Source organism: Lactuca saligna, chromosome 1 (genome assembly GCF_052625555.1).
Source record: "Lactuca saligna cultivar CGN05327 chromosome 1, ASM5262555v1, whole genome shotgun sequence".
Taxonomy (NCBI): domain Eukaryota; kingdom Viridiplantae; phylum Streptophyta; class Magnoliopsida; order Asterales; family Asteraceae; genus Lactuca; species Lactuca saligna.
This window is the reverse complement of record NC_136417.1, coordinates 14,662,658-14,734,746: the sequence shown is the minus strand read 5'-3', so window position 1 is coordinate 14,734,746 and position 72,089 is coordinate 14,662,658. Positions and strand designations below refer to the sequence as shown.

Genomic DNA, 72,089 nt, shown 5'->3' with positions numbered 1-72,089 from the left:
ACCAAAATCAATTTTTTAATCGCTAAATACTTTATGATTGCTCAAATAAATTAAATATAATTCATTTGTGATCAATACTTTATAATCGTTCAGTAACTTGAATATAAGTCCTAACACCTTTAAGTAAAACAACCATCATGTTGCCATTACGATTAAGAAAAATAAACTCAATTGCAGCATCATCTTTTATAAAAATATTTTCTTGGGGCATTTTGATATTTATAATGGTAGGAGTGGAGGAATTACAACCAACACAGAAGAAACGAAGAAATGGTGGTGATGGCGTGGAGATAGAACACTAGAGAACAATGGAGAAAACAAAATTAAGTGGGAAAAGGGGTACGGAGAGTGATAGAAGTGGGTTTCATTACTGATTTGTGGGGATACTATGACCAATTTACCATGGAGGGAGATAGAAGCTGGTAGGGTTAAAGTGGTAGTGATCATGTTCATCATGAGGACGAAGTAAAAAGCCATGAGGAAGATGGCCACAAGGAAAATATATTGCTTAATAACCCTTCCATTTACAATTTAGAAGGTAAGGTACTCTCTATTAAGTATTTTCTTTTAATTTTAATGATTTAAAATTATAAAAAGGAATTATAAATTAATAAAAATCATTTAAAAAACTGATTTGGGTAAATATGATATTTTATAATATTGAGAAGGATAAATTTGATATTTAAATTTTAGGTTAGACAAATATGATATTTTAACGTTTAATAAGGGTATAAATGAAATCTCCCCCCCCCCCCCCCCCCCCCCCCCCCCCCAAAAAAAAAAAAAAAAAAAAAAAAAAAAAAAACTTTTTAAATAACTATAAAAGCAACACAAAACATCTTATACATTTTAAAATTTTTTCAAATAGAACATAACACTATGTATTTCATCAACAAAACCAAAACATCATAAAAAAACACAAAATAAATTTATCAATATAAAATATAACTAAAACGGCATAAAAACACAAAAAGCCCTAACTTATAAAATTCATCACGTAACATCTCTGAGATCAAATGGAATCCCTGGCATTTAGCATTCATCAAATAAACATCAAAATAAAATTCATCACAACAATTCATATCCGACGTTCCTTATACATGTCTCACAACTTTGCAGCAAAGCAAATGAGTCGTCTTGTATCTTGAATCAAATATTTCCGACTTTGTTTTCTTCAATTTTTCCATACATGCATCCATATTGTCAACTTGAGTATGTTTCTCTACGAAAATACTTCAATTGTTTTTTTGGAAAAAAAAAATCATTTAAGAACATCATAAAATAACACACTTTTCATGCTTCAGGAATATCAACAAATAACATTAGATTTCATTCTTCAAATAAACATCATGTTTCATCAAAAACGACATCAGCTTCAATTTCAACAATTATCTTCCAAATTTAACGTCAGTTTCAATACAAACATAAAAAGTTCATGTTTTAGCAAAAAAAACAATCACTCAAAGCAAATTAGATTTCAAGTTCAGCAAGCATTTTTCAATGTGTTACTGGTTTCATCGAGAACATTAAAAATAACATCATATTTCAAAGCTTGTTCCATGTAAAAATCGTTTTGGAGCAACTACTTTTAAACGTCTTACTAAGTCAGCAAGATTGACGAGACTAGCTAGCAAGGGAAAAGTAGCAAGTGGTGGTGTTGTATGTATGACTTTTCTAGGTTACAAAATAAAATAATCAAACATGATTTCCACAACGGAATTTCACATAAACAATTTAAGGGAACATACAACCTATAAAATCTATGGTTTTTCTCATAATAGTAACATACTATGAAATACCTAAACTAATTTATGTAAATCGAAAATCGCATGGAAAGAAACACATAGTGTAACACCCGCATATTCGGACTAGTAAATTAAGATATAATATGAGTTAAAAATGACTTTTTAATAGAAGATTATTTAGGACAAATAATCTTAACAAAATTTATGCTATGTGTGACAAGGATTCTGTACATATAAAGAACCTAAAATCCGACTTCGTATGAAGAAGTCATGCATCTTTGAAGTTTCAAGATTAAACCGGTATTACTCTGCGTATCGTAAAAAGTAAAATTTTGATAAAATCCTTTTTAGCGTTATTGATCTAAATGAAAGTTGTAGTAGTTGCTATACCAAGAGTGTGCATATAGAGAACGTCTAAATCTGACTTCATTAATAGAAGTTATGATTTTTCTAAGATTCAGCGTAGCAGTATACATCTCAGAAATCGAATTTTAGATCGCTAATTTTTTAGCCGAAACAATCTAACCAAGAGTCGAAGATCTCGTTAATAGGATGTCAAAGATATAAAGACATTCGAAAACAAAGTACATGTGTAGAAGTTATGAATTTAACACGGTCATTAACAATATAATCTTCTCAGACTGTTAAATTTAAGATCGGTCAAGAATTACCAACTGGGTCAAAATAAAAGTTGTAGATGTCGTCGATAGGTATGTGTGGATATAAAAAAGCCAAAAATGGAGCTCTTATGCCAAAGTTATGAATTTTTGAAGATCTGCAGTTTTACCCGCGTCCGGTGCCACGTGTCAGCACCAGAGGCGAAGCCTTGGTGCCAACGCAAGGTCATGACTTGAGACACATGGCTCACGATGTGAGAAGCCCTATATCAACCTATAAATAGCATTTGAAGCTCATTTGATTTCCACACCAATCCAATTCACTTCCCTCGAGTTTCTCTCAATCTTGAGACCATTTTTCCTTAGTTTTGGAGTATCTTAGCAAGGCTCTGAGGTATCAGAGTTCCCACCAAATAGAAGCTCTCAAGTTGAGATTTTGCCAGCATAATTATTGACTTTTTGCTAGAAATTCCTGTAATTTAAGTTGCACTTACTACGCGTTAAGTGTAACCTATGCATAAATTCACTATCGTTATTATGAACCTATAAACAAGATTTATCAATGATTCTAAGTCGTTATATTGATTGATGTACTTATGGAGATGATAACAAGGCTAGATTTCCCGAGGTCTTTAAATTGGGCTTTCCAAACAGTATACTCTGATATACCAACCGAACCCTACCTACGATATGATCTTACTTGGTTGTCCTTTATTAGTTATAGATCAGTAGACTTTGAATTAATGATGAATAAAGACTAATAATTAGTCGTAAGAAATATATTAGACTAAGACTTAGCGATAATGATATTAGGTTACGTCAAAGGAAAATATAGTTTCTAGAAGCGAAGCGCTCTCCGAATTTTGAGTCATCACTTTAACAAGTGAGTGCATAGTTACTTTCAGCTTACACATAGATATGAAGTATTTATGATAATTACATGCTTTATATGCCTATTATATGTGTTCCTGATATCTATGCTAGATGAGCGATTTATGCATTTTTACTTGATTTAAACTGCATATGTATTTTTATACCTATAAATATATTAGGTAAACATGGGTAGATGAAATATGATATAGATGATGAGAGATGAAAGATGAAATAGATGATGAGAGGCTTTGACTTTAAAGATGATGTCGTCTAGTAGAGTATAGATGACAAGCACAGACTATTCTAAACAGTCCAGTGGAACACTAGCAGGCTCGCAACCTATTGGTGTTTGTGAACCATGTGTTCATCAGATATACTCTAAAAACCCATTGACATGTATTTGTTAGATTAGGTGTCTAAGCCCATAACTATTTTTGGTATGTATTTGATTTGATTATGAGCATGGTCCTTTTGGGTTGCCTTCGCTCATGCAACTTGATAGGATGACAAGTGGAGAGAGAGTACGATTTATCATATGAATAATAAATTGGTACTAAAACTTGTTTCATTAATATATTATAAGATTAATATATTATTTGGAAATCATATTATTTAATTAGTATTAATCAGAAATTAATCAGAAATTAATTTGGTGATAAAAAAGACTGATTAAATGAATAGGGAATGATATTGCAAATCACTAATAGTCGCAATTGGGCTGATGGATCACCTTGGAACAAGGTTGGCTGAATTATATGGGAAGCCCATAACGAATTAGTCCAAGGAGTATTCTAGAAGGTGTCCATGGAATACTTAAGGCTTAAGCAATCATATAACGGTTTCCACCTAAAACCTAACAGCCACAAGTATAAATTGACCCCAATACTAAGGATTTTCGACCCTATGCTTTATGAAACCCTAAGTTAGCCAATTTCTAGCATCTCTCCTCCCATCCTTTGCATTGAGTGTTTGTGAGTCCATTAGAGGTGCAACACTTGAAGCACTAAGCTTTCAAGGGTCAAGGATTGAACTTGTTATTGCTACATTACAAGCAATGTAATTTCATAACCCTAATTTCATTGTGAATTTGATTATTGTATGTTGTATCTAAGGTTATTGCTTTGGTGTTCTTATTTGCATGTTCAATAGAGAAAAACTTCGATCCAAAGCAATTAAGGTTGCATGTACACCATAGGAATGTTGTAGTGCTCAAAACCTATCAGTGGTATCAGAGACTGATTGTTTTTCTATTGAATTGGTGCAAGAGTGGACTGCCAAAAGAACAAGAAATCGAAAATTTGTGCTCTTTGACTACTGAACTTTGACGAGTCGATGTATGGACTCGACGAATTGGGTGCACTCGACAAGTCCAACATTGGAAGTCGACGAGTTGACTCGTCTGTCATCTAAAATTTTGATTTTTAGATCCGATTTTGACTAGGATAATTAACAAAATTCATTTTTACTGCCTAAATTTGGATTTCTTGAATGGTAATATGATATCCTTATCAAAATAATAGATTTTGTTAAATGTAGATAATGATGTGATTATTTTGATTTTATATTTAACCCAGATTTTGAAAAGTTTCAAATTGCATCCTTATGGTTTGTAGTTTAAATTTGGAACTAAAATTTTTAATTTGTGGTAATATAAAACTCTAATGTTTTAAATAGTTTAAAAATACACCCTCATGGTTTTGTAATTTAAAATTTGATTAAATAGTTTTAATTTTAAAATCTTAAATTTAGAACCTTGATATTTTGAATGGTTTAATTTACCCCTTTATGGATTTTATTAAATTAATTAGGTATTTAATTAAAAGTGAGAATTAATAAATCCATAATAATATGGTTTAGATTTAATTAAATTAAAAGTCTAATTTATTAATAGATTAAACTACCTAGTATTTTAAAAGGTTTAAAATACACCATTATATTATATAAAAATTAAAAGTCTAATATATATTATATATGTATAAGTAAAACTTCATTCCAAGAGCAAATATAGAAGGTTGAAGATGAACTCATATTAAAATTTTATATATTTTGTGTGTGGTTGTCCAATTTAAACTAAATCCCTATTAATTAATCCGCATAACTATTAGGGAATTCGCAGAACTGTTTTTTGCAGATCAGTGTACACCTCTGCGGATCAATTATAAAATTGTTTTCTGCAGAACTATTTTATGCGGATTAGTGTACACCTCTGCTGATCAGTTATAGAACTGTTTCTTACGAATCAATGTACACCTCTGCATAACTGTTAAGGAATACGCAAATTATTTTTTGCAGACCAGTGTACACCTCTGTGAATCAGTACACACCTCTACGGATCTGTGTACACCTATGCAGATCAGTGTACACCTCTGCAAATCATTTATAGAAGTTATAGATGTATTTAAGTGTTTTTTTGTGAGTTTGTGAGTTTCAATTACCAATAGAAGTTGTTTTTTCATTGTGTTTGTGGTGAGTGATTTGTAAAATGAGTTTTATTATTTTGTGTACGGGAGGGTCGTGGAAGTTAGTTAATGGAGATGAGGTTTATGTTAGAAATAATGTGAAAAACTATGGTTTAAATCTTCCTCCTAACATTGACCATGAAATGTTATTAAAAATGGTTAGAAGTAAGGTAGGTGTGTTAAATAGTCATATTTGTTTTGTCTTTTAAACACCCGGAGTTAGGGTATGTCATGGAGCTTGGAGATGAAACTGGTGTATTTCAATTGAGACATGTAATGTCTTAATCAAAGAAGACGGTGCATTTGTATTTAACGGTGGTAGGTGAAGAAGCTGAAGAACAAGAAATGGTTAACAACCAATTTAATCCAGCAAAAACTAATAGAGGTCGTAGAGAAAGCAAATGTGATAGAAACGGTTCAAAGGGAAGAGGAATTGATGTGCCAGTGGGTTATGAAAAAAAATTGGTTACTGATAAATTTGTATCTAATAATGATACTTTTGTATCAGATAATGATAAAGAAGCAAAAGTGGACATGACTGAATTACAACGTTAAAATTTGTTCGAGTTTGGAGAAGTTCCTGAAATTGATGATCGAAGATGTGAGGAAAAATCAAATGAAGGGTGGTCAGATGATGAGTACACACAACGAAAAAGTGCTTTTAATCCATGGTATTGTATTCCTTCTATTCCTGATTGTCTAGAACCTATTCATGAACCTGGATCATTTCACAGTTTAGGTCCGAATGATAAATTAATTGTCAATCAAACCTATAACACCAAAAAAAGACCTAGCATTTGCTATTAAATTCAAATCCGTTAGAGAAAAGTTTCAGATAAATGTTGAAAAATCTTCAAAATCTCGGTACCATGTTGTTTGTGTGCAAGAAAACCATCATTGGCGTTTATACGCATCTCTCATTAAAGGAACAAAAATATTTGAAATTAAGATGTTTAATGACGAGCATACATGTTCTTCATTACTTATACACCCAAATCATAGGCAAGAAAATAACAAAGTTGTAGGAACTATAATAGATGACATTATGGGTCAAGGAAATTTGAGAGTTTGGAAGCCTAATGATATAATTAGAGATATGAATGCTTTGCTACAAATAAATATGACTTATTCACAAGCGTGTCATGCTAGATAATTTGCTTTCGGATGGGGAACCCTGAAGAAAGTTTCTCCAAACTTCCAGTTTATTTTCACAATCTGAAGAAACATAATCCTGGTACTGTGGCGTACATAAAAACTGATTCGGATGATTGTTTTGAGTATTTCTTTTTCGCTATTGGATGTCGGTAATATATTTTTAAATATATTTGTTATTTTCTTAAATGTTTATAAACAAATTATATTGTTGAAGATCAAATGAAGCAGAAGTACCCTCACCTATTCTCACATCCTCAAATCTAGCTTTCAAAAGAATTTCGGGACGATATTCCCTCTATCGGGGGGATGATGTCACAACTAGAAATTTTGATGCTTTGTAACCACAACAATTATATCAATTGTGAACCAACAATGTGAAAGCATGTATGATGCTTATTCAATAACAACAAAACTTCATCAAACACTTCATTCAAGCACTACAAATAGTTAATAAAGAATTGGAGACCCTTGAAATCCCCGTTTAAGTCCATTTTGGACTAGGATTCCCTTATTGGGCCTAATGGACCCATAAGCTTCCAATTTGACTATTTTGGGCTTAGAACTCTTAAATGGGCCCAAATTGGACCCATATACATGAAACTTAATGTTTTGGGCCTTATTGGGTCACAACCAATTTAAATTAGTCCTAATGGGTCATAAAAATCATGCTTTAATTTAGTTGGGCCAAAAATCATCTAAGTAAAGCACAAGATGGGCCTAAGGGCAAAAAGACCAATTTTCTTCCTTTTCCCCTCTCCTTTCTCTGCCCAACAACCCAAGAGAGAAAGGGTTGACTTTAGCATTGCCACCTCACATTTTCCCCTTGGATCCCCATGCATTCATCTCATATCTCCATGCAAACATCCCATCAAGATCTCTCTCTCTTCCTCTCTCGGCCGAAACAACACAAACACACACACATATTTCACTCAAACTCTCTCAAAGAAACTCCCTCATCCTTCATCAAATTCTCAAAATTTAGGAGGCTTTTTAAGGAAATCAAACCACAAAACTCGTCATCTAAGGTAATTTGATGTTTAATCCATGATCTAGCTACTTCATTTCATCAAAAATATCTTCTAAATCTAATCAAACTCATGATCTTGCAACTTAGAACACATTTAAGTCAAAATCATTCAAGAAAGACTTGCTAGGATCGAATCTTCTTGATTTCTCTCTTCAAAAACCGAACCCACAACTCAAGGTGAGTTTCATACCCCTCTATTTTCGGTTTTCATATGTTTTATGGGGGAGAATACAAGAAAATGTGTAGATCTATGTGTATGTGTATGCTATGTGTGATTTTATGCATGTATGTATGATTTTATATGTTTTTGTGATGAACATGTAACTAAAAAGGGGTGTTAGCTCAAGATCTATGACATGAGAAAGTAAACAAACATGATCTAAGTTATATTACACCAAACAAGTCAAGAATAATAACTTACAAGATTGTGTTAAACATACTTCAACATAAAACCCATTTTTAGGCTTAAATTGTCAAATATACAAAATTTGGGTTAAAAGTTGCCAAATCACGGTTTCTTAAGGTTTAAAGAGTCAAAACAGTTAAAATAATTGCTTTTATGAACATTAAAATTTTCAAAGGACTTTAAATGTAAATTTTTAGCTTAATGGGCTAATTTTGGGCTTTTTGGGCTAATTTTGGGCTTTTGGCCCAATAAGCCCAAAATTGCAAAAAAGACAATTATAGGGGATGAAATGAAACATTCTTCAAAACAGGGGATAAAAAGTGTAACAAAACTATTTCAGGGGTCAAAAATGCTTTTCATTTCCAAAAAGGATCGAAAATATAAAGTTTTTGGATTTTGGGCTAAAACTGTAAAAATTACGAAAAGTTGGGTTTTGCCTCGAAAAATACTATTCTGAAAGGGGTGAAACTGTTAACAAAATAAGTTTTTAGTTAAAACTATCATTTCAATAAGTCTATGATGACAAAATTTCAAGAAAATATTTTAAGGGCTAAACATGTCTTTTCTTTTATATAAAAAGGACTAAAACTGTTATTTTTATAAAAAAGAAGGTGTTGAAAAGGTCAACCACTGTTTTAAGCAAATTATTTCATTAAGTCAAATACAAAACCACGAATTACGAAAAATCGAAAGACGAATACACGTTTAACTCCAAATATCGTTATAAACGATTCGATTGGTCTCGAATCGATACAAAAACAACAACCGTTAAATCGAACCCTCCAATAAATATACGATACCAAAGATGAGTAATTATTCAAACTTTAGGCTTAAAAGTTTCAAATCATGCTTGTTGGACCTTGTAAGTCCATTAACATGATCTTTGGGCCCAAAGGGTTAACGCTTATGTGTTATTGGGCCTCCTATGACCCAATTCCATAAAAAGGACTTTCAATGGCTTTTATGTGCTATTGGGCCCTAGTGGTCCGTTAGTAATGCTAGTAAGGTCAAAGTAATCAAATACGAGTTGGGTCATCGTGTCTTTCGCATCCCCGACAGCCTAAGGTACTTGCGATAGTAGCAGGACTTCGTACTCATCTTCTCTTCGTTTGCTAAGGCTTCTGAGTAATCAAAGTAGACAGAATTAGGACGTTGTTCAGCAGTAATCAAGGTGGTTTGGATTAAGTGAGTAACAACGGATGATGCCTCTATGGGACGTTCGTAGTTGGCTGTTATAACTTGTCTTCACCGGACATCGTTACAATGATTCACTAGGTTTATCCAACACCATCCAAGTATTCAAGGATGAGTAATCAAAAGCCATTCGGTGGGGCGGGTTAACAATTAGTAATCATGTATACCTTTCGACATCGGAAAACATCGCGTTTTCCAGGGAAATCAATACTACTCGCTCGGAAATTATATAACTATGATACAAAAACACTTTTTTTTGTTTTTTGAAATCATTCATGCATCAACTTATGGATCTTCACACTTTGATAAACTATTGACTTTTCGGAAAATATCATATTTCCTGGGTTTTACAAACTATACAAATCATTTTATTCACAACCTTGCTTATGAACTCACCAACATTTCATATGTTGACGTTTTTCCAAAATAACTTGTATTCTCAGGTAACAGATAAGCGGAAGGGTAATACCAAGTATGTTACGGTGTTTTGCTTATGATATCTATCAAACAATTTATGTATGGATATGTAATGTTAAAACAATGTACTTGATGTGAACAATTCCAGTTGTAATATATTGATGCATGGTGATGTTTATGTTATGATTCATGTATATTCATTGTGATGATATTCAATTTAAGTCACACGAGCCCTCGGACGTTTCCGCCGTCTGGTTCGAGGGTGTGACATAAACTGAAAACTAGAAATGCTTAGAAAAGCAAAGGATAAACCATATTTTTGACCCAACAAGGGAGATTCTCCTAAAGAAATCCTTCGAGGCAGCATTCACGCAAAGGTGACTGGAATGCGGAAAAGGCCAAGAATCAAATTCCCAAGGACAAGAAATGAATGTCGAAAAAGAAGCCAAATTCAAGAGTTGGTTCCATTATATCAAGATCAGTTAGTTCAAAAACATATCGGTGATCGATTTCAAGTTTTAAAGCAAGTGCTGAGGCATGCAACCGATCAAACAAGAAATGGGTCAAACCCGACTACAGATGGGTACAAAAGGTTCACACTCCCAAATCATCTAATGATTCTAATTCTTCTTCTTCTTTTGTGTGTGACAAACAGGATATGTCATGGGAGAAAGTACCTTGTGTAGATGATATAGGTCAATCCAACTTTAAAATGGACTGGGTTTCAAAGACCAACTAATCTCGCACTCTGTCATAGAGATAGTCATGGAGGAATATCATCAGACTTTGGTTTGTTGATAGTAGCTATTCCAAACACATGATAGGAGACATCTCTCAACTGTACAACATTCAGAACTTTTATTGTGATTATGTATCATTTGCGGGAAAGGAAGAAGGAAGAGATCATAAATGGGGATTATACTTAACGGTGTAAAGAACTTTTGAGTTTACTTACTTTGTTCCAAAATTGAAACACAACTAAGGATGAATAAGTTGATGCATTTGCTTGTTGTTATCAAGTCATCTAAATGTGCCTTCAATTGTTAACTTACGATTTGAATTCTTTCGATACTCCTGAGTTTTTATTCACATGATTTATTTCAAAGACAAAATCTTTTTTGTTTATATTTGCACATTTAGTTTCTTTGTTCCCATGCACGATTTAAGGGGGAGAAATCATAATAAAAAATAAAAAAAAAATTTATAAAATCAAAAATTCAAAAAGATGTTTTCTTTTGTAAGCACTTTAGTGATATGAGATTTAGTGATAAATGGCAAGTTAAATTTCCTGAAAACTTTGATTCCAAAAGTTTCTGTTTTGTACATTTTGTATTTTATTTCTAGTTTTTCTGTTAAATTAGTTCATATTTTCTTATATGCATAAATTTAGCAGGGAGAATTTGTAACATCCCGATTCCAGGTATGAATTTAATTAAAGAATAATTGGTCTTATGTCCTACTCGGAGAGTTGGTTGCCCTACTCGCCGAGTAGAAGTGGGAATGGAACGCGTGTTTAGTGACCTACTAGACGAGTCCACCAAGGGACTCGGCGAGTAGGAGCTGGCAGATGAAACCCTAAATTCTCGGGGTTTTACACCCTATTTAAAGGATCATTGGCCTCCACCAGCCTCCCCTTACTGCTTCTTGTCCCTCTCAAACCCTAAAACGTGTGTGTGTGTGTGTGTTCTTTGGTATGTCCAAGCTTGGAGGAGTAACCTTGGAAGGAAGCACTTGAAGAAGAAAGGAAAAGCAAGGCCAGGAACTAGTGGGAAGCTAAGGGATTGCATCAGACATCACTCTCTGGAAGGTATTAGGCTGTTCCTTAAGCTCTTTTCACTTTGAACCTCCCTTGGATAGGTGTTATGAAGGGCTCTCCATGTTTAAGCTAAGATCTGAAGTTGTAACTTCAGATATGGACTTTCCTTGACCTCTAGGTCCATAAAGTTCCCAGATTGTACAAGGATGAAACTCTACCAAGGTGTAAAACTCCATTAAAGAGGTTAGATTGATCATTTCGTACCTTTAGAGCTTTGCATGTACGTAAAGATTGCAACTTTATGTGATAAACATGCCTTAGGAGCTTGGATCTGTAATCTGGGGCCTTGCCATGGCTTAAAAAGCATCTGCATGGATTAAGAACTGCATGGACTCGGCAAGTTGAATGAGGGACTCGGCGAGTCCGTTGAAGATGGCCATGAACTCGGCGAGTTGGATGAACAACTCGGCGAGTTCGTTGAAGATTGCCTTGAACTCGGCGAGTTGGCTAAGGCTTCTTCCAAATCTTGGCCGCATATGAACTCGACGAGTTAAAAGGGGACCTCGACGAGCAAATCAAGGATTTCACGACTTCTCGAATTCAGGAAGAACTCGGCGAGTCGGTGACCTGCACTCGGCGAGTCGAGTCAACATAGACTGTTGACTCTGACTGTGGACTTTGACTTGGACCAAGGGTTGACCAATTGAATTCTGTGGGTTTCTGGGATTGGGAGATTTATGAAAAAGGTTGTGTGGTACTTTTAGGTGGTGGAGTTTGTGTTGGACCCGGGAGTTGAGCTTTCTTATTTCCGACGACAGTTGCGAGGTGAGTTATCCTCACTATACTAAGGTGTCTAAGGCACCAAGGCCGGCCCATTGGATATGATATCCTAGTAGTTGTATTATGTTGATTCGGAGTTAGTTATGCATGCTAGTTTGATACGCTTGAGGGTAGCACTGTAGGACTACCTGTGATACTGATTGATTTCCTGTATGTGCATTATCTGTTACATGTGATATGTTATGTGTGATGGGTTGAGGTTGTACTGCTCCGTGCGGTAGCCAACAAACCCTAGAGTATTCCAGATATGATCTGAGGGCCCAGTAGGCATTCCAGACTCATACTGAGGACTTGGGGGCATTCCAGATACGAGTTGTGGTCCCGGTAGGCATTTCAGACTCGTACTGAGGGTTCGGTGGCAATCCAGATGTGAGCTGAGGGACCGGTAGGCATTCCAAACTCACACTGTGGGCCCAGGGGTATCCAAGTCTGTAAAGCTGTGGACCCGTTATGTGTTGTTCTGCTCAGTTTGTTATGATATGTTAAGGTGTGACAGGGTTGTGTGGACTGTATGTGTATCGGTATTTTGGGGGTAACTCACTAAGCTCTCGGGCTTACAGTTTCAGTTTATTGTTTCAGGTACCTCAGGGGATCGCGACAAGGTGAAGGCATGATCGTACAACTCCTCCTATTGTGTTATGTTTCTGGGAAAACTCTGATATAAATGTATTTTGAAAACAAAGTTGTAATGTTTTGATGAATTCGACGTGTTTTGAAAGTTTAAATTTAGCTTAAATTTTTGAGTGTTACAAGTTGGTATCAGAGACTTCGTTTGAGTGAATTGGAGGAACATTCGTGTGAATCAAGTCTCAAATCGAGGAAAGATTTTCAAAATGGTTTTAAATGGTTTTCAAAATAAGTAAAGGAGGATGCAGGGTGTACGATCAACTGGAGCCAGTAAGTAGACCCCAAAATACCATACATTATTTGATATCGTGATATGTTAGAACAGCATGCTAGTACTAGGCTAAGGATCTTCTGGAATTGCATGATAGAATTGACTGATTATATGATACCTGATAGCCTAGGGATTCCTTATGTGAGATTGACATCATTACTGTAGTTGTCTAATGTATGCATCACAGTTGTACCTAATTAAGATCTTATAGCCTGAGAATGTTTGATTTGGCCTTAGGTTCTGTTCTTGTTTGATTGGGAGCTTGGGGTAGGATTGGATATTCGAAAGTCTATAGGGTCCAGCGTTATGTATGGCTAGCATACATTAGTGCTGCAGGGTTGGTGGAAGTTTCATGGATAGGAGGGATTGAGTGAGACCGGGAGGTCAGTTATGAGATATTTAGCATTCCTCTAGGAGTGAGGGTTGAGCGCTCGCCTTGTTGTGCATATTGTTAGGGTGTTGTGGGGATACTTGGGACGAATATGGGTAGGTGTGGAAGGTAGTAGGGGCCCATGCTACTGAAAGCACAGAACCTATACGCGTGCCAAGTAAGCCGCAATCCCTAGGGTTAGTAAGGAGTTGGCTCTCAAAGATTTATATGAATTATCTAATATCTGGTGATATGTTTCAGAATGGTGATGACGAGACGCTTCGTGGCTGGATCCGGTTCGGGATCAGGATCAGGGGATGGAGGTCAGGAGGGGCCGACAGCACCTGAGCCAATGGTGGAGATGGGTACACAGGAGTTGGATGTCAGGATTCGGGAAATCTTGCATGATGCGGTCGTTGTTGCATTCCGGGCTCAGTTACCGGAGATGTTTGGATCGATCAAGACCGCCATGGTGGAGTATTTTGATGAGCGCTATGCAGCCCTTGCAGAGACAGCCACCGCAACAGCTGCATCAGCGACGGGGGGAGGAGTTGGTAGAGGTTTTCAGTACAGGGACTTCAGTAACACGAAGCCCCCTACTTTTGATGGGACGTAGGATCCCATTAAGGCTATTAGGTGGATTTCAGATGTGGAGGGGTGTTTCTTCACCTGCTCGTGTCCTGCTGACCAGAAGGTCAGGTGTGTTCTGAACCTGCTTAGGTCGGGGGCCAAGGACTGGTGGAGACTTGCAACTGGGTCATACTCTGATGATCAGAGAGCTGTTGTTACTTGGGAGCAGTTCAGGGATATGTTCCGTGCCCGTTACATTACACGGGTTGAACGGGAGCAGTTCAGGGATATATATATATATATATATATATATATATATATATATATATATATATATATATATATATATATATATATATGTGTGTGTGTGTGTGATTTTGATTCTAGAAAAAGCGTCATGTTTGACAAGTCAATCAAAAACAAGCAGGCTGTCTTGGAGTTCTTAAAAATAAGAGGCACATGTTTTTTTGTTTCATAATTAAAGGATATTATTGTAGGAGATCTCGACAAATATTTCCATTAGCATATCATAATGTTAGAATTTATTTGGCGGTTAAATAACAATTAAATAAATGATCTTATACTTAATACATGAATCCTTGCAAGATATGATACTTAATCTATATGTTCTTCCTATCCTTCCCATCTTTTTCAAACATCAAGAAGTATTATTACTGCAACAACGGGCTACTAGGGAAGAAGGTTAAAAAAAAATACAAAACAAATCCGATTCCACCTATTTTCCATATGTTCTACCTATCTTTTATTAAATGCAACAAATCAAATTCCAGCATTGCATGAGTTCCATTAGTTCCCATCTTTTTTTTTAATGCCGATCCAAAAGATATTACTGATGATACTTCCTTGAAAATGATCACTCACTCATGCTTTGAACAATTTTTTATGACTTTAATCAACGAATAATTACTTATTGTTTCATATTACGTAAAGTCTGAGTTTATTTCATTTAGATTTTTCCCTCAGGTAATACTATAACCTAGCTCTTGAACTTGGTTGGATAAGGTTATTTACAATCTTATCTGTGGTAAGTAGGGAATTATTCATACTTATTTTATTTTTATTAAAAAATATTTTAAACATCTTATGAATAATGAAAAGTTTTCATTATAATCTGAGATGAGACAGTGTAAAAGGATGTAAAAATGAGACCGACCACGTGCTTCAATCTTCTGGGAACTTCAATTTTTATAGATATCTCAAATCAAGTACACGAGATTCAAAAGAAATTATTGTTAATATTGAATTTCAGGTATTGATATTTTAATAATGAATGGAAACATTTTTATAAGATAAATTATTGGAGTTTGAGTAGGGATGCAGTGCCAATTTTATCTATAAATAGGATGGCAAATCCAGTATTCCTCTTCACAGCTGAAAGTTAATCTGATCCAAAGATATAATGGCAGCAACTCTGAAGGCAAACAACACTTACATTTTCCCTGATGACATAAGTAGCAGCGACTTCAAATCAGATTTCGTTTGGGGTTCCGCCACTTCTGCTTATCAGGTATATCCTCACATCATATATATTGCTCTATAAAAATAATACGTTGTTTAGACTTTTATATATAAATCACGAGTACTCATGTAATTCTATTCTATATAATTAATTCGTGGTTTACTTATGGCAATGTGAAATTATAATCTAACATTAACTTGTTTTCACATCTTAATAGATCGAAGGCGCTGCATTTGAAGGTGGTAGACAACCAAGCATCTGGGATGCTTTCTGCCTCAAAAATCCTGGTTTGTTTTTTTATTTTTTTCAATATATATGAAGAGACCATGTTTTCTGTATGCACAGGAGCTTTCAATAAAAGTGATGAAAAATTGTTTTACATTATATTGCAGGTGCCATCGACAATGGTGACAATGGAAACAAGGCTATTAATGCTTATTACAAAACCAAGGTCTTCATCCTCATTAATTATCACCTTATAATTAGTGATGCTACTCTAAAATCGAATTAATTACGCCATCAATCTAAACATATTTTCTTATAATTATACTTGGTTCATGATCGATCGATCGTACGTACACAGGAAGATGTGCAAATGATGAAGAAAATGGGTCTAAAAGCCTACCGATTCTCAATTTCATGGAGTAGAATATTGCCAGGTACATGAATCACGAGAACGTGAAGAAAAACAAATTACATTCATTTTTTTTTTTTTTTTAAAATATCTGTACTTAATTAATTTGTTGGTGTTGCATGCACTCTTAATTAGGTGGAAAAGCTAGCATGGGCATCAACCAGGAAGGTGTTGACTACTACAATTACCTAATCAATGAGCTGATAGCGAATGGAATTACACCATATGCCACTCTCTTTCATTGGGACCTTCCCAATGCCCTGGAGGAAGACTACATGGGATTTTTATCAGAACTAGTTGTGTAAGTGGTAGTATAAAATTAGAGATCAATCAATATTAATGTGTGTACCTCGATCAAATTAAGTAATAAATTCAGATAGATAGATAGATACTGTAGATTGACTAGCTTAATTGTTGTGTATATCAGACTTGATTTTGTGGATTATGCGGAGTTTTGCTTCTGGGAATTTGGTGATCGGGTGAAGCATTGGATCACATTGAACGAACCGTATACCTTTGCTGCGATGGGTTATGCTTACGGGACAATGGCACCTGGGCGAGGAGGAGGAGGAGATACCGAAACTCAGCAAGCCATACTCGCATCTGGAAATAACCTTGGAATTCGTAATCGTGCAAGAGCTTTCAACAATAAAGAGGCTGGGAATCCTGCCACTGAGCCCTATACTGTAGCACACAACTTACTCCTTTGTCACGCTAATACTGTCAGACTATACAGAGACCGATTCAAGGTACGTAACTAGCTGCGTAATTAATCAGCGGCATGCCTCCCAATGATACAAGAACTAACATTATTATGTGTATTGATCGACCGGTTTAATAATTAATTAACTAAGTGTGGGGACTTGATCAACCTTGCAGGAAAGCCAAGGGGGTGTGATCGGAATTACCTTAAACACACAGTTTTACGAGCCACTTGATCCAACCAGTCAGGATGACAAGGATGCAGCCAACAGAGGCATAGACTTTATTTTCGGATGGTGAGTCTATCTATATATATATGAACTTCATGAGAATCTGTCATGTGTACGTATATATATTAATCGATCAAATTTTTTGCAGGTTCATGAACCCAATATTTAATGGCAAGTACCCCCAAAGTATGATAGATAATGTTACAAATGGCCGTTTGCCTGAATTCACAGATAAGCAAGTCGAGTTATTGACTGGATCTTTCGATTTTCTTGGGTTGAACTACTATACTGCTCAATACGCCACCACTGCAGCACCAACTGATGTCGTCTCCTACTTGACAGATAGCAAGGTCCATCAGCAGCCAGGTATATAAATATATATGCTTAATTAAGTGATTGGATATAGATATACATCTTGATATATATGCTTTGTCTATTTTTCAGATGATCTTAACGGGGTACCTATCGGACCACAGGTATACTTCCTTTCGATATTAGATTCGGTGTTTTTAATTTGTTTCATAATTTAAGTTACTTGACCGATGTGTGTACGTAGGGAGGTGTTTATTGGTTTTATTCGTATCCACTTGGCTTATACAAATCGCTTATGCAAATCAAATCTGAGTATGGAGATCCAACGATATATATAACTGAGAATGGTAATCAATTTAGATTTTCTTTTCACCTGCATGCTTATACATATAATTGCCAGTTTATTTCATCACAAATTATTGAAAACATTATTACGAGGACTATTTCTGTAGGCTGGCCTGATGCAAATGATAACGATCTCAAACTTGAAGAAGCTCGTGTTGATGAGAAACGTGTTAATTATTACAATTCACATCTTCAAAGCCTCAGAGATGCAATTAGGTAAAGTTATATTATATACCACATGTATACTCAATTATGTATTATGCGTCAATCGTCATTGTGTTGCATGATCCTAACTCCCTGAACTTCACCTCCATTCTGTAGAGATGGCAGTAAAGTTATGGGGTACTTCGCTTGGTCATTGATGGATAATTTTGAGTGGGCCTCAGGATATTCGATTCGTTTTGGTCTGTTTTATATAGATTACGCTCATGGGAAATACACCAGGTACCCAAAGACGTCTGCAATATGGTTCATGAGATTTCTTAATGCCAAGAAACCAATTGTAACCAACAAAGCTACATGAAGGTGATCCAAAGAATTGCTTGAAGTTGAAACCAAAGGACTGAGTCAGCAATGAGAAGGAAATGTAAGAATGTTATGTTGTTTTCTTTTATAATAAGAAGTACTCTTGTACTAAGTCATGTTGTTTTCTTTTACAATAACAAGTAGTCTTATACTAAATAAGGCTATGGGATTGGAAACGTCTATTTTTCCGCTTTATTTTAGTAGGATATATGAATGTTATTTGCTACCATAACAATGTTATTTTACTATGTTGTGAACGTTCACATCATAATCGGTATATAAGTGTGTATGTAGGCATTGTATTTTGAAAATTGCCGTGGGCCTCGAATTAAGACAACTTAAGCATCGACATAGCTCTATAAATCATATCGGTCCGTCCAAATAAAGTAATTCAACTATATCAATTTTAGACATAGGCCTCGTTGATAGTTGCTGACTGAGAAAGTATTAACTTAGAAAGATCTGTGTGAATAAGAAATTCTGATTGGGTAATAAATCATGTTGTTTGATTGGAAATCTGACTGAATGTGTTGATTGATACAAAATGACCATTTTACCCCCATGCTCTACACATTTCTATGCAATACAACAACAATAACAATAACAATAACAATAACAATAACAATAACAATAACAATAATAATAATAATAATAATAATAATAACAGTAATTACAATAATCTGAAAACGATAACATTGACGCGTCACTCTCAACCTAGAAAAAAGTTACATGATTCTTTATTAACACAGATGTATACTTCATTTAATATTCTTTCTATTTGTTTTACCTTCACATTTTTTGTTATATATCAGAACAACATATGGCACTCGCAAATTAATATTACAGGCAGAATATGATGGTCTAGAGTATTCCACAATCCAAGCAACACGATGGTTTACAAATTGTTAGGGTCAAACCAGTCACAAACTTTAACTGGTTTCCGATGACTATTTTTGAGGCTAGACCAATAAAAGAAACTTTAACTCAAACAAAAGAAGCAAAAATACCACTAAACATAGCCAAAAAGAATTCAGCCCACAAAATTAAACTTGGTATGTTGTCTGCTCTCCTTCCCTTTTTATACACATACCCTTTCCTCTTTGCTTCAATGGGTAAGCTTCATTTATTTTCTGGTGATTTTATTCCCTTACTATCTTCTTAATTTCTATCACGGATATTTCAGTTTAAAAAAAAATCACTTAATGACTTCATATTAAAAAAAAAAATCCAAGAAACCAACACAATGTTTAAATACATATGAAACTAATAACACCATCTGCATTTTTTCTTCTTCTTTACATGATTCTTTATTAAAACCAACCGGTATATACTTCATTTAATATTCAATTTATTTATCTTACTTTCATATTTTTGTTATATATCAAAACAACATATGACACTCTCAAATTAATATTGCATGCATAAAATGATGGTCTAGAGTCTTTCACAATCCAAACAACCCGATGGTTCACAAACAGTTGGGGTCACACCAGTCTCAAACTTGATTCTCCAATGAATATTTTTTGTGGCTAGAATAATAATAATAATAATAATAATAATAATAATAATAATAATAATAATAATAATAAAACTTTAACTCAAACAAAAAGGAGCAAAAATGTCACTAAACAAAGCCAAAAATAATTCAACCCAAAAAATTGTACTTTGTATGTTCTCAACTCTCATTCTCTTTTTATACACTTCTACCCTTCCCTCTTTGCTTCAGTGGGTAAGCTTCATGTATTTTTTAAAGATTTTCTTTATCACTTTGGCCACTACCGCTCCCCTATTACTTTGTTAATTTCTATCACAAATCTTTCAATTTAAAAAAAATCACTTGATGGCTTCATATTCAAAAAGAATCCAAGAAACCAACACTGATGTTTAAATACAGCTGAAACTGATAACACCATCTCTATTTTTCTTCTTCTTCTTTATATGACTCCTTATTAAAAATGGTATATACTTCATTTAATATCCAATCTATTTCTTTTACTTTCACATTTTTGTTATACTTTAGAGTAACATATGACACTTTCAAATTAATATTACAGGCATAAAATGATAGTCTAGAGTCTTTCGTAATCTAACCAACCTGATGGTTCAAAAACTGTTCGGGTCACACCAACCTAACCTTGAACCGTTCTCCAATGACTATGTTTAAGGCTATCCTGATACAAAACTTTTAACTCAAAAAAGGGGCATAAATGTCACTAAACATCGTCAAAAGTAATTCAACCCAAAATTTTGAATTTAGTATGTTCTCTGCTCTCCTTCCCTTTTTATACACCTATACCCTTCTTCCTTTGCTTCAATGGGTAAGCTTCATTTATTTTCTAATGATTTTCTTTATCACTTTGGCCACTATAGCTCCCCCCACTACCTTCTTAATTTCTATCACATATATCTGAGTTTCAAAAAAGAAATCACTAGATGACTTCATATTCAAAAAAGAACATTCCAAAAACCAACATTGATGTTTAAATACAAATGAAACTGATAACACCATCTCCGTTTTATTTTTACCTTCACATTTTTGTTATATATCAAAATAATATATGACACTCTCAAATTAATATTACAAACATAAAATGACGGTCTATAGTCTTTCACAATCCAAGCAACCCAATGGTTCACAAGTTGTTCAGGTCACACCAGTCCTTACCTTGAACCGATCTCCAATGACTATTTTGAGGCTAGACCGATAAAAAAAACTTTTACTCAAACAAAAAGGAGCTAAAATGTCACTAAACATAGCCAAAAATAATTCAGCCCAAAAAAATTAAACTTGGTATGTTCTCTCCTCTCTTTTTGTGACATCTACATTTTTTTGGCTAGAAAAGACCATTTTATTTATGTTTATTTCAAATCAGAGTGATCATTATAACTGCATAATTGGTCGTATAAAAACTATTTCCGAGGAAAATATTTTTCATTAATTATTAAAATTTGGGAAGTTGTAATTGATACAAAACATAATCATAAACATTACTGGCCTTACTGTAACATACTATACTTGATGCGACATCGGCTCCGACCACCTGCTCTAAGAGTGTGCTTCTACGCCAGAAGGAATTTGCGAGGTCACAACAGAAAAGGCCGTTAGAACCTCCCCAAGGACAATGCCCCAGGAGCAGGCTCCGACGATCAAGTTAGATCGGTTGGGAGAGATGAGATGGTTCTCCATAGTTGGAGGGAACCATCTTGGTGTTGGGGGTAGTGTTTGTGTGGCTGACGGTGGAGGGTGGCGAGTTGCTACTATTTTGCATAGCAAGGCTGTTGATGATGTTATGCGGAACATGACTGCTATGTGATAATGATGTCGATAAGGCATCAGGATAAGGTAGCTAAGAAACTTAATCTCACCATTCAATCCATGTAATTGTTATTCGACGCAGTTGTTGTTGTTGTCATGTGCAGATGGAATGTCAGTGATAAACATCTAAATAGTCTGCTTTACATGCATCGATAACCGTCCTGAAAGTATTTTCTGCTTGGGCGATATCTAGATGGATTCCCCCCAATCTGATGTGGGTAGCATAGGTAGCTAGACCAGACTATGATGAATAAGGAAAGGTTGCTACACCAATACACAACGAAGTTTTGGCATGATAAAAAGTAGCAAAACTCTTGTCCGAGATGGGTGTTATCAAACAGATAATTTGTAAGGTTGTTGACCGTAATATAAGTGGCAAGGGTTATAGGTAGGGGTGTGCAGCGAGACTTTTTCCAAGAGCTAGGCAACAAATATGTTGAGGGATATGTGGTGAGGCTATAGGTAGGTGTTGTACAGCAAGACTGTTGCCGAGAGCCAAACAGTAGAGGTGCGAAGGGGTTGTAGGTAGCAGGGTTGCTGTTGTGATTGCGTTTTGTTGGAGAGTACCCTTACTATAGTGAGATGTAATGTGGAAAATGCTTTTTCTATCATCCGAGCATAACAGAACCATGCTGATTGTGGGAGAAGAAACACCAAGAGCGTGGTGTTATGCTTGGTATAAGCTTGTGATGCGCGAATTACAGTGCATGAAAATGCGCAACTTATGTTGCGCGACATAGAATAATAGCTTGGGCTTAGCTGCCAATGATCATGGAGATGTTACGTGGGAGAGCATCCCATGCAGATCGGGCTTAACAGCCAGTGATCGTAGATACATAACGTAGGGGATCATCTGTAACATCCCAAGTCTAGGTAACCTTGTAACCCTTGATCTTTTGAGTACTTGTTCATTTTATCCCTTTACTGAGAAAAGGTGGTGAATGAGTACGCGGGGCATACGCAAGTGTACGCTTAGTGTACTCATGTGTGTACTTTTGATGCAGAAGCCACCCAGTACGATGGGCGTACCATAGTGTACGATGGGCGTACTAGGCCGAGAGTGAAAACCCTAGTTTAGGGTGAGTCCCCTATATAAAGGATATGATGGCCTCATTCTTGGCCACCATTCTCAGAAAGCAAACCCTCTTAAACCCTAACCTTCGTTCATAGAGCTTGTGAGTGCATTTGAGAGCCTTTGATTGATTTTATGTGCTCTTGGAGTGAAGAAGAAGGAGTGAGAGTCCAGGCCCTTGGATCTGAGCATATCTGAGTTGGGAGCTTCATATAGAGGTATAAAGCTTCAAGGTTTCTCACTTTTTGATTTATGCATCATAGTAGAGTAGTGTCATAAAAATCAAGACTTGGACGTTGGAATCAAGCCATGCATGAGATATGAGCATTTTCAGTTAAGAGAGTGAGAGTTTTGTGTGTTTGTGACCTTATCAGCCATGCAAAGGCTTAAAGTCACTGACTTTGTGGAGTAAGAGCTATTAAGGAGTCCAAATCTGTGATATGAGCTAAGGTCTTAACTAATTAAGACCAAATGAGTAGAAAGATTGAAACTGGGGTGTACATTTGGCATAATCCCAATACGCGCAGCGTAGGGGTCGAGCATCCTTGATGCCTACATGACAGTCGAGTACGCCCAGCGTAGAGAGCTGGTACGCGCTGTCGTTAACTTTTAGTGGTTGGTCAATTTGTGGACTATTAAGGCCATAGATGGGTAAAATGGTATTTTACCCTTCTGTAAATTTGTAGAAGGGTTGGTCTAGCTACATTGAGAGCCGTTATTAATTAAGGATAGTTATCATATTGTGATAAGTGGAGGCTAGACCGGTGATTCGAGTTTGAAATTATCTGAGTTCTTACGAGGTGAGTCTTCTCACTATATTTTACCATGAGTGGTATCTATGTGTGACCGGAGGGTCTTTTATGCTTAATTGAGTTATGTGATATTATGAATTTTGTCTGTGTGATATAGATGCTATATTTTGTGTTTACTGAGATCGGACCGGAGGGTTCAATCCGAGTTGTGGGACCGGAGGGTTTCCACTGAGACAGGACCAGAGGGTCCAAACCGAGTTGTGAGACCGGAGGGTCCTCACTTAGACCAATGACCGGAGGGTCCACACCAAGACACATGAGACCGGGGGGTCCATGTCGAGTTATAGTCATGAGAGGCTTATTATTTGTGCATGTGGTATTTTGGGGAACTCACTAAGCTTCGTGCTTATCGTGCTATGTGTTATGTGTTTCAGGTACTTCTCAGGATCGCGGGAAGGCTCTGGCTTGATTGTACACACACCCGCATTGGAGATATGTTTTTGGAGGATCCAGGAATTATGATAAACAATTTTTGAAATAAGTGTTGATTATTTATACTTGAGATTTTTGTGAAAATGTGACATGTGTTTTATTGTGATTGAAAATGAAAATTTTGGTTTGAAAATTTACGGTGTTACAAGTTGGTGTTAAAGCCTTGGTTTGAGGGATCCGGATGCACCTCCAGGTGTGTTTGGACTCAAACTGAGGATTTGAGAAAAAAAATTCAAAAGAGATAATTTTTCTAAAATGAGAAAAGGGTTTAAGAGAAAACAAGTTGAAGCAGTGTGTACAATTAGTCAGAGCCCGAATGATGATTTCCCAAAATACCCTTACTTTTGTGTTATGAGATATTTTATTAGAAATGCATGCTAGAGAGTAGGCTAGGTATTTCATATTCTATGGCTAGAGTTGCCTGATTTGTGATGTCTTAGCCTAGGAGATGCTTTTGATCAGTGTTATCTGTTATTTGTTCTGAGTATGTGTTGAGTTCTGAGTCGAGAGATAATCTAGGTGAGCATATGAGTAGTCTACTGAGAGAGTAGTCTGATACTGTGAGAGTGTTGAGATATTTAAGTGTTACGTCATTGGGGCCTTGTTTTAGTCCTTTTTGTAAATGGTTTGGGCCTGTCCAACTGTAGTTATTATTACGGTTAGAGTATAAATGGTGCATGCGTGCATCTTATTTTAGTAACTGTTTTATCGATCTGTTCTATGTAACCCTAGCATGCCTCTACAGTAGCAATTCTTCATAGAGTTCTTCTGAGGTTGTGCCTTTTAATCATTCGACATCAGTTGATCCAACTCGTGTTCTTGTTTTCATATCGTATTATTGTTGTACTTGTTAGAATCTAATTGATTCAAGAGGATTTTATTCCTACAATTGGTATCAGAGCAGGAGGCTGTGTACTTAATACGCAACTCTTTTGTTTGAATAAATTATTAGGGTTTTCGCAAATATTGGATCTGTTAGAACCGTTACTGATTTATTGACGTAACTCTGTAATCTCGATATTATCCTAATACGTGTTTACAAGTCTGATTCTTGACAGGTATAGAAATCGAGTCAACATGCAACATGACGATTCACACTTCAACTCTATTAACATCAAAAGCAGCATAGGATCCACTACAAGGATTCCAATCTTATTCCCTGTGGAGTATGAATTATGGGCGTCACATTTTGAATATTACATCGTTAGATCTGAGGATAATGGTTACCTGATATGGGAAGCCATTACTCAGGGTCCGTTTGTTCATATAGGAACTCGAAGAACCATAAAAACTCAAAGGGAATACAACCAACCGATCATTGATGTGAAGGATATTCCTCAGGATGAGAAGGACAAACTTATCAGCAATGTCAAAGCAATGAGGGTAATCAGATCCACCCTGCAGTTGGATACGTTTCGCTTAGTAAGTTCATGTACTACGACGAAAAAGATTTGGGATAAGCTAAGAGCTTTACTCTACTGATGTTGATCTCGAGCATGATACTGACACTGTTATGCTTTCAGAGTTTGGGGCATTTAACCAGAAGCCGAAAGAAAGTTTGAGCAAAACGTCCAATCACTACAACCATCTTCTTAGTAAAATGGTGAACCATGGTATCGGGTGCGAACTGATCGAACAAAAGGTTACCTTCATGAACGGACTCAGATCCGAGTGGATGGCTGTCATGTCTACCGTTAAAGCACACAAAGAATTCAAAAGTTATACATTGGCTAAACTCGTTGGAATTTTTAAGTCTCATGAAAGTGTGGTGACAAGAGATGCAAAAGTAGTTTCGGGTATGGGGTCCTTAGCGCTTGTGGCGAAAGGAAAAAATGTTATGGAGGAGCAATCTGAAAAGGAGCTCTCTGATTGTGATCTCTCCAGTGAAGATTATGCTTTGATGATCACAAATCCCAAGCGGTTCGCCAAGAAGAAATTTCCATCTACTAAGAACCAAAACTGGCAGGGAAGTTATAGTGCTGAGAAAGTGAAGGAAGAGAATAAAAGTGCTCCTACGAAGGAAGAAGAGAAGAATGAAAACAATCTTGTAGGCGACTTTGGCTATGACAACAATTATTGTCATGGCAAAAATCATCTAGCAAAGGAGTGCATCCTGAGACGCATGAATGAAAAGAAAGATGGCAAGGATGATGAGACTTACTATATGCGTAAGTTGGAGGAGATTAAGAAGAAGAAGACCATTGACAGTCCTATGAATGCTCTAATTGTGCATGAAAACAAAGCTAATGATGAGTTCGGAGGAGTGGAGATTTGGTCAAGTGACTCAAAGGATGACGAAGTTCGCAAGCCCACACATGGCAGGGCGTTCGTTGTAAAAGAAGAAAGCTCAAAGTTCAATGGTAGATATTTGATGGTGACTAATGGCGTGCCAACTGATGATGGATATGGGAGTGCAAAGGAAAAAGAGGATGACAAGTGTGTTTCTGTGAAACCTGTTAGTGAGCAAATCAATGATTGTGATCAACTTATCAAAAAGGTACACACTATTCTTGAATCTCTTAATGTACCTGTGTCTAACTATGAAATTGAATTAAAAGACCTCAAATTTACCTTTTTCAAGTATAAGTAATAGTCTTAAACAAACTTGTCTGGTGAATGCTAACCTAACTGATCAAATCAGCAGGACGTCATCCAAGAGCGAGGTGCAAAGGATGTGGATTGAGATGATATAGTCTGAGTTGTTTATGTCTAGAGATGAATCAATTTATTTGCAGAGAGATAATTTGAAGTTTTTGAAACAAAGAAACATCTTTTGTTTGATTGCTAAACGTCTTTATACAAATATCACTCAGTTGCATTTAGATTGTGAAATAGGTGAAAATGTTCATAAAATGATCTTGCCTTTCCTTGAACTCAAGGAAGACGAGATTGATTCTGATTATTACAAGTGTGAATCTATCGTCTCTTCGGACGAAACCACCGAAGCTTATAGAATTGGACTGGACAAAATTGCATCTTTTATTAAGTCCGAAGACCATAAGGACATGTTGCGAACCTTGCTTGATGAAAATGACAGGTTGAAAATCAACACCGAAACTATGCAGAACTTTGACTCATTGAGTTCAAAGTTAAATTCAAAAAATAAAATCAATCTTGAAAATACATCTGAATTTGACGAGGACAGTGATATGAGTGAAACATCTGAACCGGTAAAAGTCCTAATTTCTGAAAACTCAGTTGAGTTCACTCGCATTTCTCAAAATAAACCTAAAATTTTGAAATAGCTACTGTTTATCCTAAGGTCCAAACTGTCCCAAATTAAGTCTACAAAGTCAATGGAGTGGACAAAAGTCAAACAGTAGAATTAACCTCGCTCGTAGACGAAGATAACAAAGATGGGTGTGACGACTACTTTTGGTCTGCACTGATTGATAATGCGAATGAAACTAAAGCTCTGTCAGAAAATTCATAAAATCCAAAAATACTTTCTTTTCTATGTTTATCATTTGTTTTTCGAAAAATCAAAATAATCAAAAATATTTTTAATTTGTGTTTAGTTTTATTCATTTTTCTCTTTCTTATAAAATTAAAATACCAAAATATCACGTTGAAAGGACTCATGGGCAATTTCCAATGAAGAAGTTGGGGCAGGTATATCTCTCTTTATCTTTATATTAGCTAAGTGTCCCTAGAAGCATATTGTTGCATGTTGACCGAAGCCTCAAAGACTTCTAGTGAAGCCTTAATGATTCGATATATACAAATCGCTTCTTCCCAATCAGGTTGATAAATCCACTTAAGTCACGAGCTACCTTACTCTTCTCATATTGAGTCAAGAGTTAACTACTTGGTCACTTTCGCATAGCAGAGGTAATTTTGGTTCTTTAACCACCTCATCACTTTTCTCCATCATACTTCACTTCATGAATGTAACCCTTGAGACTCTCAGAATTTACCACTGAGGTTTATGGTTACACAATATCTGCGTTCATGATCTTAGTTTCGTTTCACCACGTGCTGAGTGAAAACCAAAATCCAACACCTACAACGAATTGACGGTGAACAATCAAATGTTCTAATTTTCACCCAAGTATTGACGAAACCACTTTAGTGGGAGGTACCACGAAATCTCTTTTTATTTTTTAGCGATCTTTATGAAATTGTCTAATACCAAGACTTTTCTACCCAAAAAGATCCAGTTTAATTTTGTTTTTGAGATTTCTACACACAACATCAAGTCACTGAAAATGTTCAAACCTACTTGTTTTATAGACCACATCGGTCTCACAAGTACTTCATCCAACGTTCGGTCTTATATCAAGATCAATTGTTCGATTGAAGCGAAAGCCACCCCAATAGCCTTATTCAGAAAAGTTGTCTTTCAATGCTTCTTAATAAGTATTTGATTGTATTTTGGCGGGAATCAACACAGACACTTCTAAGTCTCTCTTGACTTTGAAGGAAAATATTTATGCCCACGATCTACTGCTTCGTGTCTTAATTGACATCACTTATATCCCACAAATAATTTGTTTTATTCCTTTTCATTGGTACACTCTTGCACGAATGTAACGTCCGGGTTTCGGGGCTAAGCATTTTTCGACAATGTAATAGTCCAGGTCAACTATTGTAAATCTTTTTGAAGTAATAAAGATGAAATATTTGAATTCTATGTAAATTATGTGTATTTGTGTGCTTATTACTTAATTATAAATATATAATTAATAAAGAATAAAAATAAGCATCAAAATTAAAGTATGATATAAGTTCGATATCTTTACATAAAGTTGTAGTGGTCGAAACAAGGATTCCGGGGATATAAAGAACGCCGAAATTTGAGTTATAACGAAGAAGTTATGGCTCGTCGAAGTTTTACTGCAAAACCAGCACGGCACCGGGAGACGTAAATAGTGAATTTACGATGGAGGACTTTTTAGCCTTAGTGATCTAAACCAAAGTTTTAGTATATGTTAAACCGAGAACATTCATAAAAAGAACGCCCAAATCTGACTTCGTATGAGGAAGTTATGATTTTTCTAAGATTCGGCTTAACAGTGCACGACCCGAAACTCGAATTTTAGTTCAAACGGTTTTTGGCCTGCGCGACCTAAATGAGAGTTGAAGATCTCATTAATAGGAACTCAAAGGTAAAAATACAAATGAAAACAGAGTCCGTATGTAGAAGTTATGAATTTTACGCGGACATTTAACAGTATAATCTCCTCGTACTTTTAAATTTAAGATCGGTCAAGAATTAGCCTACAGAGTCAAAATGAAACTTATGGATCTTATTTTTACCTACACGTGTATATAATAAACGTCAGAAACGGAGCTCGTATGTGAAAGTTATGGATTTTAGAAGTCGGAAGTGTACTATGCGAAAATAGGTGACGTGGCACAATCTTGGCCATTGCTTTCTCCCCAAGGCTTGCCACCAGATGGTGACATGTGGCACCAAGTTCAGCCACATTTCATCCTATAAATACCACCTCTCTCACCCTCATTTTCTTTACACCTTTCCTAATCTTTCTTCTCTTTACTCTTTCTCTCGCTAGAACCTCTCTCTAGCCCCAAAATCCCCCGAAAAGCCTATGGAACCTCCCTAGCACGAGGTGGAAGCCCCGGAGTGCTCGTCGGCTCCGAGAAGAAGAGCTTTTCAGCTCGGGAACGTTGTTCCAAGCAAATCCTGGTTTTCTATAAAACCCGCTGTAAGTGAGCTACGTCTACGCTATTTTTAATATAACTTTATTTAATTATAGTAACGTTATTAGGAACTTATAATAAATACTTGGGCTATTATTATGGTTTATATAAGTATTTTTTAACGCTTATATGATAATAATAATAGCTAGACTATTACTTAGTCTCGGCGAATAATAGACTAAACTCTAGTGGTAATAATACTAGGTTTCGTCGAAGGAAATTATTTTTAAGAAGCGCAACGTTGTCTGAGTTCGGAATCACCACCTTTTCAAGTGAGTGCATGGCCCCTTTCATCTTGCACATAGATATGAAATATTTTATATAAACCAGGTGCTATGTGTGTATATTATTTTTATACTTGCTATCTATGCTGGATGAACGATTTTATACAAGTTTTATATGATTTATATTGTATATGTATTTTATATCTACAAAAATGTTGGGGTAAAACATGGGTAAATGTAATAGGTGATGTGTGATAAAATGATGAGAGGCCTCGATGTTGTTGTTGTTGATCCAATCATCATCTAGCGGAGTATAGATGATGACCACAGACTCTTCTAGACAGTTTAGTGGAACGCCAGCAGGCTCGCAACCTGTAGGTGTTGTGGATGATGTGTTCACTGGTGTACTCCATCCCCCACATGGTTGCCTTAAGGACATTTATTGTTGAGGAATCCCCTTAGCAGTAGTGTCCATCCCGATGATGATCCTTAGGCTAGGTCCCTTATGATAGGTGTTTAGGGACGTAAAGTGAGGATAATGGAAACGGGTAATCGGGTTATTGTTGATTGATGAATTAATAAAATTATTTATTGTGGGTTGAAAACCCTATGTGCTCACCAGGCTCCCAAGCCTGGCCCACTTAGTTTCATGTATTATAGGTAGTGGCGCTCGAGCATAGATATGATGTTTTGGATGAGGGATTACGGATATAGGCTTGTAGATATGAAATAATGTAGTAAGGCTTATATTGTATTGTTTATGCTTTTGATATGTATCGAACATGACATCCCAAGTCTTTTAATGAAATACATTTCTATGGAAATGCTTTTGATAAATCGTTATCATAAATTGTTTTGGGACAAATTCCGCATCACTTTTATTTAAAATGTTACTTTGATTTTCAAACAAAGCATAAACAAAATCGGTCTTTTCTGGCCTTGAAAATGGGGATGTCACAACGAAGATCTAAATGGTTTTCCACAAGTCTTGATCATGGTACTAGTGGCTATTTCTCATATATACAGTTTCGGTTCATTTGATACATTTGGTTGGAGCAAAGGCAATTTATTGCGTATGAAGCGAAAGGGTGAGTCAACCAAAGGGAATTTGAAATGATTCAAAATTAAAGAGGTTGTGAAAAGATAAGATTCAAATAAAGTCGCGTGAGAAGATCGATCGTCACCTATTGTCATGCCGTCTGAGACGCTTTTTAGGGGTTTACAGTTGTCAAATCACGCCCATTTAGGCGTCATTTCCGAAATTACAGCTACGTTATCATCATTACGTTTCTCTCTCATGGTAATCGTATATAGGGGGTTTCTCATCTCTCTTTTACATCCTTACCACTTACAAAATCCTCTCAAATGATAAACGGCGATTTCTCTCTCTACTGTTCATCTTCTTCACTTCAAGCTTCATCAATGGCAGACTCATCTTCATCTCATGAATACAGTGCACAGTCCTCGCTTCTCACCATAAAGCCAAACCAAAACCTAATAATCGAACTCTCTCCTTTCCAGTATGATTCTTACATGCTTCAAGTGGTGGAATTCCTCAAATATTCACCACTTGTGGTTGCCCTAACCAAGTTGGAATCTATTCCGATGTCACTGCTTTCTCAAGTCTATTCAACGGCGGTATATGATAAAGTGAATGAAAGGATTTTATTCAAGATATTCAATCACAAGACATCGATTTCTAAAGCCAAGTTTTGTTTGTTGTTAAGGTTAATCGTCGACGACTCCATGATCAACCCCGACTCTATCACCACAACTCAACTATTCACTATGTTTTATGATATGGGGTATACTGAAGTTCTTACCACTGTGACGAAATTCAAGAAATCATGCCTTCCTCCACAGTGGAATGGCCTTTTTACTCTCCGCTTCAAGGGTTTATCGGAGAGGGTTGCAGGGTATGACGGGGAAATCAAGGCGTTCATGACTCTTCTTTATGGTATGTACTATGGGGTCAACATGGACTTTAGGTCTATTCTATGGACGCAATTGGTTCAGAGTCTCAACTCAGTTTCTCACTACTCTGAAATCTATTGTGGTAGATTTTGAAGAAGCCCACCAAAGTCTCAAATCTGACAACACAGAGCTTCAATCAGCAATCCATACTCAGCTTGATAAACTCCACGATGATCTTGCTATGGAAAACAAAGTCATGGATGAACTTGCTCACAAAACCAAGAAGGTCAAGACTCAAGCTTTGAAGCTCTCTCTGGCACTCAAAGAAATTGATGATCTCAAGACTGAGCGAGCCATTATAAAAACCAACATTGGTGATGTGCACTCTCTTCTCTCCAATCTCTTAGAAGCTCACAACTCGGTCCTTACTATTACCGTTCGACGACACTTGGCTGAAAAGCTCCGTCCAACTCTTGATATGTTGATCCGTATTGAGGGTGTTCCGGAGTCGATTATCCCTCCGAAACAAGGGAGAGAAGTAAATCAAGGTCAACCATCACAACCACCCAACAAGCAAACAAATTCCAATTCCATCACCATTGTTAGTCACCACTGAACCGAAAGGTAATGAAGCTTCGGGTTCTAGTGTGAAAGACAAAGGCAAGAAGATTATAAGTGATAGTGATAAGGAAGAAACTGAAGAAGATGCTCTGAAATGAAAACAGCATGATCGGGAGATTGACGAAAATCTTCACATTGCGAAAGAGCAAGAAGAGAGGGAAAGAAAACAGAAGGAAGCTCATGACACAATGGAATGTAGAAAAACTCTATTTCCTTTGTGGTCAATGGAGAAATTACTAAAAGAAGCAATTGAGTCCCCCAACACTCATTGGCTTGAACCGGTTATCTCTTTTAATTGTGACAATTCAAGGGGCTCACAGTTTGACATGCCCATTACTAGAAAGGCTTTTGTATTTCATTGCTTCGATCGAATAGCTGTTGTTCCCTCTCTTGGCCCGAAGGTTGATCAAGAACTAACTGATTACTATCTTGCATACTCTCAACCTCAATACTGGACCTGGAGTGCACAGAAGATCACATCGGTTAAGGTATTGAAACTAACTCCGGCAGGAAACTTTATAAACGTAAAGTTCAAGGTGACCCAAGGCTCTGACAGCTCGGTTTATATGATCTCTCTTGCCGATCTACCAAACTTAAACCCACATGATTGGATCCTCTTGAACAACATTCTGCTACTTGATCAACAGTAGTACGAGCCAATCATAGATCACATCAAACGAATGTTGTTGTGTTATATTCATGAGGTTGTCAAGATGGACCAAGAAATCGCCTCTGCCTTAAGGAAGAAGCCCACGATCAAACCTATTGGGAAGGCAAGCGACATCAACAAGATGCGATTAGGTAAGATCGACCCAAAATTCCATACAATCATGTTCACAAGAGTCGAATGCCAAAAATGCTTGTTCGCTCTTAATGACAAACACCTGTTCTCCACCACCTGTCTGGAGCACATTCTAGATATCATTCACAGGTCTGGTCAAAACAGTAAAGCTGATAAGAAAAATTTTACAGATATGCTTCGGTGGTACATTCTCTTTAGACAAACTCTTATCGCCATCATACCAAAGGTATTCAAGACTATGGGAAGTCTACTCTCACTCAACCGAAATGATCTTTCACCTCAATTGATACAAAGGGGGGATTGTTGATTGTAGGAGTTGTGTTATTAGGCTCGTTTGCTAGGTCCATTAATGTCACGGTTTGGGCCTATCCAACCGTGTTTTTGTAATTACGGTTTAGTATATAAGATGAATGCATGCATCGTTGTTACCACGCTTCTTGATTATCTTTTTATTATATTGTAAACCCTAGCAGACCTCGACAGTAGAAGGTCTTCATCGAGCTCTTCTGAGGTGTTGCTATTTTAATCATTCAGCACCTGTTTGATTAATTGTGTGTTCTTACTGTTGCTTACTTTTGATTTCCTTGTCAAGGATCTAAACGATCTCAAAAGTGTTTTTCAACTTAACATGTTGTTAATATAGTTGGTGGCCATGGGCCAGACTGGCGGCGGTATTTGCTGTCAACAATGGCAGTGACGTATTGACATTTGATTTTTAGTAGTAGTGGCGTCGATTTAGATAGTGGAGAGGGGAGCAGATAATGATTTTCAACAGTTATAGGAGATTAGATGGTGGGAGCGATGGTGGAGGTGGATGTTATGAGATGGAAAATATAGTGAGGAGAAAGTGTTGACGACAGCAGTGGCGGTCGAGGAAGGCGGTGATGGAGGTATGAGAGGATGGGGTTGGCGATGGAAGGGGATGCTAGGGTTTCAAAAGGGGTATTGGTAAAAGGTTGTAGATGTTTTTGAAATTGGACGAGATTTGTGGCATCGTTGCATTTGAACTTACATAATAGAATGAAAAAGGAGAATATATTTGTGATGAAAGGTTCATCATCAGCATAGGTTTTTAAAGAGAAAGGGAAGATGGATTCCAGAAAGAGAATGATGTAGAGAAGAAGAAAATGTCGTTGGATTGCAACAATGAATCAACCGCCTCTAAATACGGATAGCAATTCGTGTGATATGCAATTGGAAATCCATGTGATCAAATGTTTATGGACATGTTCGGCAAAAATAGTTGGTAGTGGGTAGCTTGTAGCGGGTAGCTTCTAGCTAGTAGAGTTTTGTTAAACGCTACGTGAAGTAGCGTTTGGATTTGGAGCGTTTTGTTTAAACTAAACGTTAAAAGCTTGTAGTGCCAAACGAGACATTCTGTTCAAAACGAAGCGTTTTGTCAAACACTAGAATCTAGAAGCTCCCAAACGCTTTGCGCGAACACGCCCTATATCTGAGCTCCGTGTTTATATGTCTCCAAAGTAATTTCACATATGCATAAAGTAATGTACATTATGTATCCTGATTTGTACCTCTTAAATTTTGATCTTATATAAAGACTTTTGTGAAGTGAGGTGTTGTAAATTATCCATGTATTATATATATATATATATATATATATATATATATATATATATATATATATATATATATACACACACACACACACTATCCATGTATTATAATATACATACACACACACACACAAAGATGACATAAAATTTGACATTATAGTTTAGACTGGTCTGTAGACCCTTATCTCGATGCACTGCCACTTGCTCTAGTATTGTTCAAGTTCACACGACAATATTTCTTTACATGAACGACTTTATGTGACCTTCCACATACCATTTTTTCGGTTTCTTTTCATAGCAATTGTGATGTCCAAATTTTTGTTTCTTGTTCTTGGTGTTATACTTGTTAGAATTAGTATTTTCTTCCACCATGTGAACACACGCAAATGCACCATCCTTTGGGCTTTGCATTCTCTTATGCACTAATAGACTCTTTTATTGCAAGTGGTTGGCTAATTGAAGTGTTTACATTTCTTTTTTATGTATTAACATGTATTTAAAGTCTTTTCAAAATAAGGGTAATGAATATATCATTAACACTAGAAACCAAGATGGATTATCCATTTTCATGTTGTGTTGGGCAAATTGTTTAGGAAGTTGCACAATTCATTGTACCACTCCATCACTAATCAAGAATCAACCATATTATAGTTCATTAAAATTACATATTAAGATTTTCTTTGTTAAAGCATCTTCCGCCATATATTTTGCTCCAAATTGATCCGACAATTCTTTTGATGATTCCGCTTTCTGGTACACATCGAAAGGACATCAGACTTTTCATTCAAGATGTGTCCCAGACATTGGTAATCGTCACTCTCCTACTTAATACTTTTGTGGATTTATTCCAACTTTCATTATCCATAACTTCTAGAATTTGGGTGCTCAAATCATACACAACTTTTTGTAGTATTCAAAAGAAAATGCATCTTTTTTTGCCACCTAAGAAAATCATTTCCTTTGAATTTATCTAATTTTCCAAATTTATAAATCATCTCTTTAACATATTATTTGTTTGGCATGATCAACAAAAAAGAAAATAGTTTTCAAGATCGTTAGGGTTTAGAACTGTAATGTAAAATTAAAGAAGAAAAATGAGTGAAATGATCGAATGTTTGGTTTAAATATGGGGATATCTTTTTGGACTTTTGTATTTTGCAATTGGCCCACCTGCTTAAAAATAAATACGTTTTGGATATTTTATGACAAAATATAATTCATAATTGTTAAATTTGTCAATATCTCTAAATTATCAAATTTACATAAGGGATCAAGTATATTCCGATGAGAGGCCTTCGAGCCCCTGACAACCTGGCAGTTTTTAGTTAACAAACTTGCTACCTTCGAGGATAATTTCTTGACACCCCTTATTTTCAGTAGATTATAAGTTAAAGTCCTTCATGATAAAAATATGGCAAATATAGTACTTGTTGTTATGATGCTCCACCAAAGTTAGATATGTGCAACCAAGTTCGTTGTAAGTTTATGTTTTATATATTCTTTTATGTTAAAAGATCGAAACCAGATTAGTAAATAGTGTCATAGTTGTTTACAATTTTTAGAAGTTCATAGTATGTTTCTAGGATTTGTGATTGAAAAATACCAATTTGATTAACTGATTTCATAATATATAAAACTCGATTATAAATAAAAATACATGCTAATTTACAAAAAGTCATGTTTGAAGGCATCATAAGACGTCTTAGGATCAATATACACCCAACCGTTTTTGCTACAAAATCAAGATTTTTAAAGAACTTAAATATAAAAAGACAAAAACACCATTTAAGGATAAAAAACGTGTGCATCCCTATTCTCACCTTTGTAAATAAAATCCAAATAAGAAAAAAAGATCACTCTTTCATCCTCATCCTCATAAAGACATAAACCCAAAAGGTAAAATTCAACTTTAAATAACAAAAATAAATAACTATCAGTGTTATATTATATAAAGAATCTACGCACTCATTAAAAATAAAAAGACGAATCTTCATATTGAAAAAAGATTGAAATGTAGCACTTGAAATCTCAAATAACTTTCAATATTGAGTTAGTAGAGAAAAAGTTAATATTTGAATTAGTTTGAAATTTTTATATTTTTTTAATATAAAAACCTCATAAAAAAAATAAAAGAAAGTTTTACATAGATATAACGGATAAACAAACAACAAGCTGGTGTTAATTGTATCTTCATTTTCCTTTTGTTATGATTTTTTTTTCTTTAAAGAAAAATCACAGATATTTTCTTGTCTATATAGATATTATATGAAGTTGAAATTAATTAGATTTATTTATTAGACCATCTTGTCTATATAGATATTAAATGAAGTTGAAATTAATTAGATTTATTTATTAGACCATCTTGTATATTGCAGGTTAACAAGCAACACCACTATATGTGGTCCCGGTTATACTCTTATGACAAAGAAGAGAGAGAATAAAAATGAAAAAAACATAAAAAAACGATTGGTTATCGGCCTACATTGTCATGACCACAATCAACCACATACAACCATCACAATGTACATATGATGGTGTGCATAGGATGGTGTGCATGATTGTAGTGGTCAGTTCTAGTGGCAACAAACTATCTTCATAGTGTCTATATAAAAGATCTTATCAAGCAATTTAAGTTGAACTTTAATATCCATATGAAACATCCTTCGATTTCTATTAAAAAATAATAATAATAATAAAATATTAAAAAAAAAAAGATCTACATATTACCATCTCTTTTCATCACATAAATATTGCTAGTGTAAGTATTTGAAACGTGACTTGGATTAAAAAAAAAAAAAACTGCACAAAGTACATTTAAACGTTTTTGGACTCTTTTGAATTGAAAGTGCTTGATTAAGATAGGTTAACAAATTGATCAAATAACCAGATTTGTTTAGTTTATAAATGTACAATTTTTTTTTTTTTTGCCAAATTCATTTAATGTTTTTTAACACTACAAAGCGACATAATATTACTGCTATAATGATGAGCTAGTACTTATATATAACCACAATTATGTCTACATTTCAACTCTAAGTTTTCAAGTTGTGGACATTTAAAGTCCATCTACATTTGGACAAGCATCAATGGATGCACTTATTTGTGCTTCATTGTCTTGTACCCACTTTTAGTGAGACAAAAATGTACATGCTTTAAAGCGTGGGCCATAAAAGTCAATATGTCAAATCACATGGGACCATACTGAAACACTAGATAACTACAAGGGGTTAATGTTTTATATCATCCAAAAATCCAATTTCCCCCGCCCAGCTTCACTCCTCCTCCGTGAGTTCATCAACAAACTACCACCCGCAAAAAGCATAAAACCACCTCCACCCTCCGCTTACCACCATCATCCGCCACGGCCGCGACTCACTGTGGTAACGTCCTCCGAACAACCGCCCATACACGTGTCCCACCCCGCCATTTTCACACAAACCCTTCTCACATACTATTCCCCTGAAAACGAAGCGTGTTTTCAGGGGAATCCGGTTCCGTCCAGAAATGAACTATCATCAAATTTCAATTACGAATCCTGCTATTACTCGCTAAATTCCAACTGATGTGCGTAAGCGCATTTTGTTGAAGCGGTATCTTGCATCATCATCATTAACAACGCTGCCAGGTTGCAATCGAACGTCAACACGAATTGACACGACGATGCTGCGTGTTCTCATATCGGATTCCACTTGTCACGTTGATCCACCGTCCCAGAATGCCTTTATTAGACAAGTGATAACATGCGTATACCCAAAACCCCCACCTCTTTAATCTGCTTATTTCTTCTCTACCCTTCGCATTCCAGTTTTCCCCAATTTGGTTCTTCCATTGCCGATTTAGGTTTTTCTCCTTCTCAAAACTTCTGCACTGCCAAAAGGTCTCAACGTTTGTTCGAATTATTATTATTATTGATCTACTTCAAATGCTCTGATTTTGTATCTGTTTTGAAGTGTTTTTTTCTAGTAATTTTTGAATTCGCTTCTTTCTGTACGGCTCAGTGTCGAATTTTACTTTGCATGCAAGGTTTTTTGTGTTGATCGGGTGAATAATTCGAGTTTTTGTGCTAGTTCGATAGACATTACTCGAATTCTACTGTTTTGTGCTCCTCTTCTTTGATCTGAAAGGACTTTTTATGATTTCTGAACTGAATGTCTGAAATCTGTTATACTTTACCCGGTTACTGTTGAATTTGCTTTAGGCGCATGTTATCTTTTTGTATTTCGTATTTCTTTAGGTGACGGTATGAAATTTTGGCCTGCTAGTTAATCGATTCCAGGTTTCAGTTCTCCTGTTTTGCAATTTTACTACAATGCTCTCTTTACTTGTTCAAATTTAGGCCTAACGTGTGTCTAATGTTGAAATTTGCTTCAAATGCATGTTGATGTTTCTTCTTTCTTTCTCTTTTGGTTGTATCCAGGTTTGATGAATTTTGTGTCGTTTTTACTTATCCTTACAATTAGTATACTCTTCAGCGAAGTTGCTTTCATCAACCATCAGAAAGATAATAACTATTGTTCTATTAAACAGGATCTGTAACTAGGAGCAAGTTGTGAAATGGATGGCAATAGCGCAGATGGAGTTATGTCAGGGATACAAGGAACTAATGGCTGTGGAGATGCTCAGTTTCCAGGCTTATGGTCATCGCCTGAAGGAAGGCAAAACATTGACATAGGCAAACAGATTTTCTGTAACAGTGCTGTGAATATGAAAAATATAGTTGCTGTTGGCTTTGATATGGACTATACCTTGGCACAGTATAAGGCTGAGACTTTTGAGTCCCTTGCATATGATGGTACAGTTGAAAAGCTAGTAAGCAACTTGGGATACCCTGCAGAGGTTTGTTATCTTCATCCTGCTTTATACAAATATTTTGGTTTTGGTTCTCAAATATGAATCTTTTTTTTTTTTTTTGATGCAGTTACTGAAATGGTCTTTTGATTGGACATACATGGTCAGAGGACTGGTTCTTGATAAAAAGAGAGGAAATATACTGAAGGTTTTATTCCTAATAACATCGATATGAGAATAGAATATTTTGAACTGATTGCCTTGGGATACGTTTGGTTGTAGAAAAGTTTCTAGTTTTTTTCAGAAAAAATTTCCAAGCAAAATGAAAATTTTGAAAACGTATTTGGTTGATTTGGTATTCAAAAAAAAAAATTCATAAGATTTTTTTTTTTTTTTTTTTTTTTCACTTTTCAACTTGTATGTAAATTAGAAAAAGTGGTTTTTATTGTTTTCCAAAGTTTTATGTTTTTAATTTTTTTTCTAAAATGTAATTCCTACACAAACATCAACACTCACATCCATCCAACCCCCACACCCACCCCAACCGCATATCCACCCAACCCCTACCCCCACCTACAAACACCCACCCACACCAATACCCTACTTATACCCCACCCCACTCCACACCCACCTAACCCCAAACCCCCACCCTACCCAATCCCAACCCCAAACCCTCGTCCCCACTTACAAACACACAAACACACCCATCAATCCCCACATCCACCTACCCCACACCCACCTAACTCATCCCCCCGCACATCAACACCCTACCCCACCCCTACACTATCCTAAATCCTCACATCCATCCACCTCCACTTCACACCCCTTATACCCCCATTTTCCCACACCCCTACGCCTTCCCCCACTCCCATCTAAACCCACCCACCCTATCCCAAATACCTACATCCACCCACCCCCACTCCCACCTCATACGGCTATACCTCTATTTGTCCACACCCCTGCCCCTACCTCTACTCCCATCACACCCTACACCCACTTAAACCCACCCACCCTATCCCAAATCCCCACATCCACCTCACACCCCTATACCTCCATTTGTCCACACCCCTACCCCTACCCCCCACTCCCATCCCACCCCACACCCACCTAACCCCAACCCACCCTATCCCAAATCCATACATCCACCTCACACCCTTATACCTCCATTTGTCCACACCCTTTCCCTACCCCCCACTCCCATCCCACCCCACCCCCACACCCACCTAACCCCACCCCACCATATCTCAAATCCCCGTATCCACCTCACACCCACCTAACCCCACCCCACCTTATCCTAAATCCCCACATCCACCTCACACCTAACCCCACCCCACCCTATCCCAAATCCCCACATCCACCTCACACCTATGTACCTCCATTTATCCACACCCCTACCCCTACCCCCCACTCCCATCCAATCCTACACCCACCTAACCCCACCCTATCCTAAATCCCCACCTCCACCTCACACCCCTCTACCTTCATTTGCCCACACCCCTACCCCCACTCCCATCCCACCCCACACCCACCTAACCCCACCCTACCCTATCGCAAATCCCCACATCCACCCACCCCTACCTCACACCCCTATACCTACATTTGCCTACACACCTACCCCTACCCCTACTCTTATCCCACCCCACACCCACCTAACCCCACCATCCTATCCCAAATCCCCACATCCACCCAACCTCACCCCCTTATACCCCCTATTTTCCCACACCCCTACGCCTACCCTTACCGCTACCCTCACACCCACCCAAATCTCCACATCCACCCTACCCACTTCTAAGTGTGTGGGGGGGTGGGTGGGTGTAGGTGGATGGTGTGTATCGGTGCATGGTGTAGGGGTGGGTGGATGTAGGTATGTGGGTGGGTAGGGGTGGTGTAGGTGTAGGTAGGGTGGGGTGGGGGTGAGATGTGTGGGTGTTGGCATGTTGAATTACACATTAAATTTTATGTTGATTGTTATATTAACTTTTTGTTTCATTTTATTTTCAAATATGTTAAATATTGTAATGATTGACGTAACAAAATTTGGAAAATGAATAGTGGTAGAAAATACACAACCAAACGCGTTTGTTAATTTTGTTAAAATAGAAAATGAACACTCCACCACTTTTAAACAAACGCTTTTTTTTTTATTTAATAATTTTCACTGAAAACTGAAAATGAGAACTCGGCTCCATTTGCTGAAAACGTTTTCTAGAAAATTGAAAACATTCCACAACCAAACACGCCCTTAGATTGTTGTTTTTTCCCTATTTCTAATTCTTTTGTTATCCTATCTGTTTCAGATGGACAGGCACAAATATGTGAAAGTAGCCTATCATGGATTTAGGCTGATATCAAAGAATGAAAAGGTTGCTACATATGGGAATAGCTTTGTCCGAGATGCATTTGATGGGCCTGACTATGCACATATTGATACCCTTTTCTCTCTAGCTGAAGCTTATCTATTTGCTCAGCTGGTTGACTTCAAGGATAATAACCCTGGGAAAATACCAGAAGAAAAAGAGTAAGGGGTGCAGATAACTTAAAACTTTTTTATTTTCTTAATTGCAAATCTAACCAACTAAACATATTTCCAGTATCTGCTTGATGCTGTAGTTGTAATTGGCTTAAAAACATTCATTAAATATGTTGTGGGATTCACTTGATTGGTATTAACTTTCTTGTATTAACAATTAACTCTTGCTTTTCAAATTCAAGTATGGTAACTTGTAAGAATAATTTGGTTGTAATTAATATAATTGATAACCACATATAATCTATAAAAGGTGTTACAAAAGAATCTTTTTGGAACAGCATATCTACAAATGTAGATTCAGAATTTAAACAAAAAAAAAAAAACACTAGGCTGATTTTCCAAATTTGAAGTGGACTTCTAATTTTGAGGTTGATTGAAGTTCTCTTCTGTAATGTGATGATTATTTCTACTTAGATGACCTTGATAACAAAATACTCCTTTTAAAAAAGACGCATTTTGTATGTTTGTATTACCATTTCTATATCAGACCGTAAATCTTTTTGACATATGTACGTGCATTTCTATATCGGCTTAATTGCAAAATATAGCAACGTACTTTCATTGGTTTCTATATTATAGCATTCTACTTTCATTTATTGTCATTGCATATTTGTATATTGATAGTTCTACCCAATTATAGCAATATTATGCAAATACTAAGAAATTTTCACTGCCATAATTAGGTATAGTTTTGAAGTATGATGTCCTAATAAGAAAAAAAAATGGAAGTAATAAGAAAAAAAAATTGAAAGTACAATGCTGTAACAGAAAAAAAATGGAAGTAAGATGTTATAATACAAGTAAATGAAAGTACGATGTTTTTTCTTGCATTTATCTCTTTTATTTTCACATGCTATCTTCCTGTGAATGTGTTCTTTCTTTTGGTTTCCGTTCTTCAGTTGCAACTTGTTAATGTTTCTGTTTAATCACATTAAAGGCAAATAATCTTTTCAGTTTTGAGATATCTTATGTTAATAAACAGAAGTCCGAAAGAAAATTTTGAGAAAATAAGAGTTAAAAGTAAAATTCAACAATAAAGTATGTACAAATGACAGTATACAGGTAAGATTCAGTTTTGTCATTTGAAAGCTGAAAATAAGTGTTTAAAGTATATTCTATATGGAATGTATGTGGCTATTCATGGTAATACATCTGAAAATCATTGTTTTTGTGTTGAAAAGGGAACTAAATAAAAGGGTACACTTGTTTTTTATTTGGAATGGTATCTCAATATATGTTAACATTTCAAATAATTTGTTGCAGCTACTCCCGTCTGTATAACGATGTCCGCTCTGCTGTTGATATGTGCCACCGTGATGGAACTTTGAAGACATTGGTTGCAAAAGATATAAAAAAGTATGTGTTTTTCACTTGTCAATTTATGTTTTTTTTTTGTTTTAAAAAAGTAGGTTTTGGCTTATGTTATGTGACTATAACATTGCAAGACTACAGTTTTCTTCTCAGTAGGGGTGGAACTACGAGTCTGTGATGTCCATGGTGTCACGTTGCATGCGAATTTTTCTAATTATCATAATATATAAATATAACATGTTTTGAACTTTTAAGTGTTGAAAATTTTGCTCAGTATTAATCAGAAGTTTAAATCAGTTCATAGTTGTTTTGATTTTCGTTATATGTTTTGTTAAGAATTTTATAAAATGGATTATGATGGTCATAAGATCTTTTTCTTTGATGATAATTTTTAGAACTCAAACTATCTAGTGATATCCATTTGACCTTATTATTAACAGAGGCAGTTTTTTTCCAAATTTGAGGATGAAATTGAAGTAATTGATCTTAAAATTTAAATATAAGATGGAACAAAACGTGTCAAGTAAATATTTATGATATATTTTTTTGTGGGGATAAAAAATTCTTACATTCACAATACAACATAACAGTTGCAACACATGACATTACATGCTTTAAAACATGTACATCCAGTGTTTGCAACGAATTTTTTTTTGCAATAACTATTTACCATATTTTTATTTTTTTTTGCTGTAGTGACACAACACCACAAAAATCCTTGTTCTACCCCTACTGATTTAATCCTTTCAGTTGTATTTATAAGTTTTCCTTTTATCAGAGTAGTTAAAATAAAAATTTGTAACGTGTAGTCAGGAATATTATATGTTTAGGATGGAGAATGCTATATAAGAGGTAATTAAATGGTATGAACCACTTAATGCTAGGAGTGTTAAGGGTGGATTTTCTTTTCTAGCTTGAAGATTCCTTTGTGCCCAATCATCTCCTTGTATGTCATGGCCTTGGCTTTGATTCTCTCTCGTTTGGCTTCCCTTATATCTTTCCTATGCTATGCCCCTATCCCTGCCCTTACTACACTCAGAAAACTTCTTAAAGCGAGTTTGTTTAACCTTAACCTTAGCTTGGAACCCCTTGCTTGGCATGAGTAGATCCATGACAACCTTGCAATCTTTGCACACACTCACAATGTTCAGCACCTCCTCGGATGCTACCTTCATGACCATAATCCTATTACAACATCTTCTTTCAGCTTCGGAGACAATAGAACGCCTACTCCATTCCTCCCAAGTACCACTACTTAACCAATTACACTCTCTAATAACTAAGTAACTAACATACAAATAACTGCAGCGGAATATCTATATAGCTCAATAGATATTGTAAATCTCTAACAAGATAAATATACATACAAAGGATATCAAATAAATAAAGATGGTAATATATATGTAGATACCGCTACCACTTAATATTAGGAATCGACTATCTATACAATAAATATACAGATTTATGGGCTAAAATGGGAAGACTAAATAAATGAAGATGTCTAATGAAGAAAATTTAAGAGAACAAGCAAGGAAAAAGAGTTGAAGTGTAAAAGGTGCTCTACATGAAATTCTACAAAGCAGCATAGAATAGTGTATATTTATTGGAGAAACTACTACAATATATATGTGAAAGGTGCTCTACATGAAAGGAGTGAAGGAGTCTGAAGAAAGGGACTTACCAGAGGTGGAGCTTACCTGGGCTAGGAGGAAAATGAAAGTTGGGGGTGGAAGGCCTATTTAACACAGAAGGATGCGTGATGCTTATAAAAATGTAAAAGAGGTGTCCACTCCAGCTGTCTGTAATGAGTAATGACCGCTTATTGTGTACACGTGGAAATGAGTCTGAGTTCCTACTTAACACAGAAGCACACGTGACGTGATGCTTATAAATTCTAGAGGTGTCCAGCTGTCTGTAATGACCGCTTATTGTATACACGTGGAAACCAGCTCGAGTTCCTACTTAACACGGAAGGACACGTGCTTATCACTACTAACTCATCATTTTGACTCTTAAAGAAAAAAACAAAAATACAAGTAACGAAAAATTTTCCATCTCTAAGGCTGAACAATTTTCCAATTGTAACTAATGAAAACTGCAAATAAATAGATTTGAACATATTAGGTGTTGTCACTTTTACTCTTTCAATCATTAGTCTTAGATTAGTGTGTATACATAAAACATAAAAAACATAAAAATCAACCAATCTAATATTGAATTAAGTATAACCATATTCTGATATCTATATGAGTAAAGACTAATGGCGAACGAACATGAATCCAAAACTCATTTATTGAATGCAGCTATTTTAAGTACTAAGTATTAGATTTGAAGTCGTTCGATAATCAGTTCCTTCCCTTACCAAAGATTGAACAACTTTGTGAATGAGTTTTGTTAAGTTTCTTTTATGCCTGTCAATTTATAGAGCTATTTATGCATGTGTTAAGAAAGATACCAAAAAGGTAATAATAATAATAATAATAATAATAGAATAAAGTCTCCATAAATTAGGAACCCAAGTCTCTGCTAAATAACTAAGATTATACTACACTTTTTCAACTTGCTAAGACACATCAGCGAGGCTAGGTTACATAATAGACCCCTAAGATTAAAATGAATACAAAATGCTTAAATATGTTTTTGCATTTCAGTGGCTTTCTTTGTATATTCAATCTCCTTAAACATGTTTTTCAATTATCAGGTATATCAATGAGAACAACTCAATAGTCCCGATGCTCAAAATGATTAAAACTTCTGGTCGTGCTGTATTCTTGGTGACAAACAGGTATACGAACTTGCACATTTTCTTATTATCTTACCTCGAGATGTTTCATAATATATAAATAATATCATCAGCAATTCCTCATTTACAATCCAACAATTATTATCTATATACAATGTTATATTCATAATACTTATATTTGGTACATGTGAAATATAGCTTAATGTTTCAATATGTAACTTCACTGGTATAATAATAATAATAATATCCATTTGACCTTTCTTGACTCATGTAATGCAGCCTCTGGGATTACACAAATGTTGTTATGAATTTTGTTTGTGGGACCCAGACGAAGAACGGCGAATCCTCTCCAAGTCTTGATTGGCTCCAGCATTTTGACTTTGTCATCACTGGCAGGTTCTGGTTTTTCTTTTTCCTTTCTCTTTTTTTTTTTTTTTTTTTTTTTTTTTGAAAAAAAAAATGATGTACTGCAACATGCTTTTAACTTGACTATATATTTTTCAAAAAAAAAAAAGAAAAAAGTTTATCTGTAAATATTTTGCATGGTTGATGCAGTGCGAAACCAGGGTTTTTCCATGATGTAAACCGTGCTAATCTTTTTGCTGTTGAGACGGAGTCAGGGAAGCTCATCAATACTGATAATGGCACTCCACTTGCTCAGGTTGGTTAATATTTTCCTTTGGTAAACTCCCTTATGTTTCTTCTTCATATGTAAAATGTTTTTTTTTTTTTTTAAATTATGTATGAGTAGGTGGGGTGCCCTGATCTAGATCTGCCAGATCACATCCCAAAGCAATGCAAGGTTTTTCAGGGAGGCAATGTGGGACATCTCCATAAACTACTCAATGTTGGCTCAAGCTCACAGGTGTTTGTATTTTCCTCTCTTTCTTCATATGTTTTCAAATAATTTTTGATCATTCTAGTTATTTACAATTAAGATATTGTATTGAAATTATTGTTAGGTTCTTTATGTTGGAGATCATATCTATGGGGATATCTTACGCAGCAAAAAAGTTCTTGGTAATAGCTATGGATTTGTTTGGTTTTTTATTTATAGAATTATTAATTAACATGTGATGTGGTTAATTGGGGTGGATAGGCTGGAGGACAATGCTTGTTGTTCCAGAACTTGAAAAGGAGGTTCAAGTTCTGGCATCCTCACGTGACACTCGAAAGGTAAGCTCTTTTTTTTTTTTTAAATATTTATTTATTTATATATGCTGTGTTTGTGCAGAAACTGCAACTGCTTAGGAGTGAGAGAGATCAGATTGAAGATCAGACTCATCATTTAAAGTGGTCCCTCGAGTACGTTAACATATCCTAACCTACTATTTTATTTAATTTTTAGTTGAAATTTTGTGATTATATTGTTTGGTTTGGTTTCAGGCATGAGAATCTGGATGTTGGTGAAAAGGAAAAGATCAGTGCAAAGCTTGAGGTGCTTGAGGGGCAGCGGGCACGTGTCCGGGCAGCTCATCAAGAGTCTCAAAGGATCTTCCACCAGAAGGTAAACTACAAATTAACAAGTAATTGTATTACATCTATATATATTATTATATATTATATATTTATGTATGTGTGTATACATTCAATACAGTTTCATCCGGTGTGGGGCCAGCTGATGAAAACAGGGTACCAAAACTCCCGCTTTGCACACCAGGTCATTTCTTAACTTAACACACCTTTTCTTTTTAATCTTACAGTTTCAACACAAAACCAAATCATACAGCCTAACCACATCTTCATAACTGAACATAAACATTCGGTTATGATCAAACATGAACATTGTTGGTGATTTGTTATCATCAATGTTATTTAAGTGTAATGGGATTACTTTGTTGACTAAAAATGATCTTGATAAATATTAAACAAGTAGGGAAGGTGTGGAGTACACACTTGTTTAAGTTTGATCAAGTATCAAAGTACACTGTCATTTAAGGGCGAAACCCCTGAACGAACGGGGGTCCGGGGGCAGCGCCCCTGGGACCCGGTTTTGACTTTGCATTAATTCTTATACCAAACCCGGATTTATAACAGTTTTGACTGTTGAGAAAAACTGTTATATGACAGTTTTGACAGTTTTTCAGACAAGGAATGTATATAACCAATTTTTAGTCAGTTTTCTGGTACTTACGAAAATTACACCATCTCATTCTCTCTTTCTTTCTCTTTGATTTTATCTGAGTCTTATCCAATTGCGGATTTGGGAGTACCACCCAAATACTTCGATTTGAAAGTGATTATCACGATTCTCAGATTTCCAAGTGCCACTAAACCATATTTCTAACAAACATGTCATGTGTGGTTAGGTTGTATAATTTGGTTTTGTGTTAAAAAAAAAAAAAGTTAGTTCTATTGATTGATTGGTTATTTTGGTTGTGAATTGTGATAGGTGGAGCGTTTTGCATGTCTGTACACAAGTCAGGTGGGAAATCTGGGGCTCTACTCCCCTGCAAAATACTATAGGCCTAGTGAGGACTTCATGCCTCATGAGTCTGACATTCTCTGATGTGTTTCAGTTTCATGTTTGATGAATAAGTAAAGTCTGTTTGTTGGGATGTTTATGTTTATGATGTTAAGTAAGTATGGTTGTTGATGCAACCAAGACGATGGATGATATGTTGTTGTGTTGTGTGTTTTTGGAGGTTTTAGATACTCTTATGTTATGTTGTGAAATAATGATACTCAGCAGACTTTCTCATGGTTGTTTGCATTAGAAATTAGATTACAAATTTAATATTTGTCGTGGGATTCACATTTTTTTTTACAATTCTTGCAATTTAGGTTTGCTAAGTTTTTTTAACAAATTTAAATCTGTCATGGGATTCACTTTTTTTTTATTAGAATTCTTGCATTTTAGGCTTGCTAAGTTTTAAATTGGTTTAAGGCCTACAAAAGACTCTTTTTTTCTTACAAAACTTAAAATTTTCAACTTGTGTATTTTGTTTGACCTGCTCACATGAATATGCTCCCTTTGACTTGAATACCTTTCGCATGGGGTTTATTTTTAAAAAAATCTTATACATGTTTATCATCTTTTTCATGTGGTTTTTAAGACTTAACCTCTCTTTCAAAAAATAAATAAATAAAGACTTCACCTTATGTTTATCAAATAAGATTTCCATACCTTTAGCATTTCAGATTTTCACTGTTCATACATATATTATAGGAATGTCATTCATAAATAATCTGTCTTTTATAAGAAGGTATTTCATAAAATTTCATCTTGAAAAATACCATCTTTTGAGGATCTTCTTATGTATTATTCTGGTATATATAGAGTTAGGTTCATATGAAAATTTTGGTTATTATCAAAATATTTGAACGATTTTAGATCATTGGATTCTAATCTCGAAAAAAAAAAAAAAAAAAAACTGTTTGGGAGAAGATCTTTGTGACAATCTCAATAATCCTGCAAAACATGGTCTACAACAATTATTAAATAGAATATTGATCCCGCATTTCGAATGATAATTATTAGCAAATGCCAACAAGAAAGTTTGGGAATACATGCCCGAGCAGCCCAAGTGAGCCCAACTGCTTGTTCAATGGATTGAATCTCATCTAATGTGATTGCTAATGCTAAGTCTTCTAAGTCTTTGTTGAATGGAGCTTTGACAAAACCCCACTCTCTATCTTGCCCACGACATATGCTAGGGGAAAGATTTCATTCTATCCACCCATGACTACTGCAAGGAACATGAGCATGGTTCCCACTTCCCAAGTATTTCTCTTTGAGAGCAACATCTACGAGGATTAACCAGCAAACATCTAAAGCTGCAATGAGATGTGGTAAAAAAAAGTCAATTGTGAAGAAACATTTGATGCTATATGTTGTAATGAAATTGAATCTCAACACACAATCAATGACAGAAAAGAAGAACCCGTCCATCTTGATGTGTGTTATGGTGCATTCATTAGCATTGCGACAATAAAAGTGAAGTTGTGCAAATGGCTTTTCCAATGTCCCCAACAAAAGTTCCAAGGAATAACAATTAGCATGTCAGGCTTGTGAGTAAGAAACGCCTATTACATTTAAATGGCCCAACACTTTTTTGTTGGGATCTCCTTCATTTCTATTACATTTAAAATACAACTATACAGTTGTATTATCTCGAAATACAAAAACTCAAGCTTCAAACAATTAAAAATAATCTAAAAATTATAAAACACAAATGCATACACACCAAATCTGGTGTTAATAAACAGTATATAACCCCATATTTAGTATTATACCATTCATCTCATCAAATTTGGTATAGAAAAAACCATACTTCCTTCAGATAAATCTTTCAATCCATGTGCATATGCCATCATCAAACAAACAACAATGTTTGAATAGAAAGTTTTCACCAATCACCATTAAGTACAGGTACACCACATCATATATAGAATCATTACAATACAGCCCTGATTTCTTGTCTGGAATTATATGGTCATCCATGGAGGAATGTCTCATATAATCAATCATGTCAAAATTTTGCTAATATCCTCATGAATTCACAGCCTCCTTTAGTAACTTCTCAGTGAGAGCTTTAGGAAGTCCCATTACACTATCACTTGTCCCTATCTGCACACACACACCATTCTCAATATCATAAACAATACTTTTTATAACAATCATTATCTTTTTTTTTTTTTGGTCAATTGAGGTGAGACAAACCAGATTTTTAACATATGGAGCAACCAATGGATGTTCAATTATCAACGCCCCAGCAACCCTAAGCACAAGCCCCTCCTCAATCTGTTAAAAACAGAGGCAACACAAATATATATATATATATATATATATATATATATATATATATATATATATATATATATTATAAAAACCCAATTAATAATTTAAAAACAAGAAATTCATGTTCTTTTACCAGCTTCTCAACAACATCATCAGGTATTTCATGGAAATAAATCTGCAACCATTAAAAAATATCTTCACATTAAGGAATGATTTTATGACTAATTAAGATACTATAAAAATTAAAAAAACATGCATTAATTTATAAAATAAATAGTACCTCTGCTTTGTCACAATCCACTTTTGAGAATCCAGTCTTGAGATTTGTAACAAAAACAGAGCTAAGAGTGGCTGCATGCTTGCCAGAATAATCTGTCATCACTGCTTATAAGAACCACAAAAAACCAAGAAAAACATAAAATTCAAATAATAAGAAAAATCAAAACCTTTAATAAATTGGCGTGCTTCTTCTTCACTCGAGGGTTTTTCCCTTATTGTGCCATCATAGACCACCACCTATAAATAATGATTATTTTACCAAAACATTCTTTCAAAAAATTCTACTAGGCATCAACAGCTAATAGCAATGCACACTTGATAGTTTATGCATTAATCTAACATTTTTGGATAGAGGGATTCAAACTTTGCATATTAATTCATTGGGTTTGTAGAATAAATAAATAGGTACATATGGATAATTGATGTCCCTTCATATTGCTTCATTTGAACATGTAATAACATTTGAAGCATAAGGAAAATAGGGAATTGATTTATACTTGGTCACAAGTAATTAGTAGTGTTGGCTCAGCATCCTTGTCTTCACCACTATGGAGCTTTGGTTTACCTTCTGCCTAATAACAACTATTAATTAACACAAATGAAGAACAATAAACTGAAATTTAGAATATATGATAATATCCCCAACAAATAAGCAACATAGCTTATTACAAAACTATAGCTCTATAAACTTGAAAATGCAGTTTATCATAGAAAAATAAGGCAAGAGGTGAATGGAGGACTTTAATACTTTCAGGTGATTATGTTTGAGAGAAAAACATACTGTATCGGATGCTATTAGAATACTTGGTATCACGTCCTTCTTCTGATCATCGCTTGTTTGAAGCTTGGACACAATGGCATCAGCCTGTTACATCACATGAGAATTTATAATAAAAGGACTGGATTTGAAGATACATATAACAACAATATGTCATTGTAATGGTGTTCAAACAATAACCTACCTTTGCCTTTGCTAGAGCCATCACCAACTCCTCTGGCTTTTCAGTTCTGATACTTTTCTCATCTATATCTGCAGACTAAATAGTGGAAAAGAGTTGAACAATTGACCTTCTATATGCACACAGATATCGATATATGTGATACGTGTGTGTAACATGAACAAACAATACCATGAGTGCGAACTCGTATCCCATTTCAGCTAATATTTTCCGACGGGCAATGGAAGACGATCCCAGGATTATCTGCAGAGCATCAGAATCATTTATGCTATCAAAGCCAGTACTGAAAATTCATGCCATCTTCAACAACTACCCGAAAAAAATGATGCTTCGAAACGCTATAATCAAGTTCTAGAACGTCCATAAGATTGGAGTAAATTTAGGGGAAGTAACAGGAATCGGAATGCAAACTGTATCGAAAAAAACCCTAAGCAAATTGAATAATTAATTGATAAAAATGAGAAGGGGAAAAGAAGAACATTACCCTAAACGGAGACTCAGCTGGCTCCATGACTAGAGTGATCGCAGCAAAAGGAATAGTACGAGAGTACAAGACTTGGAGATTGAGAGTTGCAAAGTATTTTAGGGCTAGTCAACCGGAGGACACGCCAAATTGCACCTAGCAACTTTGTCAATCAGGAGTCAAAACTAATAAAGAAATTGCCCTTTTCTATTTCAATTCAAATAATAAAAGGGTGTTACTTACTTACTTTTCTATTTCACTTTTATTTAATAATATGTTGTTTGGGTTTTATTTAAAAATAGTTTATTAATTTATTAAAAGGTCAATAAATTAAAAATATAATATATATTTGAATATTTAATAAGAACTTTCAAAATAACTTTTTGTTTACCTTTTGAAAATAAATTTTTAAAAAGTAAAAATCTATGATTTTTTGAAATGACTTAGATCGGAGTGGGTGCAGTTAGAATCGTGGTTTGACCACCTCAGCATGTCCCACACCGTCTCTTGTATGCGGTTCGAACCGCACTCCCTCCTTCCAGGGTTATTTACTATCGCACTCTCTCGTTTCTTTCTAAACTCTCTTTTGGGTTATTTCTTTGGGTTGGTTTAAACTTGTATTGGGCTAAAAAACCAATAAATTAAATAAATCAATGAGTCTTTATTTTTTGTATTTTTTTTAATTTGTATTTTTTCAAAATAATGAATAAAATATGATAAATATTTAATTTTTTTGGGTCTATATTTGCTCAAGTAATGAAACAAGGATTTTTTTTATTAATATTGAAGCTTTTATTTAAACTTGAAGTTTTTATTTAAATTAAATTTTCTACAAAGGCCCTCGAATATGCGAATATATGCCCATTAAAAAACATAATATATTTTATTTTATTTAGCATGGTCCCAAATACTATTTTATATTATCTAATTTATTAAGAATATTTCATTCCCTTAAAACAACTAATATTTTTTCTTGCTCAAACAACAATATTAAAAAAATAATGTGGCACCACTCTTTGGATGTGTGTGTTAAAAAATAATGTGGCGTATATATGGCAGCGAAGGGAGTGCGGTTTCGGTGACACCGCTCCCCCAGCCTTATAACTTATTAGGATAAAAAACATACATAATACAACTTTACCCTAATCCTATACCCTTGCTTATATAAGTTAAGCCAATTTTTTTTAAAAAAAAAAAAACAACTTATTGACTTTTCCCACCATAAAAATTAATCCAAACATTTTATTAAAAACTCTTTTTCCAACATTCATAAGTTAATAAGTCCTTTTGAGTAAAAGTCTTTTTTAACTTCAAAATGAAATCTTAAACACCCTCTAAGTTAAAAATAGAATATATTTTCTACATGCAGGGATGTTTGATATGCTTATCACTAGTCCAATAAAGAAATAGGAAATAGGGCATGGCTCGGTACGATAAGAAATAAGGTATGCCTCGGTAAGAGATAGGGTATCTCAGTAAGCGATAGTGTATGAATTGGTGCAGCCTTATTCGGCGAATTAATCAAATAATTCATTTGATACTATATAAATCAGCAAGAAGAACTATTGTGACATAGATTTTAATGACACGAGTGAATTGTAACTCAAATATTAAATAATTCAAGATTTTTGAAAACTAAACAAGCTGAGCCGAGCTTATTGAATTGTTCACAAGTCAAGTTCGAGCTTCAATTCTAAAGCTCGAATCGAGCTGAGCTCGAGCTTCTTAAAAAGTAAATGGGCGGAGCTCGATCTTGATTAGGCCCGAGCTCGTCTCGTTTACACTTACTTGTCTCTGCTCAAATGGCTTGTGTGAACTCTTTTTTATTTCTTTTTTATAAGCAAAGGCACTCTAATAAGGCATGTTTTAGTTTAGAGCAAGATGACATTAGGTTTGTTAGAAGGACTTCCAAATTCCAACAATGTTGAAAGGTAAAATTACAATGGTAAGTATTTGGTAGTGGTAATGTACTTATGCATATGGTTCACATCGTATTAACTTGTTTATGAAAGGGTACATTCCTTACATTGAAATTATTTGTACATATTCATGTTGTTATGTTAGTGATATTTAATACATTTTGTGCTAACTTTTTCAGTTAAAAATGAAGCTTGGATTGCACTATGATGAGGATAATTGTCTAGTCTTTATTTCATATAACTTTTAAAGGATATTGACCTCCTATTATCTATTTTTATTTTCTTTCTTTTTTCACTAATAATTTTATGTAATACTCAATCTTTGGTCTGCATTACTTCTGCACAATAAAAGTGGCACAAGTGAATTTAGGACTTCATTTGCAATATGTTCCAATTTAAAAGATCTAAATTCAATATGCCATTTACGGGAAAGGTTATACATGATTTATAGAGTTGAGAGAATCCACGAGATCTTTATTAAGTAAAAGTCAAGTTCATTTTGCATTCTCTCTCTCTCTCTCTCTCTCTCTCTCTCTCTCTCTATATATATATATATATATATATATATATATATATATATATATATATCAAACCAAAATTTTTATTTTTTAAGATCAAAAGAAACCATACCATTCATTCATAAAAACAATTATTCAATTGTTTTGAAAACATAAATCAAAGTATTAATATTATAATATGAAACATCTTGGAAACATAACAGCAAATGCGATGCAATCACGTTGTGCTCTTCCTTATTCTTAATGTCCACTTGCTAAACAGAGAAAATTGTCTTTTCATTCTATGAATAATGTTCATAATGAGTCATTTGCATTAATACATTGTGACATATGGGGCCCTTTTCATGTTACTAGTCTTCAACATCATCGTTATTTTGTCACAATTGTAGATGATCACAGCATATACACATGGGTGTTTCTTATAAAGAACAAATCAAATGTACAACAAATAATTCCAAGATTTTATAATCTTATAATCACTAAATTCAGCAAGGGTATTAAAGTCTTTCGTTCAGCCAATGCTAAGGAACTTGGATTTACGTTTTTTTAAATCGGATTGGTATTTTATATCAAAATTCATGTGTTCAAAGACCTCAACATAATGTTGTTGTTGAACGCAAATATTGGTATCTTCTCAATGTGGCACGATCATTATTATTTCAATCAAACATTCCCATTCATTTTTGGACAGATTGTGTTTTGACTGTCGCATACCTAATTAATCGTATACCTTTAGAACATCTAAACAATCTTTCTCCTTATGAAAAATTGTATGGAAAATTACCCACTTATCTCATTTAAAAACTTTTGGTTATCTTGCATATGTCTCCACTTTATCTGCTCATCGTACAAAGTTTGAACCAAGAGCCAAGACACGTGTTTTCTTGGGATATCTTGCAGAAATGAAAGACTATAAATTCTTTAATATAGCTTCTAGACAAATTCTTTACTCTAGAGATACTATTTTCCATGAAACACTTTTTTCCTTTTCAAAGTGATAAAGTTACTGAGCCCATTGATCCATTTCTTAACATTGTTCTACTACTTCTTTTACATGATAATTTATCTATCAATCTTAATCCAACTATTAACAATGTCATTCCTCTTCACTCTATCAATAATAATGAGTCACTTGATGAAGTTGTTAGCAACAATGAACCTTAAATTATGCAACAACATGTTGATAATCACCCACAACAGAATGTTAGAAGAACTTCTAGAAATATTCAATCTCCTTCTTATCTTTCGGATTAACACTGCAATCAGGTTTCCCCTACCAATTGTTTTATCCTTTGTAGCATTATATTTCATATGATAAGATTTCCCAAAAACAAAAAGCTTTTATGATGGCTGTTTCTGCTAATTCTGAACCATCTAACTACAATCAAGTAGTAAAACTTCAAGAATGGAGAAATGCTATGAATTTTGAATTCCATGATATGGGTTTGAAGCAACACCTAGTCTATAGTACCATTACCAAATGATAAACATACAGTAGGTTGTCGATAGGTTTACAAAGTTAATGTGGCTCAAATAGTCAAATTGACAAGCACAAAGCCCATTTAGTTTCCAAAGGTTTTACACAACAAGAGAGTATCAAATTTTTTGATACTTATTCCCCAGTTGCTAACTTGATGACTATGAAGATGTTGTTTTCCATTGTTGTTGCAAAATCTTGGAATCTTGTTCGATTGGATGTGAACAACGCATTCCTTAATGGTGTGTTGCATGAAGAAGTTTACATGGATATACCTCTTGGATATGAAATTAAGGGAGAATTGTTGATTCTAAACAAAAGTTAGCTTGTAGATTTCACAAATCTATATATGGCTTAAGACAGACATCAAGATAATGGGTTGAGAGGTTTTCAACTTTCATGATCAATTATGGTTTCATTTAGTCAAAAATCATATTATTCTTTGTTTTACAAAGGTCATGGTGATTCTTATGTAGCTCTACTAGTTTACGTGGATGACATAATCATCACATGTGCTTCTTCAACTGAAATTCAAGAACTTAAACATAGGTTGCATAAGGAATTCAAGCTCAAAGATTTGGGTGATCTTGGTTATTTTCTTGGTTTAGAAGTTGCAACGTCAAAAGTGGGATATTTTTATCTCAACACAATTATACTTTACAACTTATTGAGATGTTGGTTTGCTTGTTGCTAAACCAACTAATGCTCTTATGTATTCAAGACAATGTTTAAATGATTTTGAAGGAGACATACTTTCATATCCAACTCAATACAGGCAATTAGTGGGAAGATTATTATATCTGAGCATCACACGACCATATATTGCATTTGTTGTTCAAAAATTATCCCAATTTGTTTCCAAACCACGAAAAACACACCTCAATGCAGCTTATCATCTATTAAAGTACTTGAAACAAAGTCCTAGTGTAACATCCGGATTCCTAAGTATATTATTTTAATTATTTATTTTTTAGGATCATTGATCTACTCGACAAGTTGGCGCTATAACTCGCCGAGTGGAAGCGAGTATGATCATGTGAGTTTAATGATCTACTCGAAAAATCGAGAGTAGACTCGTCGAGTAGGCGCTGGAATGAGAAACCCTAAATCCCCTGGTTTGGAACCTATTTAAAGGCACTTATAGCCTCCTTATGCGGCCACACTTCATTGAGAGAAACCCTAAATCTGCCCATTCGTTATGTAGAGAGAGAGATAGAGAGAGAGAGAGAGACCAAATTGATCATTCTTGTGCTTTTTGAAGGAAGATTTGAGGAGAATTGTGGATCTTATGAAGGAGAGGTTGTGGATCTAGTGTTCTTCTATCATTAGTATCTGTTCAGAAGTAAAAAGCTCTCACCTTGGCCACATATTTCGTTAGATCTCATTTTTTGGGAGTTTTTAGGGTTTTCTTCCAATCATCTTATGTCCTTGCATTATTTGAGCATGGTTTGAGGTTATGACCTCATATCAGGACTATAGGAGGCCTTGAGAGTCCAAAGATCCGAGATTTATTGAGCTAGGGATAGGTTCATGAGCATCTAACCTTCCTTTAGAGCTTATAATGGCATTATGGAGCAAATATGCCATGCATGAACATAAAGATCGAAACTTTATGTGACAATCGAGCCTAGAGAGCCTAAATTTAGTAGTTGGAGTGATAGATATGCCTAAAAACATATGAATGGCAGTAGAGACTTAATGAACTCGCGGAGTTTATGAGTTGACTCGACGAGTTGCTTAGGGTTTATTCTGATAAGTCTGAGCATGTTGTAACTCGTCGAGTTAGCGAGTCAACTCGACGAGTATAGTTGGTTTTTATAAGGTCTCTGAGGGATCGAGGGGACTCGACGAGTCCTCCTGGTGCACTCGTCGAGTAAGGTCAACATGGACTGTTGACTCAAGTTTGACTTTGGTTGACTTTTAGAGTTTTAACCAAATGTGAGTAACTGAGACCTTTGAGAGGTAAAATGGTCTTTTACCCTTACCAAGAGTTAAAAAGGGGTTAATATGAGTTTATTAGAATTGTGGTCTAATTAGAGATAATCATTACATGTATTAGGCAGAGGCTAGATCGGTGATCCGTGTACGAGGTGTTTTAGCTTGCTTGCTTTGAGGTGAGTCTTCTCAATATACCTTACCTAGAGTGGTAATTATGTGTGACCAAAGGGTCTTACGTGCTTGCTTGGGTTATGCATTTTTTTTGTGATATATGTGTTGTATGCTATATTATGTGATATTTAGACCGGACCGAAGGGTCCAACGAAATACGAAGGGTTCTCAACTAGACCGGACCAGAGGGTCCAACGAACCATGGGACTGGGAGGGTCCCAACCAGACCGGACCGGAGGGTCCAACGAGCTGTGAGACTGGAGGGTCCCAATGAGACACATTGACCGGAAGGTCCTACAAAGTTATAGCCTTGAGTGGCTAGTTATTTGTACGTGGTATTTTGGGGAACACACTAAGCTTTATGCTTGCCGTAGGTACTTCTGAGGATCGCGGGAAGGCACCGGCGTGATTGTACACACTTGTTCGAGACCATGTTGAGGATTCTAGGATTTGACTTTTGTTCATGGATTTATGTTTACATTGAGACACTTATCGTTTTTATGAAATATAATATATGAGTTTTATGTGTTTTAAAAATGAAAAATTAGTTTGAAAAATTACGTTGTTACACCTAGACAAGGGGTTTTCTTTTCACAAAATTCTTCTTTTCAATTAAAAGCATTTTGTGAATCTGATTGGGCTAAATGTCCAGACTCAAGAAAATCAACCATCGGTTTCCGTGTGTTTTTAGGAGAATTGCTAATATCTTGGAAGTTAAAGAAACAATCCACTTTATCTAGGTCCTTTGCAAAAACATAATATTGTGCCATGGCATCTACAACTGTGAAAACATTGGCTAAAGCAATTATTGAAAGATTTTGGCATCATTCATCATACCCACGTTTTGATGTATTGTGATAATGATGCAGCCATTCCGATTGCTTCAAATCTCACTTTTCATGAGCATACAAAACATATAGAAATTGATTGCCACTTCACATGGGAGAAACTTCTTGACAAAAACTATTAAGCTCATGGCTATTCGATCAACTTTCCAATTAGTGGATATGTTCACAAAGTCGTTATCATCTTCCAAACTCATACCTTTATTATCCAAGATGAATATGAAGAACATTTATTCTTCAGATCCATCTTGAGGGGTTTGTAATTATGTTATAAAGGGCAATGTTGTAATTTACTGAAAAACAGTTAGCTACAGTTTGTTATAGAATATTAGTTGTTAGTTTTTTATTGTTTTGTATATCAGGCATGTAACAGATTCATTTTCAAGTAATGGAAGATTACTCGGTTTTTCCCAATTTCGTTTTATAAAAAAATACAATATATAGATTTAATTTTGTTTCAAGATTCACTTAATGATGTCTTTTTAACCGGTATATATCGAAGTTTTTGTTTCAGCCCTTCATGTTTTAAACAGCTTTCAACTTGGTCCTTACAGTTTCAACCTTGTAACTTTCTACGTTGACGATCAACCCAACTCTTTAACTCCAGCTTCCAAGTCCACCCGTCATATTTAGCTCATTTTAAATTTATAACACGATCACAAGTTAAGTACACCTCAATTAGAACAATTTACATTCTTTTATTATTTATAACCATTACAAAATTAAGATTTGAGATAAGATTGGTATATATTTCAATAATAAGGTTCAAAACATTGTCTACAAAAAGTGTCGAATACGATCCTCTCGAGAGTCGATAATTTTTATTAATTACCATATATTCCCTATTTCGGCAAATCTATGCAACCTTTTTTTCCAAGAAATTGATAGAAAAATCTATCATATTCACACACAAATTACTTATATTTTGAAAAATATCAAGTTTAACTGAAGGTGATATTTATACGCATAGGGTATTGTCTTCAATTAAAAGACAAACATATTTACATTTAAAATAAATAATTATCGTAATACATAGAAACATTGTACATGTGTTTACAAATGCATTTAGGCTGCAGACAATGAAATGAGGAAACACAAGTGTTTGTGGGGTTACTACCACTATGCTGCTTGCAGTCACCACCACATATTGTCGCCACCTTGTTGATCACACGCATCGATCTCATTTCTTTATAATGAACAAACTTTATATTTTTGTATTTATTTGTTTATTTGATATATTCTGATCTCATACATTCAATTGGTCATAGTTAAACAACATAAGATAATTAATAGCTTTTTTTCTTAAATGAAATGGTTTTTGGCTTTTTGCCATAAAATTATATTATATTTCCTAGAAAGAAAAAATCAAACTAGAATTTGGTATTACCAAAGAGGCAAAATAAATAACTTGTAGATTTTGTGTAGAAAAAGATGGAAATTCATATTAGATTTCCTAGAAAGAAAAAAATTAATTTTTTATCATGTGGAAAATGATTGATGGAACTCATCGAGTTGAAATTTAGTTTTGTTTTAGTTTAGTGTTTTATTTTAAACGGTCCCCACAAATATCTAAGTCATATTCTTTGCAGTTTTAATATTTATTCTCAAACAAAATTAGTTACAAAATTAGTTACATGTTTTTAATATCGCATGTATTTATAATGATGAAAATGACGAAAATAATAACAATTTTCATAGCAACATATCTCATAAGACAAAACCGTCAGATTGGTTCCTATAGTATTTAAAAAGCTTTGCATGAGATCCAAAAAAACTTTCTCACTAAAGTAGGAGATCCAAAATCAAGTTTTTTCCGTGATTTTGGTTCTGGTGCACTTAAAAGGTAAATTATACCCTTTTCATTTCTTTTCTCTATTTTCTTTTGTTTATTTTAGTATTTAAATAATTAAAATAAAATCCCATCCTACCCCATCCTAACCCTCTCCATCCGTCCCCCTATTCTCTCTCTCTCTCTCTCTCTCTCTCTCTCTCTCTCTCTCTCTCTTTTTCTCTCATCATCATCATCACTGGCATGAATCGATTTAGCTGTTAGGAATCGATTGATTATTGGCCATCATTTAAGTTATCTTCTTTCATGAACCGATTTCCTATGAGAATCGATTGATTCCTGAAAATTGAAGGTTCATTACAATTGATTGTTTACTAAGTAAACAAAATCTATTGTAATTGATATTGGTTGTTGAAAATTGAATTCTGCTGGAAATCGATACTTGCTATGTAGAAAAGAAGACCATCTGAGAAGCATCTTCATCTTCAAGGACCAGTAAGGAATTGGAATTGGCGGTCACCTTACAATCACTTCTGGGTTTTTTTTTATCTTCATCCTGATTGGTCTCTTGGAGATAGATTGTAACACATGGTTGACTGATGCGCATATAATTAATTAATTTATTTATTTTAAGAGAAGGACTCGACGAGTTGGTGGCCCTAACTCGTCGAGTAGAGGGCAATCTGTGCGCGGGGTTTAAGTTATTAACTCGACAAGTGGCCCGGTTAGGGTGAAACGCTAATTTTGGGGTTTTGCACCCTATTTAAGCATCCTAATCCTCACCCCTTAGCCTCATTTATAGCCTCCTTGTCCTAAACCCTAACCCACGAAACCCTATATCATTTTGGGAGTGTGTGAGCCATTTTTGAGTGATTTTGTGTGTTTTGAAGCCTAGAAGAAGATGAAGAAGCTTGAAGGCTCAAGGAGAAGGTTATAGATCGGGGGATTTCGTTCCATCCTCTTCACTTTCTCGTAATCAAGCTCTCAACTTGCCTCATAGTTCATTAGATCTCTTTGTGGTCACTTTTATGGGTTTTTTTTTTATCCAAGTAGTATGATTTATGAGACATGGATGTCCCAAGTGGATTATACTTTCAGATATGGAGTCATTAAGGGTTATAAAGGCATAAAGGTGCAAAATTTATGCCATTTGAGCCTCATGCAAACCCTAAGGATGTTGTTATGGCCTTTTAAACCCCAAAGGGTCCATACATGGAAGCAATCTTGAGACTTTACGCGGTTATCTAGTACCTAGGCCCCAGATCTACGTTTGCATGTTTTGGTTTGAGATGCAAGGGCTTTTGGACAAGATTTATGTCCTAAAGGAACTAGGGTTTTGTCTAAACCCTTCAAGAAGAGCTATCAACGGGTAAATTTTGAAACTTTACCCTTGGAAAGATCATTTTAGTGAATAGACGAGCTATGGATCTGGAATCTAGAAAATAAGAGCTTAATCTATTAAGATGGCAAATTTAGACAAAAAGACTTATCGAGTCCATGAGGGAACTCGGCGAGTCGGGTCGTGTTGTCCCCTTTCAGTTTATGGTGGACCTCAACGAGTTTATAGAGGGACTCGACGATCTGATTCGCCAAGTCGCGACTATGAGCAACTCAATAGGACTCGACGAGTTAGAGGACGACTCGGCGAGTTGGGTCGCGATTCCAGGATTTCTGAGTTATATAACTCGACGAGTTGAAGGGTTGAATAGACGAGTTGGTCAACCTAGAATGTTGACTTTCACCAGATCATTGACTTTGACTAGGGGTAAATTGGTCATTTTACCCTTAGAAGGATTTTCAATTTTCTAACTAAGTATTATTGTATAGAGATAGACAAGGAGTCGTTAGAGTAACCAACAGAGATTCTTCACGCACGAGATCAACATCCAGTTTGAGAGGTGAGTCTTCCTTCAGCAGGAACAGATCGAAGGCACCAATGTCGTCCTGTTTATGTATGTTAGTATGTGTCGAAATTCGGTCCAATGCCGAGGCTAGCCCGATGTAGAGTATGTGTTTCGGACTTCGGTCCGATGTCGAGACGGTCACGGGAAGTAGTTATGTATTCTTGATGTCTTTGTGATTCATGCATGTTATATGTTATGTGTTCCGGGCCTAGGTCTGATGCCAGGGTAAGCCCGATATATGTTAGTTATATGGTGTGTGTTATGTGTTCTGGTGTTCGGTCTGATGCGGGGGTAAGCTCGATGTATGTTATGTGTTTATGATATATGTTATGCAATGTGTATGTCGGGGTAAGCCCAATGTCGGGCGGGGCCCGATGCCAGACGTGCTCTGATGCCGGGGTGAACCTGATGTCGGACAGGAGTTTGATGCTGGGTAAGCTGATGTCGGGTTCGTCCCGATGCAGCTGGGAGTAGTCCCAAAGTTATGTTATATGTTATATGTTATGTGTATGGTATGTGGTAGTTTGGAGGAGCTCACTAAGCTTCGTGCTTACAATTTTCAGTATTGGTTTCAGGTACTTCTGTTAGCAAAGGGAAGGGCTCGGGATGATCAAATGGCAAACACCACAGTTTTATAGCTTAGGATATTTTACTCTGATATTTGAGATGATATTTTGATATTTTGACATTTGATGTGATGTTTTGGATGACATATGTTTTATGATGTCTACATGATGATGGTATTTATGGTTTTTTTAATAAATTAAAAACGAAAATTTTTTACCGTGTTTTTGGGATGTTTCATAGATAGTTGTTGTTTATCTAGAAATCTATGAAGAACGCGAGGGATATATATGGAATTTTGATTGGAATTTGATGGGTTCTAGGTCTTAATTCGTGTATAAGAGAGATGCAGGGTATGATTTTCATTTATGATGCAGTTCTGGGAAGGGTTCTAAAAAGCTCGTTATGGCTCCACCATGGCGCGTCATTGCTAAAGACTTGTACCTGCCGCCAAACTTTACCAACATGCCGCCTTAACTCATATATGTGTATAAAAATGAATAATAGTTGAAAATACATATAAAAATATAAATTATATATATAATTGCCGCCTTAAGTCATGCCTTACAAATAACATGGCTCGCTAAGGCATTTAAATCTTGAGGCTTGACATTGCCGCTAAGTCACAGCTTACGTTATTTAGAACCTTGGTTATAGGTCTTCAAAATCCTCTTTAACAACACATCTTATTTTTCATCTGAATCTGCAAATGGATTGATTTTAAGATTTTCCCAATAAATCCATTTCGATTTTTTTTTGGCATCAGCTACGTAAGAGCTATAAATGCCCAATTTTTTGTCTGAAATACTTTGTGTTGCTGAATGTGGATTTGTTTATCACTTTTTGTAAGTTTTGAAATGGGAAGGTAATGAAAATTAGTCGAATGGAGTTTTTGAATGTATGAATTTTCATTTGTGTTACTTTTCATGGTTATGAAATGGGTGTTGATGTATTTGTTTTTGTAATTTCTGGTTAGCCAGTGAAGATGAAGACTGGAATGGAGGTGAGTTTTGCAAGTTGAAGTATAGAGAATGGATGGAGACAATAATGGCGGTGGTGGGAAGGAGAAAGGAGAGAGAGAGAGAGAGAGAGAGTGATAGAGAAAGAAAGAAAGAGAGTCAAATAGATGAAGAAAATTAAAAAAGAGAGGGAGAGGGGTTACGAGTGGGCCTTATCCTCTACATGGTCTTCCCTTAAGGCCCGTTCAATTATTCTAGTCCAAACTATTGGTATTCCCATGCCCCAATATCACATAATCATAAAGGCCGAGTTATGGCCCATCTATGGCCCAATTTTCCAAATTGGGCCCAAGTCCTTCACATAGGCCTTATCCTAAGGCCCATCCAATTATTTTAGTCCATTTACTTATTCTTGGAAAGCCCATTAATAGTCCAATCACCAAAGCCCAATAGAAAGGCCCAACTTAAGGCCCAAGTGAAATTTGGGTTTTCACATGAAATGACAATTAGGGTTAAGCGTTCCATTTTAACCCATTAAGGACTTAATCCATTAAGTCCATTATTACCTTAGGTGAATTTGCCAATGATTATAATTTAATATTTTGAGTCTGTTAATTAATTCAAGTGCGGGTCCCGATAATTTTCCCAAAATTAGGGTTTCAAGCCATTAAGGTTTTCCAACCCAAATACTAGCCCATTAATCAATTGGTTGGGCTTTTATGTCCATTAGGGTTTCATTGGGCCCACTAGGGTTTCTTTGGGCCCATTAGGGTTTGGTAGTCAATTTGTCCAAACATCCAAACGAGTCACAAACCAAACAAGGCACATCACCTCCCAACACGGCAGCTAGTGGCGGCAGCCACCACCTCACGGTGCTGGTGATAGATTTTATTTTTATTATTCCATTTTGTTACAAATTACAATACCATATAATTAACACACACAAACACTAATAACACACACATACTCACTAATAAACACACACACACACAACCACCTCGTGGTGGCCGACGATGGTATATGGTGGCAGCCACCACCTTATGGTGGTGGCGGTGGCTTTTTCTTGGTTTTCCGACTAACAGAACACACACATCCACACTATGGCCTACGAAATGGACCTTATCACCCACCTGGTGGCGCACAGCAGCGATGGTAACAACACAAACGGCGGCGATGGCGGCGTAGCGGTGGATCGTGGTGGTGGCGGTTCTCTTGATTCTTAGCTAGGCAACCATACTCGAAAAACCATCTGAAGGCTGCAACTCTCCCAACTCTGCCACTATAGGTAGCAAACGACGACCGAAAACCCTAAAATGGCGGCCAAAGCTCACCTTCGATTCCAGTCAACACACACGGCATCAGGCCACATAACGAACGAAGAAGAAGATGTAGATGGTGGCGGTGGTCCTTACCGTGAGCTCCCTATGCGCTTACGTCCAACACAACGACAAACATAACTTGTTCCTTCGGTCTCGGTGGTTCTCCGGCGGCGAAACAGGAACGAGTGACATGATGGCGACACAGCGGTGCTACTGGTGGCGATCGATCTCGACAAAGCAACTGGAGAAAGTGAAGGAGAATAAAGCGACCTTCTTATGGTCGCTTGAAGCCGCCGCTGATCGGAACAAGGTGAAGCTTGGGTGATGACGGCGCCGGAGACGAATGGGGTATAAGGTGGTGGCGGCTGGACGTATTTAGGGTTAGGGTTAGTGGGTGACGGGAATATCACAGTTAAATACCCCACCCTATATGAATGTATCCCATAATGACCAAAATGGCCCCTCTTTCCCATACTTCTGTCAAAATAAATCAAATACTTACCATTTAACCCCTCCTTCAGAAAATCCTTACAATTCAAGTCCCAAAATTACCAATCAACCCCCTAAGCCTTCAATTCCTTTCAACTGAAGTCCTGAATTTACACTTTAACCCTCGGAAATCAAAATTATATCATTGGCTCCCCGAAACCAATACCCCACTAATTATTATTTGATTTTTGGACTATAATAATATAAGATAATAATAATAATCACTTCTCGGGGTTCCGAGATTACTAGTTAATCACTATATTTTAAACGGGATGTTACAACTCTCCCCCACTTAAATCTGATTTCGTCCTCGAAATCGTTTCTCATCATCACTTACACAACAGTCAACTTGAACCTCATGGCCACTATTACAAGCATAGCCCAACCTTTCCAAGGCAACCATATCCAACCCTCGTAGGGTTCTGAAACCTGATGATACACAAATTCCTCGTAATATGATCACTTTACTCAAGCTGAAATTTGTAGTCTCAAGATGGACTGGCTTCCTGACATACTTCCCATACTGGATCATCGTTGAATGCATTGCACTTAACTCCTAAATGGTTACTTAACTTCTGATAACCTGAGGTTCCCACTAGAAAATAGAATCACAAATCTCACACTGCTAACTATGATCCTTTTCTTGACAAGAGATTAAGTAATCCTTCTTGAGAAACTCGTTATGGTAATCAATTCCCAGGGATATAATGAACAATGAGGTGTAAACTGGGAGATGAACCTTTTTGGATCAAAAAGACAATGTTTCCTTTAGTTCCCGAACCACATACATATAATAACCGGTTCATAAGCACAAATACTCATACCTAGCCCAATCAGCCTCGGGCTGCAATACCATGCATGCCTACGACGGGTCCAGTCATCCTTAGGATGGAATACCTTCATATCACACATATGTTTGGTCCAATCAACCCTTGGTTGGAATTCCAAACACGTGAGTTCCACTCAATCGTAGGGCCTGGTCATCCTCACGATGGAATACCCTAGATTGGAATACCACTATATACATAACTAGGGTCTAACCCATAACTTGAAATCCAAGGATCTATCCTTGCATCTCATCTAAAATCATCTGATTCTTTACAAACAAGTACCACTCATCTGAAATACTGGGTTCCGGCCCGGTCGTGGAGCTAAAGGACTCCCATATAGTTGCCTCACACGACTTCCGAACGAAATCCTTCCCCGGAACTAGTTATCATGCCACTACGACTCTAACAACCTCCTGATCCAACCGATCAGATCCCTGCGTTAAATCCCATCGTTACCAAATCCACGGCTAAAAGTGATTGCTACATAACCAATGGTGGCCTTACATCACAAGCAACCTTAAGCAATCCATTGCTTCCTTGGTCTCATAACTGTAGTGACGTTCCTACAGTCTTATCACTGGCTTAACTAGGTCTAATCCCTCTGGGGAAACCCATAAACCAATATGTCGATATCCATATCCTCACTGTTACACCCAAATTGGTGGTTACTACTGTCCTTTCCACGTCCTAGCAACATGCTCATACTATCTACCAACCTAGTGAATGTTGCGGCTACACCCACAGACTTACATCACTCTAGCACTATTTGCTAAACTTGCGAATGCTATAGTTACCCCCTAGTCTTACGACACTTTCCATACTACCTGATTGTTAGTGAATGCTACGGCTACCTCGCAATCTTACAACACGTTCCATACTAATTGATCGCTAGTGAATGCTACGGCTACCCCTGCATCCTTACAACACTTTCCATCTTGGTCGAACACGCGCTCAACCTAACACACCACTGAACTTAATTCATGGCTAGAATCCCAACCCGATTTCCCCAAGTTCTGTTATCAAGCACTGAGAAGACGAGATTCACATGCTGGGTAGTTTTACCGAACTCCCAACTCACACAACACTCAAACCAAGTAGCCACTAGGCTTATCTTCCTTCCTGAAAACGATGCGAAACTTATCCCAAATTCAAAACCGATCCTGCTTCTGCGTTCCGGGAGGATTCTCCCCCACTTAGATTCAACTAAGTCTTTACAATACATGAAAATTTGAGAATTCCCAATCCTTCTCACTTTCCAATGATCGATCTGACGACAACCAGGCCTTTCCAATTAGTACTCCTTTACTAGCGAACCCCAAATGATCACATGCTTCTAATAACCAGATGAACACTTCTTGAATCCCTGGTAAACCAACAGTCCCTAAAGCTCGAATGATCCCACACCCAAATCTGGAAGTCCTAAAATAGATGCTCCAACTAATGTCTCTACAACGAGCTACTTCCCTTGGAGCTTTCCCTCGCCAGTCAATAACGGTTACTAAAACCACTGAATCCTGACAATGCTGAATAACCATCCTGTAGGACCCTGTTTGTAGACCTCCCATATAATACCCTTCTTCCCAAAGTGTTCCAACAAATCTCCCACTCTCGGCTCTAGAAATTTTATTATTTAGGGTCTCACACTCTGACTCACTTACCAGATCGATCTTCAACAACTGGCCTGCAGTAATTGAAACAACCTCTGCCCTAAACCGGGCTATAGCTACTCCCAAGACATATTCTACAATCCCAAAAGTGCAATAGATTGTACAATCAATCATTGCCGACTGATACAAGAGATCCAAGGCGATCTAGACCTACAAAATACTTATGCCACATCGACCCACCCGCACTGACCAGCGCTAGAATACCGTCGCCAAACCCTGCGACTAACTAACCCCGAGCTGGAATACAACCTGATCCTGGGGTCACAAGTCTGATCACTCCTTCGAGTTTGAAAGACTGAAAGGGCACAATCCTTGCCCTATAAAATGACATTCCAATCCATCAATTAACCATTCTACTTCTAGCTGCAAAACCCCAGCTGAACGTAATCATCACTCCTTTCCGAAGTCCTCGCGACTCATATTCCGGCCTTGATCAAAACTCCTGAAGCCTCAATTTAGAAACTCATGTGCTAGACTCTCCCGCTCAACCAGTAGAATGTAACGAGTAAAAAATATCTCCTTAGTCCCAAGTAACTGCAACCCTCTGCTCATCAGAATATGTCCCAGTAACAAGTCCTGGTACTGGAAGGCTTGACCAGCTCCTCACCATGTCGTCGTTACAATTGTTAAGCTGCTACGGCAGCCGCCTCAGCAATGGCTGCGTAGCGCTCGTCGAAATACTCAACCATGGCGGTCTTAATAGACCCAAGCATCTCCGGTAACTATCCCCGGACAAACTCGATCACCTCCCGAATGATTTCACTGACACGGTCCTTTGACAATGCTGGCCTATCCTGGCTGCCAACTCCTGATTCTAACCTGGATCCGGTCTCAAAATGTCTCGTAACCATCATTCTGGTAAGACACCAAATAGATCTTTAATAATCCATAATATGACAGGGTACCAACTCCCTACCCAACCCTAAGGGTTGTGACTTCCTTGATACGCGTATGGGTCCTGTGCTTTTAGTAGTACGGGCCCATACTACCTTCCACACTTACCCATACTTGTCTCAAGTATCACCACAAGACCCTAAAAATATACATAAACATGGCGAGCGCTCGATCCTCACTCATAGAGGAATGCTAAATATCTCGTAACCGGCCTCCTAACCTCACACAACCCACACATCCATGAAATTTCCACCAACCCTGTAGCACTAATGTATGCTAGCCATACATAATGTTGGACCCTATAGACTTTCGAATATCCAATCCTACCCTAAGACCTAATCAATAAGAACATAACATAAGGCCAAATCAAACATTCTCAAGCTATAAGATCTTAATTATAAACAGTCGTGATGCATACACAAGCAACTACAGTAATGATGCCAATCTCATATAAGGAAAACCCTAGGCTAGCAGGCATCATGTAATCAAGAAATTCTATCATGTAATTCCTGAAGATCCCTAGCCTAGTACTAGCATGTTGTTCTAACATATCGCATAATCAAATAACTGCATGATATTTTGGGGTCTACTTAGTGGCTCCAGCTGATCGTACACTTCGCATCATCTTTTACTTATTTTGAAAACCATTTAATTTTATTTTGAAAATCTTTCCTTGGTTTGAGACTGGATTCACACAAGTGTTCCTCCAATTCACTCAAAACAAGGCTCTCATACCAACTTGTAACATCCCAAAAATTCAAGCCAATTTAAAACTTTTTAAAATATTTAAAAAATAGTAAGTTATTACAGTTTGTTTTCAAAATAGTTTAATCATCAGGGTATCCCGATAATCAATCATAAAAATCATAACAACCGGAGTAGCGGTACGGTCATACCTTCGCATTGCCATGATCACCAGAAGTACCTAAAACAATAAACTGAAAATGTACGTCTGAAATCTTAGTGAGCTACCCCCAAAATACCATCCTTTTAAAATCATAATCATATCATATCAACAAATACAGAACAACATGCATAATGAGCCTTCAGCCTGACCGGACCGCCTCGCGTGGCCTACAGTCTATCTGGACTGCTCTCGAGCCTTTGAGATGACTGGACCGCCTCACAACGCCTACAACCTATCCGGGCCGCTCACTGGGTATGTTGGCCTACAACACAAAGCAAGACCACCTCAATCCAACCCCCAATCAAGCAGACACGTGCACATAAATATCATACACTAGCTCATATCATATAATAGTCAAACTGATTTAACGGATCACTAATCATAGCAACATCCCAAAGAATGGGATATAGACCTAACCGGTTACTAACATAACATCATTCTATAATCAGGACACTGACCTAACCATGTCACTAACATAAGCATATCATCATCCTAACTACTAGGATGTAAACAAATAACATATCATGCCATGATCTGGATTAAATCATAAAGGGTCGGCCTTGGTGCCTTAGACCCTAATGATATAGTGAGGATAACACACCTGGCATTGCTGAAGTCCCGCAGATGAAACTCCAACTGTTGGTTGACAGATTCCTGAACTGCCAACATCAAACAACACCCAATTAATAATTGGGTTCCAAGCCCAAGGTCCATTTCACACTCCAAAGACCCAAAAGTCAAGTAATGGGCCAAAGCCCAACATGTGGCCCAATTTTCCAAATTGGGCCCAAACCTCTACATGGTCTTCCCTTAAGGCCTGTTCAATTACTCTAGTCCAAACTATTGGTATTCCCATGACCCAATATCACATAATCATAAAGGCCCATCTATGGCCTAATTTTCCAAATTAGGCCCAAGTCCTTCACATGGGCCTTATCCTAAGGCCCATCCAATTATTTTAGTCTATTTAGTTATTCTTGGAAAGCCTATTAATAGTCCAATCACCAAAGCCCAATAGAAAGGCCCAACTCAAGGCCCAAGTGAAATTAAGGTTTTCACATGAAATGACAATTAGGGTTAAGTGTTCCTTTTTAACCCA

At 36.1% G+C, this 72,089-nt stretch overlaps 3 protein-coding genes across 6 annotated transcripts; 2 read left to right on the top strand and 1 right to left on the bottom strand.

Annotated features, from left to right (window-relative positions):
- Positions 1-15,730: 15,730 nt before the first annotated feature.
- On the top strand, positions 15,731-18,714 carry LOC145048379 (raucaffricine-O-beta-D-glucosidase-like). Its single transcript, XM_078996847.1, has 12 exons — positions 15,731-15,855; positions 16,025-16,094; positions 16,200-16,258; positions 16,391-16,466; positions 16,577-16,742; positions 16,869-17,190; positions 17,321-17,439; positions 17,522-17,739; positions 17,818-17,849; positions 17,930-18,032; positions 18,138-18,246; positions 18,352-18,714. Exons 1-12 carry the CDS (start codon positions 15,748-15,750, stop codon positions 18,551-18,553), a joined length of 1,584 nt encoding a protein of 527 aa, XP_078852973.1. The 5' UTR covers positions 15,731-15,747; the 3' UTR covers positions 18,554-18,714.
- Positions 18,715-38,239: 19,525 nt separating this feature from the next.
- LOC145014098 (uncharacterized) lies at positions 38,240-49,097 on the top strand. Of its 3 annotated transcripts, XM_078972626.1 has the most exons (15): positions 38,240-38,863; positions 39,514-39,822; positions 39,905-39,982; positions 42,072-42,292; positions 43,568-43,660; positions 46,317-46,400; positions 46,638-46,754; positions 46,914-47,019; positions 47,110-47,223; positions 47,321-47,378; positions 47,458-47,534; positions 47,593-47,663; positions 47,745-47,865; positions 47,956-48,018; positions 48,751-49,097. In XM_078972626.1, the coding sequence occupies exons 2-15, from the start codon at positions 39,541-39,543 to the stop codon at positions 48,865-48,867; spliced, it is 1,602 nt and encodes a 533-aa protein (XP_078828752.1). In that variant the 5' UTR covers positions 38,240-38,863; positions 39,514-39,540; the 3' UTR covers positions 48,868-49,097. The 3 variants fall into 3 exon arrangements, with proteins under 3 accessions (XP_078828752.1, XP_078828685.1, XP_078828628.1); XM_078972559.1 differs by having other exon boundaries at positions 38,240-38,826; positions 47,745-48,018; XM_078972502.1 differs by having other exon boundaries at positions 47,745-48,018.
- A 1,513-nt stretch (positions 49,098-50,610) lies between these two features.
- Positions 50,611-52,972, bottom strand: LOC145013965 (Maf-like protein). 2 transcript variants are annotated; one of them, XM_078972342.1, is made up of 10 exons: positions 52,822-52,972; positions 52,509-52,580; positions 52,341-52,415; positions 52,160-52,243; positions 51,876-51,950; positions 51,546-51,615; positions 51,380-51,471; positions 51,233-51,274; positions 51,022-51,102; positions 50,611-50,928 (listed from the first exon to the last, which is right to left on the bottom strand). In XM_078972342.1, exons 1-10 carry the CDS (start codon positions 52,846-52,848, stop codon positions 50,851-50,853), a joined length of 696 nt encoding a protein of 231 aa, XP_078828468.1. In that variant the 5' UTR covers positions 52,849-52,972; the 3' UTR covers positions 50,611-50,850. The 2 variants fall into 2 exon arrangements, with proteins under 2 accessions (XP_078828468.1, XP_078828536.1); XM_078972410.1 differs by lacking the exon at positions 51,876-51,950.
- Between the last annotated feature and the right edge of the window lie 19,117 nt (positions 52,973-72,089).

What these genes read in the sequence shown, in the direction of transcription:
- LOC145048379 (XM_078996847.1), top strand. Translation starts at nt 15,748, where the DNA reads ATGGCAGCAACTCTGAAGGCAAACAACACTTACATTTTCCCTGATGAC. An exon ending in TTTCTGCCTCAAAAATCCTG is followed by an intron (nt 16,095 to 16,199) that starts GTTTGTTTTTTT and finishes ATTATATTGCAG; the next exon opens with GTGCCATCGACAATGGTGAC. An exon ending in TATACAGAGACCGATTCAAG is followed by an intron (nt 17,191 to 17,320) that starts GTACGTAACTAG and finishes TCAACCTTGCAG; the next exon opens with GAAAGCCAAGGGGGTGTGAT.
- LOC145013965 (XM_078972342.1), bottom strand. Translation starts at nt 52,848, where the DNA reads ATGGAGCCAGCTGAGTCTCCGTTTAGG. An exon ending in ATGATGTTGTTGAGAAGCTG is followed by an intron (nt 51,103 to 51,232) that starts GTAAAAGAACAT and finishes TGTTTTTAACAG; the next exon opens with ATTGAGGAGGGGCTTGTGCT. An exon ending in CTCCATATGTTAAAAATCTG is followed by an intron (nt 50,929 to 51,021) that starts GTTTGTCTCACC and finishes GTGTGTGTGCAG; the next exon opens with ATAGGGACAAGTGATAGTGT.
- LOC145014098 (XM_078972559.1), top strand. Translation starts at nt 39,541, where the DNA reads ATGGATGGCAATAGCGCAGATGGAGTTATGTCAGGGATACAAGGAACT. An exon ending in AGAGAGGAAATATACTGAAG is followed by an intron (nt 39,983 to 42,071) that starts GTTTTATTCCTA and finishes TATCTGTTTCAG; the next exon opens with ATGGACAGGCACAAATATGT. An exon ending in ACGCAGCAAAAAAGTTCTTG is followed by an intron (nt 47,379 to 47,457) that starts GTAATAGCTATG and finishes TGGGGTGGATAG; the next exon opens with GCTGGAGGACAATGCTTGTT.